This window comes from Mobula birostris, chromosome 5 (assembly GCF_030028105.1).
Source record: "Mobula birostris isolate sMobBir1 chromosome 5, sMobBir1.hap1, whole genome shotgun sequence".
NCBI lineage: Eukaryota > Metazoa > Chordata > Chondrichthyes > Myliobatiformes > Myliobatidae > Mobula > Mobula birostris.
This window is the reverse complement of record NC_092374.1, coordinates 181,016,321-181,088,409: the sequence shown is the minus strand read 5'-3', so window position 1 is coordinate 181,088,409 and position 72,089 is coordinate 181,016,321. Positions and strand designations below refer to the sequence as shown.

At 44.9% G+C, this 72,089-nt stretch overlaps 2 protein-coding genes across 2 annotated transcripts; both read right to left on the bottom strand.

Moving 5' to 3' along the window:
• Window positions 1-12,033: 12,033 nt before the first annotated feature.
• On the bottom strand, window positions 12,034-41,597 carry LOC140198098 (E3 ubiquitin-protein ligase TRIM39-like). Its single transcript, XM_072258998.1, has 6 exons — window positions 40,589-41,597; window positions 36,522-36,617; window positions 33,558-33,788; window positions 29,207-29,229; window positions 23,501-23,616; window positions 12,034-18,711 (listed from the first exon to the last, which is right to left on the bottom strand). Exons 1-6 carry the CDS (start codon window positions 41,003-41,005, stop codon window positions 18,200-18,202), a joined length of 1,395 nt encoding a protein of 464 aa, XP_072115099.1. The 5' UTR covers window positions 41,006-41,597; the 3' UTR covers window positions 12,034-18,199.
• Window positions 41,598-58,132: 16,535 nt separating this feature from the next.
• On the bottom strand, window positions 58,133-71,331 carry rps18 (ribosomal protein S18). Its single transcript, XM_072258997.1, has 6 exons — window positions 71,252-71,331; window positions 68,455-68,553; window positions 63,203-63,289; window positions 61,870-61,971; window positions 60,053-60,144; window positions 58,133-58,257 (listed from the first exon to the last, which is right to left on the bottom strand). Exons 1-6 carry the CDS (start codon window positions 71,252-71,254, stop codon window positions 58,182-58,184), a joined length of 459 nt encoding a protein of 152 aa, XP_072115098.1. The 5' UTR covers window positions 71,255-71,331; the 3' UTR covers window positions 58,133-58,181.
• Window positions 71,332-72,089: the final 758 nt, after the last annotated feature.

Sequence of the window (72,089 nt, the reverse complement as noted above, 5' to 3'; positions counted from 1 at the left end):
CGGCGTAGAAGCAAGTCACTCTGGGGGCTACCTAAGAAGTGGCTATCACTGAATTGTAATACTTGACATTTTAAGTTAAATCCCTCAATTTACAATGTTTGTGTATATTTGCATTAAAGCTGATTGCGTAAACGTTCAGGCTAGAAACGGCTGAACTGAAAAACAAACCTGAGCCACTAGATGGCTCTACGAAATGAGTTTTGATATTAGCTCCTGATCTCCAGAAAATCTGCAGATGCTGGAATTTCAGTGTTTGACATTCATCAGCTAAATTTAATCTGAATGTCTAAATGAAGTATTTATTCTGTGTTGATAATTCTCTGTGGGCAAAAGGAGACCAATGTTTCTCGGTGCACCATAGAAAGCCTTCTATCTGGATTTTAATGGCTGGGTATGGCGATTGCTTAAAAAGTGAGCACAAGAAACTGCAGAGTTCTGTTCGCAGCTCAGTGCATCACATGAAGGATTCTGTCTGCACTTCCCGTAATCAAAGCGTAATCAAAGACCCCCACAGTCTCTGGACTTTCTCTCTTCTCACCCCCCTCAGCAGGCGTTAGATACAAGAAGTCTGGAAGCGCATTTTCACCAGGCGCAAGGACAGCTTCCATCGCACTTTTATTAGACTCTTGAACAGATTTCTTGGACGATGAGATGGACTCGACTTCACAACGTGATGATCTTACACTACACGTTTGTAGTTGATTTTACATTGTATTCTGCATTCTGTTATTGTTTTACCTTATTGGATCTCAGTGCTCTCTGTAAAGATTTAATCTGTATGACTAGTGTACAAAACAAGCTTTTCACAGTATCTTGATACATGAGAAATAAAAAGTCATCATCATGTGCCGTGTCGTATGACATGAGCGATCATGGTCTTTCCATGACCGTGATTGTTCTTGGCAAATCTTTCTACAGAACTGGTTTGTAATTGCCTGCGGGCTGAGGCCCTTCATCCCAGATTGGATGAAAGGGAGAAGGATACGGAGGAAGAAGGTCGGAGGAGGGGAGGAAGAAGTACAAAAAGCAGGCATAGCTGGGACCTGTGTGAATGTCCATCGTTACACCTTTGGTTCGAAGGAAGTGGGAGGAGCCGAAGGAGAAATTGTTGACAGAGAGGAGTGGTGGTGGAGAGGAACTGCTTCAAAGTTCAAAGTAAAATTTATCATCAGAGAACATACAACCGCATACCGTCCTGAGATTCGTTCATGCGGGCATACTTCGCAAATCTATAGAATAGTAACTGTAAACAGGATCAATGGACAACAAACAAGTATATATAAATAACAACAAATAACGAGAGATAAAATAGCAGTCTCCTTAAAGCGAGACCATCAATTGTGGGAACACCAGAAGCAGAATGAGTGTCGCTGTCCCCTATTGTTCAAGACCCTGATGGTTGAAGGGTAGTAACTATTATTGAACCTGGTGCTGCTAGTCGTGAGGCTCTTGTACCTTCTACCTGATGGCAGCAGTGAGAAAAGAGCATGGGCCGAGTGGTGAGGATCTTTGAAGATGGATGCTGCTTTTCTACGGCAACTTTTTACATAGATGTGATCAATGGTTGGGAGAGTTTTACCTGTGATGTACTGGGCCAGATCCACTACCTTTTGTAGGATTTTCCACTCATAGGTTGTCGTGTTCTCATACCCGGCTGCACTCTTTCCACATATCTATAGAAGATTACCAAGGTTTTTGATGATGTGCCGAATCTCTGAAGACTCCTGAGGAAGTAGAGGTGCTGTCATGCTTTATTTGCAATTATATTTATATGATGGGTCCGGGACAGGTCCTCTGAGATAGTGACACCAGGAATTTAAACTTACTGTCCCTCTCCACCTCTGATCCTCCAATGATAACTGGCGCATGGACCGCTGGTTTCACTCTCCTAATGTCTACAATCAGTTCCTTGCTCTTTCTGATATTGAGCCAAAAGTTGTTGCGAAGACACAACTCAGCCAAGTTTTCATTCTCCCCCCTGTATGCCAGTTCATCACCCTCTTTGATACAGTCCACAACAGTGCAGTCTTCAACAAACTTGTATATGGTGTTGGAACTGTACGTAGCCACACAGTCACAGGTGAAAAACGAGTAGAGCAGGGGGCTAAACACACAGCCCTGATGTGCTCCAGTGCTGATAGAGATTGTGGAGGAATTTTTTTTTGCTAATCTGAACTGACTGACGTCTACAAGAGAGAATATCCTGGATCCAATTGCACAAGGGGGCATTGAGACCCAGGTCCTGAAGTTTACTGACTAGTTTTGAAGGGATGATAGTATTAAATGCTGAGTTGTAATCGCTAAAGAGCATCCTGAAATCTGTTGTCTAGAAAGAAGCAGAGAGCTTTAAGACCCTCCTGATGGAGGACGGGAGTGTGTAGGGTCTGAACATCCATAGTGAAAATGAGATGATTGGCCAGGGAACTTAAGGTCATTGAAAAGATCAAGAGCATATGAAGTGTCATGGATGTACTGTAGGTAGGAAGGGACTGAAACAGGGGGGATAAAACAGAGCTGAGCTATGCAGACGAAAGTGCAAAGGAGTAGGAGGACGTAGAAACAATTCTACTTCCCACTCCCATTCCAACATGTCAGTCAATGGCTTCTTCTACTACAAAGATGAGGCCACACTCAGGTTGGAGGAGCAAAACCTTGTATTCTATATGGGTAACCTCCAACATGATGGCATGAACTCGATTTCTCAAACTTCCGGTAATTGCATCACCCCCCTTCACCATTCCCCATTCCTGTTCCTCTCTCAACTTATCTCCTTAACTGTCCATCAACTCCCTCTGGTGCTCATCCCCCCACTTCCCTTTCTTCCATGGTCTTCTGTCTTTTTCTATCAGATTCCCCATTCTCCAGCCCTTTATTGCTTTCACCAATCAACTTCCCAGCTCTTTACCTCACCTTCTCCCTCTCTCCCAGTTTCACTCATCACCTACCACCTTGTACTTCTTCCTCCACTCCTTCCACTTTCTTAGTCTGACTCCTTCCCCTTTCCTTTCCAGGCCTGATGAACGGTCTCTGCCCAAAACGTTGACTGTTTATTCTTTTTCATCGATGCTCTCTGGCCTGCTGAGTTCCTCCAGCATTTTGTGTGTGTTGGTTTGGATTTCCAGCATCTGCAGATTTTCTTGTGTTTGCCATTGCCTTCTTCTGAGCAGTGTTTTTACAAGACGGGTGACCTCAGCTATTATCAATACTCTTCAGATAATGTCTGCCTGGCGTCCATGGTCTCATAACCAGGACTTGTGATATGCATCAGCTGCTCATACGACTATCCACCACATGCTCCCATGGCTTCATGTGACCCTGGCCGGGGTGGGGTGGGTGGGGGGAGCTTTGGTAAGCAGGTCTTACACCTTGCCCAAGGGTGAGCTGCAGGCTAGCGGAGTGAAGCAGCACCTTACACCTACTTTGGTAGAACATATCTCCACACCACCAAAATAAAGCAATACCAAATCTGGGTAGGCGGGACTAGTATGGGTAAGTACAATGATAAGTATGGACAATTTAGGCTAAAGGATGAGTTTCTATGTTGTATCAATCTATGATTCTGTAACTCTATATTTACTTCTCATGAGCTGTGATTATTGTGTTAATCCCATAGACTGTATCATTCATCAGGCCTACATAAAATTGAAGCCCACTTCATAACTCCACTCAGAGTCACTGAGTCATCTAGCATGAAAACAGGCCTATCATCCCACTAAGTCTATGCCAACCATCAACCACCCATTCACTCTAGTCCTATATCAATCACCCTACATTCCTATCAACTCTCACCTCTATTCACACTGGGGATAATCTGCAGTGGTCAACTAACCCATCAACCTGCAGATCTTTGGTATAGAGACAGAGACAGAGATTCATGTTTAGGCCCAACCCAATTATTCCAACCATGGCAACTCCCTGACGCAGCCTTGTTTGCTTGCCAAGGAGATTCAATAGGAATTTGAGAGCCCATTTTTTCACCTAGAGTCTAGTCAGGATATGGAATAAGCTACCAAAGAACATGGTTGAGGCAGCTACATTAACAATATATTAAGATACTGGGATAGGTGCACGAATAGTCTCCAGTGAAGATGGCTTTCTGGAGAAGACAAATCTCAGAGCTGTATTCGGCATATGTACTTTGATAATAAAATTAACCTTTGAATCTTTGAGGAATGGATTAATTAAATAAATAGAGAATTAAAAGGCAGTGCCAAAATGTAACCATGAAACTTCTAGAGTGTTGTGTGTAACACAGTCAATTCATTACCATCCTTCAAGAAAGGAAATCTGCTGGTCTTCTTCAAATTGCCAATATGTGACTCCGTTGCCAGTGCAATGTACGTGACTATCAGCTACTTTAGTCAATCACTCAGTTGAAAGCTAATTATCTATGATAATTATAAATTTTCTCCCCTGCTATTAAAGTTCAAAGTAAATTTATTATGAAAGTACATATATGTCACCATATACAACCCTGAGATTCATTTTCTTACAAGCATACTCAATAGATATAGAATAGAATAATAACCATAATAGAATCAATGAAGGACCAGACTGACCACACTGACAACAAACTGCGCAAATACAAAAAGAAAGGAATAATAATAATAATAAATAAGCAATAAATATCAAGGACATTGGATGAGGAGTACTTGAAAGTGAATCCATTGGTTGTGGGAATATTTCAGTGATGGGTCAAGTGAGGTTGAGCGAAGTTATCCCTTTTGATGGATGGATGGATGGATGGATAATGGATGCTGCTTTCCTGCAACAGTACTCCATGTGGATGTGCTCAATGGAAGGGATGGCTTTACCTGTGATGGACTGGACTGTATCCATTACTTTTTGTAGGATTTTCCATTCCAGTGAATTGGAGATTCAATACCAGGCTGTGATGCAGCCAATCAATGTTATCTCCATCATGCATCTATAGAAGTTTATTAAAGTTTTAAATGGCATGCCTAATCTTCGCAAACTCCTGAGGAAGTAGAGGTGCTGCTGTGCCTTCTTCATAATTGCACTTTGCAAGGGCCAATGACGGGTCCTCTGAAATGATAACACAGGAATTTAAGGTTGCTGACCCTGTCCCCCTCTGATCCTCTAAAGAGGACTGGTTCATGCTCCTGAAGTGAATAATCAGCTTGGTCTTGTTGTCGTTGAATAAGAGGTTGTTAATGTCCATATCATGAAAAGGATTAAGGAGTGGGTAAAGTATTTCCTTTGAATTCTTGGAGATATTTTTATATTAAATAATTTTAATAAATAAACTTAAATATGAAAACTGAGTTATCTGTCAAAATAAGTAAGGATTTTATTTTTACAGAAAGACTGATGGAAATCTAATACATTCTCTCAGAAGGTGTGGCATCCCATTAACAGCAGAATACCAATACCAGAAGGGTAGGTTTCCGGCTGAAGAAGGATCCAGAAACCTGAGATGCACAAAGACAGAAGAAAGTGAAGGAGCAGAATAGCCTCCTGCATCAGCTATTTTGAAGAGCACAGAGGTTCTGAATCAGTTAATGGCTTCAAGGTTGAGTGGTAGAAACTAACTAATGTGGATTGTTCTTTGTTTTGCTTGGGACAGCAAGTTCTGTACAGAGGTATGTGGCTAACATCCTCCCATTCAAATCCAAGGACGTTGCTGCTAATCAGCATTGGTGCAGAATGAGGAAAGCATAAGAAAGTTCAAACAAGTTCATCAGAGCTCCATAGTGGGGCCATAGCTTGCTTCCCTCGTTATATCCCACACTGAAGAAAACTTCTCTTGTATTGAAGTTTGTTGTGGCCAACTTAGTCCATTAACAAAGCAGCATGCTGGGGTTCTCTGCCTGTGCTCTGTGGGGTACTGTAACAGGGAATGTGAAAAATAAAACACGGCTCAGTCATCTTCTGCTGTTATTCCCTGTATTTTATGATGAAGTGACCATTCAGGCCCTCAAGCCAGCCCCACGATTCAACATAACTTCAGTGGCCACATTATTAGGCATCTCCTGCCCCTATTAACATGGCCACTGAGTGCATGTCAGTGATCTTCTGCTGCTGTAGCCCACCAGCTTCAAGGTTTGATGTGTTGTGCATTTAAACATGCTCTTCTGCACACCGCTGTTGCAAAACATTTATTTGACTTACTGTCGCCTTCCTGTCAGCTTGAACCAGTCTGGCCATTTTGCTCAGACCTCTCCCATTAACAAGGCGTTTTTGCCTATGGAACTGCCACTCGCTGGATTTTTGTGTTTCTCACACCATTCTCTGTAAACTCTGGAGACTTCTGTGTGTGGAAATTCCAGGAGTTCATTTTCTGAGATACTCAAACCATCCTGCCTGGCACCAACAATCATTTCATGGTCAAAGTCACTTAGATCATATTTCTTCCCCACTCTGATGTTTGGTTTGAACAACAACTGACCCTCTTGACCATGCCTACATGCTTTTATGCACTCAGAAGCTGCCACATGATTGACTGATTAGATAATTGCATTAACAAGCAGGTGTACCTGATAAAGTGACCACGGAATGTATTTGACTTCAAATGCCACTTCCTATTTCGTTTAGTTCCTTTAAATCCTGAAATCAACAGATAAATGATTTAACTGAAGGCAACGATTGAGCCTCCACAGCCTTCCCTGGGTAGAGAGTTGTGAAGATTCACCATTATCTGGGTGAAGAAATTTCCCCTTATTTCACTTCTTTATGGCTCATTTCTTATGCTGAGACTGTGAATCCATTCTCATTCAAGTACGATGCAGATCAACGTACAACAGCAGCCCAAATTAAACCAGGAGAACCAGAAAGAAAGCACGAATGTTGCGATTTAAGAAAGGAAGGCATACCAGTTGGACAAATCTGAAACATATCAAGCAACCTTACAAGGTCAGCAGAATAAACTTGTTTCAGAGCACAATGAAGAGCAACAATGTTCAGGCATATCAAGAGGCTAGAGAACAACATGAATTTCAGCTGAAAACCATTCCAGGAATCATCAGCTTTACAGTATGGGGGTGTTAACCAAGCACCTTCAGGAAGAATGCATTTCCAAATAAAGTCATTTACAGAGTTTGGATTTTGCTTCTGAAATTGTATGAAACAGTGGGCTGAAAGGATTGTATGTATGCGTGTGGAGAGAGAGGTAGAGGAGGGAAGGCAAAGAAGGGGGGAGGGGAGAAGAAAGTAGTTAAGAGCAGGATCCATCATCAAGGACCCCACCATCCAAACCATGCTCTTTTCAAAGTTCAAAGTTCAAAATAAAACTTATTAGCAGAGTACATACATATCACCACATATACAACCATGAGATTCTTTTTCCTGCGGGCATACTTAGCAAATCTACAGAACAGTAACTGTAAACGGGATCAATGAACAACAAACTATGCAAATGCAAATAGAAAATTAAATAGCAATCAATAATGAGAGCATGAAATAACAAGATAAATAGTCTTGTTATTCTTGCTGCTGCCACCAGGAAGAAGGTACAGGAACCTTAGGTCCCACACCACCAGGTTATTACCCCTCAACCATCAGGCTCCTGAACCAGATTAGGTAATGTCAATCACCCAACACTGAACTAATACTGCAACCTATGGACTCACTTTCAAAGGCTCTACAACTCATGTTCTCAATATTATTTCATAATGCCTTGCTGCTGCTTGTGTGAGAGAGGGGGGTACTGAACAGTGCTTTGGGGCTCTAACGCTTAATTGTCATTCATTCTTTGGGCACTGCTCTGTTTTCGTGGATGTTTGCAAAGAAAAAGTATTTTGGGATGTATATTGTATCCATTTCTCTGACATTAAATGTACCTATTGAAACCTATTATTGTTATTTTGTTTTCCTTTTTGCATTTGCACAATTTGTTGTCATTTGCACATTGGTTGTTTGTTGATTTTCATTGATTCTGTTGTGTTTCTCTGAACAGTGTGAATGCCTGCAAAAATTAATCTCAGGGTTGTATATAGTGACAAATACGTACTTTGATAATGAATTTACTTTGAACTTTGAAATTGTTTGAAAATGAAAACGAGTAAAGGCCTTTGCAGCCTTCGCTGTGTGATTGAAGGGACATGGTTTGATTACATTTGTTTGATAGTTGGCATGATTGTACAGTAGGTAATGTTGCTGCCCCACAGCTCCAATCCTGACCTCTACAACCAACCATATGCAGTTTGCACCTTCTCCCTATGAATGAGTTGGTTTACCTCACATGCTCTGGTCTTCACCCACATCATAAGTATATGCTATATGTGACTGTGGTGTAACCTAATTGGGAGGAAACATACATAATTCACAACCACTGGCATTCAGTTGGGGTGTCACTATCTGATGTGATGATGTTATTACATAAAGAGTTTTAGCTCATTTTATGTGCAGGTTTGGGAGTTCAATAAAATGTGTTACAGGTTTCGTTAAATATACAATCCCTCACATCATTTTATTTGTGAAAAGCTACATTAGTGACCCCTATGCTAGGATGATTCCAGAGTTATTGAACATGTCAGCCAACGCCAATATGAAATAGCTGGTTTTGGAGTTTTGGGAGCAAAATACCATTGCTTGGCTGAGGCTCAATTCATGCTTCAAGAAATCTCCACCAATGACACCAAATTTTACTATGTGGTAGAATTGCTCAGCAACTCCATGGCTGGGAGAGTGGTTAGTCTGCTTGAACACCCACCTGAATGTGATACATATTGATAGCTGAAAAGTCATCTTTTACAGACTTTTGGACTATCTGAGCCACAGTGCATCAAACAGTTGCTCTTCTTATCCAGTCTTGGTGAGGCTAGGCCTTTGGAGCTAGTGGGCCACATGCTGCTTCTCCTGGGAAATCACCTTCCTTGTTTTATTTTTAAAGAACTATTCAAGAAGCAAATGAATGATCAAGTTTGCATAGTCTTCACTAATGTATCTACTATAGGGAGCTTGCTAAAATGGCTGATAGTCTACACTCAGGCAGTGGTACATCATTCCTCCTCTTTTCTCCACCTGTGCCTGCTTTGGTAAGACCATAACACCATAAGATATAGGAGCAAAAGTAGGCCATTCGGCCCATCGAGTCTGCTCCGCCATTCAATCATGGTAGGAACACTAAGAAGTGATCGCCTTTCAGCCTCGACAGTGCCATCGCGTTGAGACGTCAGGGGTCTGTACACTCTATGGCTTCCAGCTTCTAGGGTCACCTACTGTTCAGTACAGACACCCTATCAGTGCGACGCTTCCTGTGTCACACGGTGCTCAAGTGAGTGCGCTGCCGGCATCGCCTATGGATGAGAAGGCAAAGAGTGATGAAATCACACCGGGGGACCGCCAACGGCAGCAAGATCCAGGATCCAGACTTACGGGACATGATGGGTGACGTTCTGCTTTAGTGGGCATGGGACTTCATCACATGTCATGGGGTGAGCCCACCACGCTCGCTCATTATCAAATCCCACGCATTCAACACTTCCCGGCCAGACTAATCGGGAAGTTAATTTTCGGCAAGTTTAGCCAGAAAGTTAATTCTTTTCCAAAGTCAGTTTACTTAGGACCATCAGATAGCTGTGTGTTCAGAGGACATTCTCAAAACAGCTGTGATAACCCCATTTAGCCTTTTTGTGTTTCTACACATGCCGTTTGGTCTGAAAAATGCAGCACAGACTTTCCAATGGCTAATATTCTCTGTATTAAAATACTTAGATTTAGTTTTGTTTACCTGGATGACATACTTATCGCCAGTGCGTCCAAATCCGAACAGGGCTATGGGTAACCCTAGGTCATTTCTATAGTAAAGACATGTTCAGCACAGCTTTGTGGGCCGAAGGGCCTGTATCGTGCTGTAGGTTTTCTATGTTTTTATGTTTCTACAATCCTGTCATTTTCAGTTACTGCAATTTAATGGGAGCAGTCAAAACCAATAAGAGTCAGCAGAGCGCATTGTGTAACCTGCAGGGTATCAAAGTTACCATTGATATATTTTGTTTATATTTGCCGATAAGCTAATCAAACCGCAGAAAAGATTAGTTGTTGCAGTAAATAAAGGAAGGACTGGGATATTTTGTAACAATGTTAACTCAGTGAAACAGAGTTGACTGTAGCTAATATCTGTTACATTTTGTACGCCAAGAAGCATAAGCCATCGGCCTGGAAATTCGATCGTAATGGAACTGAATCGTTCGCAAAATGTGGCAATCCCCCGCCTGTTAAATTGTATTAGCGATACAGTGGGGAATAGGCACTTCCGCCCCAATGAGCTGCATCGCCCCGCAAACCACCTATTTAACTTCAGCCTAATCACAGGACGATCATCAGTGATCAATTAATCTACTAACCCATACGTGCTTGGAATGTGGGAAGAACCCGGAGCACGCGGAGGAAACTCATTCCTTACAGAGTGTGCCGGAATTGAACTATGAACTGCGATGCCCCGAGCTATTATTGCATCGCGCTAACCGCTGCGCTACCATAGTGCCCCAACATGGGAGATCTTTCATGTGTCTGTTCCGCTCCATTGTCAGTACAACACAGAGTAACTGGCTATGAAGGGAGATTACAAGAAAGGGAGGCTGTTCTTATCTGATATCCGGGCTTTGGAATTTTCTCTATTTTTCCAGATGATTCAGACCTCTGTTGTTTTTAAATGAGAGGGAGTTTCTGCCAAGTCAACACTTGTCCAAGTCTCCAGTATCCGATCTACCACTCCAGGGTACCATTTTCCAGTTGGTGAATGGCAGTGTTGTATTGATTGTATGTACAGAGGGAAGAAGGCACTTGGAAACCCATGGATACTTCAGACAGGAAGGCAAAGAAGGCAGTCCAATGCCTGCAGTAGGTGTCCGCGCTGATTTCGTTCATTTGCAGTCAATCAAAAGAGCACACAGCCTCCACTCAAATTCCACCGTTGTTAGCTATCACGAACTAATATCCAATTTTATAGTACTCTGGTAGCATTAGTAGTGTTCTAATTTGTTCTGTATTTCATTTGAACTCAGAATTTGTTACTCTGCTAAACGGTACTTTGTTTTTCTATGTATCTTTTTAACCATTTCCATGAAATTTCAGATTGGAGCAACTGCTTAATTGGGCCAAAACGTACTGGTCCTGGTGTGCCCCAATTAAATGAAATCCACTGTACTTAGTAAATGATTCCACACAAGAGAATTGATTCTAACTCTGAGACTGAGGAATTTCATTATCTTATGGTGCTGAGGGATTTAGGGGAAGTGTTGGTGCCTGATCCCTCTGGCTGCAGAACAAACCAAGGGTCTGGATAACCTACATTCCAAGTGACTCAGTCCTGAAATTTGTTCTTTAATTGAGACGCAGCACAGAATAGGCACTTCCCCCCACCCTGCCCTCCTTCGAGCCATGCTGCCCAGCAATTCCCCAATTTAGTCCTAGCCTAATCACGGGACAATTTACAGTGACCAATCAGCCAGAGTCTTTGGACTGTGGGAGGAAACCAGAGCACCCAGAGGCAACCCACGTGGTCACAGGGAGAAGCTACATACTCCTTACAGGCAGTGGCAGGAATTGAACCCGGGTTGCCTGTACTGTGAAGTGTTGTGCCAACCACTACACTACCATGCCACTCCATCTTCGGAGAACTTCAGCTGTATCCCTGTCACAAAAATGCAAAGCCAGGCTTGGGGCCAATTGTTATAGAGCCATGGAGGGATACAGCATGGAGACAGACCATTGCATCTGCACTAACCCTCAATCTCATGCTAGTTCCAATCCCACATTAATCCCATTCTTTCTAATTCTCCCCACATACTCACCATTCTGCACACATCCTACCAAATCACCCCCAGACCAAGGCAATTTACTGGAGCCGATTGGCCCACTAACCGGCACATTGTTGGGATGTGGGAGGACCTGGAGTAAGTAAATGGAAACCCCACTCAGACAGCACCATGGATCAGGATGGATTTCCATTGTCTGCTGCTGTGGACAGTGGCTCTACTAGAAGTATCGGGGAAGGAGGGTATAGGCGAAGGACTGTGCCTCTCATAGGTTTATCCTCAGATCAATAAAACACTGAAAATTAGGAGTCATGTATTTATTAATCATTCAGCACATGTGACAGTCTTGAAACAGAGGCGTGAAAGATGCTATTTACGGCAAAGTCTATAGATTGTTTGGCCATGTAAACACAGTACAAATCTCAAATCAGCAAACACCTGACAAGGGGATATTTTTCTAATTCTCAAAAATCAACTTTACATAATTATATGTTAAAATATAACTCAATGTGAAGGATTATACAATTAATAAACCTTTCACCAGTAACACAAATTCTCTTTTATTGAGCTGTCGAGCATTGGCCCAGAAATTCAGTGGCAGGATGTTGTTATGGTTGAATATTATGCAACCTGAAACCATTTATTTTCCACAAGGGAAGTGCAAGAACTACTTCTGGGCTGCTTGTCATCACTTGGTAAATTCATATGGGCAATCTCTGCCCTTGCAACCCAGATTTGGGTCTGGGGTGAGGTCTTTCTCTGTGCAAAGATCCTTTCTGGAACTTCAGGGGAGAACTTGGACAATAAGACCATAAGATATAGGAGCATAAGTAGGCCATTCAGCCCATTGAGTCTGCTTCGCCATTCAGCCATGGGCTAATCCAATTCTTCCAGTCATCCCCACTCTCCTGCTTTCACCCCATACCCTTTGATGCCCTGGCTAATCAAGAGCCTATCTATCTCTGCCTTAAATACACCCAATGACTTGGCCTCCATAGCCACTCATGGCAACAAATTCCACAGATTTACCACCTTCAGACTAAAGTAATTTCTCCGCATCTCAGTTCTAAATGGACATCCTTCAATCCTGAAGTTGTGCCCCCTTGTCCTGGAATCCCCTACCATGGGAAATAACTTTACCATATCTAATCTACTCAGGCCTTTCAACATTCGGAATGTTTCTATGAGATCCCCCCTCATTCTCCTGACCTCCAGGGAATGCAGTCCAAGAGCTGCCAGATGTTCCTCATACGGTAACCTTTCATTCCTGGAATCATTCTTGTGAATCTTCTGTGAACCCTCTCCAATATCAGTATATCCTTTCTAAAATAAGAGCTCTAAGCTGCACACAATACTCCAAGTGTGGTCTCACAAGTGCTTTATAGAGCCTCAACATCACATCCCTGCTCTTATATTCTATACTTCAAGAAACAAATGACAACTTTGCATTTGCCTTCTTCACAACCGACTCAACCTGAAGGTTAAAATTTAGGGTATCCTGCACAAGGACTCCGAAGTCCCTTTGCATCTCTGCATTTTGAATTCTCTCCCCATCTAAATAATAGCCTGCCTGTTTATTTCTTCCACCAAAGTGCATGACTATATGCTTTCCAACATTGTATTTCATTTGCCAATTCTTTGCCCACTCCCCTAAAGAAGATAAGTCTCTCTGCAGGTTCTCTGTTTCCTCAACACTACCCATTCCTCCACCTATCTTTGTAGCATCGACAAATTTAGCCACAAGTCCATTAATCCCATAGTCCAAATCATTAACATACATCATAGAATGCAGCAGTCCCAACACTAACCCTGTGGAACTCCACTGGTAACCGGCAGCAAAAATAGGATCCCTTTATTCCCATTCTGTTTTCTGCCAACCAGCCAATGCTCCATCCATGCTAGTAACTTCCCTGTAATTCCATGGGCTCTTACCTTGCTAAGTAGCCTCATGTGTGGCATCTTGTCAAAAGCCTTCTGAAAATCCAAGTACACCACGTCCACTGTGTTTCTTTTGTCTACCCTCCTTGTAATTTCCTCAAAGAATTGCAGTAGGTTTGTCAGACAGGATTTTCCTTTCAGGAAACCATGCTGGCTTTGGCCTATCTTGTCATGTGCCTCCATGTGCCCTGTAATCTCATCCCTGACAATCTTCCCACTGATGTCAGGCTAACAGGTCTATAGTTTCTTTTCTGCAGCCTCCCACCCTTCTTAAATAGCCGAGTAACATTTGCAATTTTCCAGTCATTTGGTACAAAGCCAGAATCTATTGATTCTTGAAAGACCATCGTTAATGCCTCCACAATCTCTCCAGCTACTTCCTTCAGAACCCGAGGGTGCATTCCATCAGGTCCAGGAGATTTATCCACCCTCAGACCATTAAGCCTCCTGAGCACCTTCTCAGTCATAATTTTCACTGCACAAACTTAACATCCCTGACACTCTTGAATGTCCAGTATACTGCAGACATTTTCTAGTGTGAAGACTGATGTAAAATACGCATTCAGTTCCTCTGCCACCTCTGCATCTCTCATTACAATATCTCCAGCATCAGTTTGTATTGGTTCTATATCTACCCTCGACTTTCTTTCACCCTTTATATCCTTAAAAAAGTTTATAGCATCTTCTTTGATATTAGTCACCAGCTTCCTTTCATAATTCATCTTTTCCTTCCAAATGACCTTCTTAGTTTCCTTCTGCAAGTTTCTAAAAGCTCCCCAATCCTCTATCTTCCCACTAGCTCTGGCTTCCTTGTATGCACTCTCCTTTGCTTTTACTTTGGCTCTGATTCACTTGTCAGCCACAGTAGTGTCTTTCCATTTGAAAATTTCTTCTTATTTGGAATATATCTGTCTTGCACTTCCCTCATTTTTCACAGAGACTCCAGTCATTGCTGCTCTGCTGTCCTTCCTGCTAGTGTCCCTTTCCAGTCAACTTCGACCAGTTCTCTTCTCATGCTATTGTAATTTTCTTTATTCCACTGAAATACTGACACATTGAATTGTAATTTCTCCTTCTCAAATTTCAATGTGAACTCAATCATATTGTGATCTCTGTTCCCTAAGGGTTCCTTAACCTTAAGCTCTCTTATCACCTCCAGATCATTGCATAATACCCAATCCAGCACAGCCGTTCCCCTAATGGGCTCAACAACAAGCTGTTCTAAAAAGCCACCCCTTGGACATTCTACAAATTCTCTCTAGAAGTCCAGTAATGACCTGGTTTTCCCAAACCATCTTCATGTTAAAATCCTCAACTATTATCATGACACTGCCTTTCTGACATGCCTTTTCTATCTGCTGCTGTAATTTGTAATCCACATCCCAGCTGTTGTTTGCCCTGGTCACTCCTGAGATGTCATGGTCTTCACATGGATGCACCAAGCAGGGAGGATTGCAGGATAGGCAGGTACTTTATATATAAATCTTGTGCTGTACTGTACCACCACACCCCAAACCCACACTCTGAAACTCCATTCTAATTCCTTTGCCACCCATTTAACAGCACCCTCCCCAAATACTGTGCTCCCAACTCTTCTGTGCTCTGAATCCTGACCACCCCCCCCACCCCATCACACCCAGGTTGCTGATAGTTAAAGACAATTCAGTCCTCTTTGTAACTGTCCTCTACTCAAACGAGCAGCCAACATGAACTGGGTACAGGCAAACCTTGAGATATGGTTATTTGGGTTATTGTAATTCACTCTTACAAGATCTGCTTTCCCACCCCAAAACATGTGCTGGTCCTGATCCCTTCCAAATCCCTTTGAAAATTCAACTAACCCTCCCCTTCCCACCTCCCCAAACACCAACACGGTCTCCAGTTCCCTTGCCACTCACAGTGCTGCTCTCCTACCCTTTGTGGTAGAGTAGGGAGGAGAAGATGGTGGCACGGCGCAGCCGCTCCAAATTAATATTGTATTTGTGAAGTAGGATGCCGTGCACAATCCTGATTTGATGGAGACAGCCGTGAGAAGCACAGCGGAACATCTGGAGAAACTTCTGAAATGCCCGCTTTGCTGCCGCTGCTACTGTGCAATCGAGAATCTCCGGAGGGGAAGGCCCCAAGTCCCCGGCTTTGCCTACTGCCTGTTACTGGGGCCGGGGTCAAAGCGCTCGGCAGAGATGGTGCTTGGTGCTCGGTGTCAGAGGGCTGGTCAGAGGCTCGAAGTTTTCGGACGAACTCAGAGTCGGCTGTGGTCAGGTGCTTCCAGGGTGCTGCATCAGCAAGTTTGCAGCGCTGGAGGTTCATGGCAGGAAGAGAGTTTTTATTCCTTCTACCATCTGCGTGAGATGATGGGACTTTCGAGAGACTTCGAGATTATTTTTACCGTGCCTATGGCCTGTTCTTCTATCAAATTACGGTATTGCTTTGCACTGTTGTAACTATATGTTATAATTATGTGGTTTTTGTCAGTTTTTTTAGTCTTGGTTTGTCTTGTGTTTCTGTGATATCATTCTGGAAGAACATTGTATCATTTCTTAATGCATGCATTACTAAATGACAATAAAAGAGGACTGCGTGTTTTCATAATCTAATCTAATCTAATCTAAATCCGTGGAATTACAATGTCTATAGAGGCATTTTCACACAATGGTTTGATTGAGTAGGACCTTACATACCAAGCGGGTTTGTCGTTCTCTTATTCGCACTGATTCAGGACAGTGAGATCTGCACAGAGGCACTCTTTTGCTGAAGAGATTTCCCTTCATCAACAAAGCTGACATTCAAGACCTAATATTCGGGCAGTTATTCATCGTCATCAGTGAGTCCTGGAGCAGATACCAAAGATCGAAGCTTAGAGGTTGATCAGAAGCCCAGAAGTCAAGGCTGGGTGGCTAAAGCCTTGAGTCTACTGCGAGTCCTCTGGTGGTCAACACCCAATATCTGCGAATCTGTGAGTCCACTGGAGCCTGGAGGCCGGAGTCCAGAGACGGCCTGTCCAGGGTTTGAAGGATTGGCGGGTGGGAGGGAGGAATGGGGCTTGTTCTGCTGTTGTTGTTTTTCACTCTTGTCGTGTTGTGTTCTGTTGTGTTCAGCGTTGTTCTGCTGAGCTTTACGGGTAGGCTATGTTGGTGTTGGAATGTGTGGCAGCACTTGCAGGCTGACCCCAGCGCATCCTCAGACTGTGTTGGTGAACAGCAGTAAAGCGTTTCACTGTTTGTTTCGATAAACAAGTGAATCTGGATCTGGATCTGAAAGACCCGTCTTTAACTGAGTCTCCTATCCCCTCCTTCACCAACCTTCCCTCGTCCCAGCCAGCGTAACTGCAAACTGGCAGTCACCTCCTCACATGGGTAAGAGGTCTGCAATATCAAGGGAACTCAAGCGGGAGACATGAGCTGACAGCAGGAGATACAATCAGCACATTCGTAACAGTGTGGATAAACCCGCTCCTTCAAAATATCTCAGACTAACTGCAACACCTCTCATCCGTCCACAGAACAAATAACCATCAAAGAGGAACCAGGGACTAACTTCCACAAGGTTGCTGATAGTTAAGGGCAATTCAGTCCTCTTTGTAACCACCCTCTACTCAAACAAGCAGCCAACATGAACTGCGTACAGGCAAACCCCAAGTTATGGTTATTTGGGTTATTGTAATTCACGCTTACAAAACTCACAACTTCCAAAAACTGTGAAATACAGAATAGAATTCAACCGTATTGAATTTACGTGGAAAAAGAAGGTGGAGAACAACCCCAATTTTGTTTCTCGTTTGGAGGAACTCAACAGTTCCGGCAGCATCTATGGAAAGGAATAAAGAGTCGACATTTTAGGTTGAGACCCTTCATCAGGCCTGATCTGAGGAGTTCCTCCAGCTTTCTATGTGTGTATTTGTGGTAAACCATATATATATATAGTAACTGGGTTAATTGTCTGGACACGCCCCTCTGTTGACTGCCCCTGTGGCTCCTCCCACAGACCCCTGAATAAAGGCGATTGCGCCCTGCTCCTCCCCCTTCAGACCATGGGCAGACACTCGGCATGGAGGTCATGTCTTACTGTGAATAAAAGCCTTTCAGTATTTACCCTACTTCAGTCTTTTGGAATTATTGAAGGAGCTTCAGTATTACTCTGGATTTCCAGCATCTGCAGAATCTCTTGTGATTATGTTTCAGTTTTTTGGTTCCTGTTCCCTGCTCAGATGTGAGCCTTCACGCTGCAGAAGATCACAATGCAGGTTGTTTTCCAGGGGTGCAGCAACCGTCACAATGTTGGGTCGTCTGTGTTTTGATTCTTAATGACTGATACAACGCTAACTCATCCTGGATGCAGGTTCAGTCCCGGCACAAGGGATGCTCTGAGAAAGAGCAGGAAGCATTGGTGGGGTGTACGGTTCCATCAGCTGAAAACACCAGAAGGCACACTTTCCCCTTTCGCACGTAGATCTGGTGCATTTGCCCACTGCACCACCCTCCACTATCTCCCCCTGTGAAAGTGTCCCCTTTGGGGAGTATCAGTCTGAATTGGCTCACATTCTAGATCTGGACTGTGACCAGCTTCAGTGGGCTGATTTTGCACTCTGTGCTGAAGTAGGGGTGGATGGCCTCGGTAAACTTGTCAGAGAATGTGTAGATGTGATCCATGGTGATGGCGTTGTAGAAGGAGATCTGGCCCTCCTCGTAATCCAGGTAAATGCCCAGCCGCTTGGGGCCCTCGGCCAGCGACAGTGAGGTGCGGGGACTGGTGAAGGCACTGTACTCCTTGTCCCACAGTCCCACTGCCCAGATGCCATTCTGTGGAATGGCCTTCCTGGTCACCGAGGACTTGGCGGCGCCCACGTCCCAAGCCGTGTTGCTGCTCACATCTATCTCCCAGTAGTGGCGGCCTGAGGTGAATCCCTGTGACGCCAATACGCTGAGCAGAAAGTTGAAGCGCTCGGGGAGGTCAGGCACCTTCCTCCATTCACCGCGCCTCACCTGGGTGTCATCATTGGACAGGATGAGGCGGGGGTGCGCCGTCTGCGGGTCCAGGGTCAGCGAGGCTGGAACTGAAGCAGAGGGAGGTTAGTGCGGGGAGAGAGAAGTGGCACGTATGATGAGTCTGCCATCATCTCCAGGTATTGCTCTGCCCTGCCCTGCGCTGGCAAAGGAGGGAGGGCGGGGGACTGCAGAAACTAAAAGGGTGGGAGGGTTTGGGCAAGAAAGTGAAGGATAGGTATTGGGCAGGGATTGGGTAAAGAAGGGAGGGCAGGAGATTGAACAAAGGAGGGAGGGCAGGGGATTGGACAAAGGATGGAGGGCAGGGGATTGGACAAAGGAGGGATGGCAGAGGATTGGACAAAGGAAGGATGGCAGGAGATTGGACGAAGGATGGAGGGAAGGGGATTGGACAAAGGATGGAGGGCAGGGGATTGGACAAAGGAGGGATGGAAGGAGATTGGACAGAGGATGGAGGGAAGGGGATTGGACAAAGGAGGGAGGGCAGGGGATTGGACAAAGGAGGGAGGGCAGGGGATTGGACAAAGGAAGGAGGGCAGAGGACTGGGCAAAGGGAGAGTGGGAAGGAGACTGGGCACACAACATCTTAGCTCTGGACATTCCTCCTAGACTGTACTCTTGGGAATTATGGAAATGCATACCACATTTGGGAATTGCAGGTATTGTCAGTGGCCCCTGCATACTTCCAACTGGTTTGGATCTGCTCAGCATCTGAGCATTGAAGAGGACAACTTATCCCATAAGAGAACATGTCCAAGGAGGCAGCTATATGCCCTGGAGGTGACACACAAACAAGCAGGGGCTGCCTGGATTACAATATAGGTGGGTTATGCACATTTGCTAGGAAGAATGAAAGTGTAGACTATTTTGTGAATGGGGAGGGAATTCAGAAAGAGAGGTACAAGTGAACTTATCCTTTTCTCTCCTTTTTGCTAGTTTAGTTGTTTTCTGTTGGATTTTCAAAGCTTCCCAACCCTCTAACTTCCCACTAATTTTTGCTCGATTGTATGCGCTCCCTTTTGCTTTTGACATTTTGTAACATTTCTTGTCAGGCATGTTCGCCCCATCCTCCCTTTAGAATGCTTCTTCTTCTGTGGGATGAACATTTATTTCAAGAGAACTAGAGTATAAAAGCCAGGATGTACTGCTGGTGTTTAGAAGGCACTGATCAGATCACACATGGAGTACTTTGAGCAATTTTAGACCCTATACCTAAGGAAGGATGAGTTGGTTTTGGAAAGGGAATGAAAGACTTAGCAGATATGGAGCATTTGATGTCTCTGGGCTGTTCTCTGTGGAGTTCAGAAGGATGGGGGAGGTATTCTCATTGAACACTGAAAAGCCTGGATAGAATGGATGGGGAGAGAAAGTTTCCATTAGTAGGAAGTTCTAGGATCCAAAGTCACAGCCTTGGAATCACATCCCTTTAGAAATGAGATGAGAAGGAATTTCTTCAGCCAGAGGGTGATGGATCTGTGAAATCTGTTCCCTCAGAGGTTTGTGGACACCAAGTCATTGATTGATAGATTCTTTGTTGGTAAGGGGTTGGGGGTTTATTAGAGATTTCAGCGTGAATGTCTCAGTATGGGATTGAAAGAAATAAACTGAGATTGCACGGCGGAACAGACTCATTGTGGGCTGAATGAACTAATTCTGCTTCAATATCTCATGGTCCTGTGGATAACATATTGTTCAGTGTTACCGGTGTTGGAAAATTGAGGTCACAAATTGTGATGGACTGGGGTAGTAACAGCATGGGGTTTCAAGCTAGGAGCATAATGAATGGGATATTTGGGTGGGTTGCAGAGTGGCGGGAGATGGCTGAGTATACAATGGACAGGGGCTTTGACACGGGTGGGGTAATGTAATAGGCAGGACCCTGGCTGGAGTGCACATGGTGGGACTTTCAAAAGGAGTGCAGTTGTCTAGACAGTCTCTGTGTTACAACAGGGATCAGTTCCTGCGAGCTGCTCATAACCAGGATGGTCAGTGAGCGAGAAGTGAACAGAAAACGTGCTTGGGGCAGGATGGAAGGGACTGCAGTGAGGGAAGAGTGAGCAGCAGCAGGAGTGGGCTTGGTGACACACTGCTCGAATTTTGTAGGCATTCTACAAATTCCCTCTCGAGAACCCGTACAAAGCTGATTTTCCCAATCTACCTGCATATTGAAATCCCTCATGATTATTGTAACATGATTTTTGTAATTGTAATTTGTGCCCCACATGCCGGCTACTGTTCAGAGCCATATAAATAACTCCCATCAGGGTCTTTTTACCCTTGCAGTTTCTCCATGACTCTACATCTTGTGATCCTATCTCACCTCTTCCTAACGATATGATTTCATTTTTTTACAGTGACACCCCACGCCTTCTGCTTACCTGCCTGTCCTTTCAATGTGATGTGTATCCTCAGATGTTAACCTCCCAGATGTAACGTTCTTTCAGCCATGACTTAGTGATGCCCACAGCATTATACCTGCTGATTTTTTACTGCACTACAAAATAATCTACATTATTACATATACCGTGTGCATTCACGTTTAACTCCTTTGGTCCTGCATTCAGCACCCTTTTCAGTTTTGTCTCCATCTTACTTGGCATTAAATTTCAAAACTCCTTGTCTCACTTTATTTATTCTGGAGGCGTTACTAACCTCCCCTGTAGTCTCAATCCATCCCTCTTATATTAATGCTACTTTTCCAAGCTGTTGGACCTACACCGATACTACCTAGTCAGCTCATTTACAGTAGTTCCTCCATGGTCAAGGGAGTGAATAGTTTATAACAGGCAGCTGATCTCAACTAGTGGAATTTTGGCCCATTAATTTTAATCTTTATTCCTGGGGGACTGGGCCCTACACAGAATGGTCCACTCAGCAGATGCTGGTCCTATTTAATATCTAAATCATTGATTCTGACATTTTCTGGTTATGAACTTTGCCCATTTAAGGGATTTATCCAATTCTCTTTTCAGGTTATAACTGAGCTTTCTTCCTCGTCACCTCCACAGCTCCTGTCTTACCCTTTCCCTTTCTGTCCGACCAAATATCTTAGCACTGGTGGAAGACTCTTTGCTACTGAACACAGATTCCACCATTAAGGGGTAGTGGAGGTATAATTTGTCTATCTGTGCTGATCACCCCATCCTTGACTAAGCTGTTCCACCATGAACACGATCTGTTGTGAGTCAACATGATGCTTCCAGATCAGGTCATGCATAGCACATATCTGCACAACACCTCTCAGGTGTGTTTCTGGGGTACAGGGGCTAGCGACCCTTGTGCCTGTTTTGTGTTCTATCGCTGAGCAGCATTGAACCATCTGATTGGCCTATCAGAGTTCCCTTTGGGAACTAGTTGACGGATCAGCATTTCTGATCTGGCTATTGTTCACGATTGCACTTAATAAAAAAAAAAGATTTTTTATTTACCTCAGCAGGTCAGGCAGAATCTACAGAAATGAATAAAGAGTCAACATTTCATGCCAAAGCCCTGCATCAGACTTGAGGAAGGGTCTCTGGCTGAAACGTCGACTGTAGTTTTTTTCACAGATGCTACCTGACGGGCTGAGTCCCTCCGGTATGTTGTGCATGTTGCTCTGGATTTCCAGCATCTGCAGAATCTCTTGGGCTTTTAGTTACTGTTTTGAACTTTTCACTTTATTCTCCTCTGCTCTGGTAGAATGGTTTAGCTGTAAGAGGAGGCCATTTAGTCCTCTATCTCCATACTACCTCAATGTTCATATTTCCTTGTTATTTTTCTATAGCCTGCAGATTATTCTGTCTGATACATACCAAATTATTCTCCTCCTACAAACAATGACTACTCTCCAAGAGAAAACATATCTTTTCAGAGTACGTAGTACTTTCAGTCCAAAATCTTAAACCTTTGTGTCCCTCAGTCACTATTGGGAACAATTTCCTAACTTCCACCCTATCTAAACTGGGATTGATTCTTGATGAGCCCCCTCCCATCTTTGTTCCAACTATACTGTCCACATTTGAACCCTGTGGCTGAAACTCCACATCCCTAGAACTCCATCTCTGTAACTCTCTCCTGCACACTCTCGCAGGGCTTCAGATCCTTTTGGAATGTGGCAGCCATAACTGGGCACAATGCTCCTGTTGTGGTCTAACCAAAGTTTTGTGCAGTTCGGCCTTATTGGGCCTGTTTAGGGCTCCCAGGTTCCGGCATACATTCCTAAACATCCCTTTCAACATCAGCAGAGCAGCAATGACAACACCATCTTCCTCGACCGCTCATTCCTGGCCCTGATCTAACAAATCTCCAGTCCAGCCTCTCCGAGAGTCATTCAAATCTACATTACGTTATTGTTGTTGCTTGTGTATTAATCACTTCTCTTAAATCCACTTTATCAGCAAATAATAAACAGGGAACACAGAACAGTACTTGACCTTTGACCCCTTATGCTTGCTGACCCTGCTGCAAGATTAATCCAACCATTCCCACCCACAGAGCCCTCCATTTTTCTTTCACGAGTATACCTAGCTATGAGAATCTTAAATGTCCCTAATGTATCTGCCTCAACCACCACCCAGGACAGCGTGCGTATGTACCTCTGGGTAAAAGAATCTGCCTCTGACATCCCCCCTATACCTTCTGCCCAACACCTTAAAATCACGCTCCCCTTGTGAACCTACACCCTGAGAACAAATCCCCAGCTGTCCACTTGATCCATGTCTCTTTCTAATCCAGTCATCATTCTGGTAATTCTCCTTCGCACCCTCTCTAAAGCCACCACGTCCTTCCTATAATGGGGCGACCGGAACTGAACGCAATAAGAAGTCCAAGAATTTTTCTTTTCTTTGCATTTGTCCTTACCTGGATTGATAACTTTCAGCATTCGCCTCCACACTGTGTACTGTAAAGGTCCGATGGGCTCACGTTGACTGAGGTCAATGCGTACTTCCGTGGGTCTGGTGTATGGCATCTCTGCACTGTGCGAAAATCAATGTTACTCAGCTTCATGGTCCATGGTCTTTACAGAATACACATCAAGAATCTCAATCTACTGAGTGTACTGTTCCATTTGCACTTTAGGAGATCAGTTCACCGTAGGTTGAGGAGATTCAATTGGTAAAACAAACATGTAATCCAGTGGTGTCAGATTTAGTGAGAAATATTTTACATTTGGTATTGGCTTTGGTTTAGTATTGTCACCTCATTACAATACAGCGAAAAGACTGTCTTGCATAATGTTTGTACAGATCAATAATTACACAGTGCACTGCCAAAACACTGACAATGCAGAGTAAAATGTAACCTCCACTGAGAAATTGCAGTGCAGGTAAAAAACAAAATGCAAGGTGATAACGAGGTAGATTGTGAGGTCAAGAATCCATCTTATTGTACTTGGTAACCATTCAATAATTTTATACCAGCTGGTAGGTGTCCTTGAACCTGGTGCTTTCAGGCCTTTGTATCGTCTGCATGATGGGAGAGGGAAAAAGAGAGTATGTCCATAGTGGTTGGGGGTCCTTGATTATGCTGCCTGCTTTATTGAGACAGCGAGAGGTATAGACAGAGTCTATAGAGGAGAGATTTATTTCCACTGCTCTCTAAGCTACAGGGCACGCAGCTGCACAGTAACTGAAATGCTGTCATGCACATAGCCTATGTTGCCCTGCAGCTGGAGTTCTCTTTTATATAATGTTAAAGTGCTGCACAATGTTCCAGCCATGTAAGCATTTCCTGCTCAGAACAATGGTTGGTCTGTGCAGCTGTAAAAAAGAGGGTTAGAGGAAATGTTGCTGCTTTCCATGGTCCGCTGAGCAGTTTCCACAACTTTCTGCAGTTTCTTGAGGTCCTGGGCAGAGCAGATATCATACCAAGGTATTATGCATCCCAATAGAATGCTTTCTATGGCAATACTGTGAACCCTTATGTTGACAGAGTCATACCAAATTTATTTAGCCTCTTGTGGAAGTAGAGGCATTGGTAATCTTTCTTGACCATGCCATCTACATGGTTGGACCTGTTATCGGTGATTTTCGCTCTTAGGAACTTGTAGCTTTCAACCCTCTCAAACTCAACACCTTTGCTGTAGGCAGGACTATGAGCAGCACCCTGTTCCTGAAGTTAATGACCAACTCTTTTGTTTTTTATTTGAAATGCTAATGATCAACCATCTATTTACATTTGGTACTGGGGTTGTAAAATCCCTATTTAGGTACAGAGTTGAAAAATGAGAAGGTGCTTGCAAAGGGAAGGTAATGTAATGAGGCTTGCCCAGTGGAAGAGTCCAGAAATGTGAGACAAGGTTTCAGGACATGGGTTTTCCTATCTAAAATTCAGGTGAGAAAGAATTCTTTCCTTCAGAATCGGGTGTCCTCAGAAGTCTCACCATGGAAGGATGCTCAAATTAAATAGTCAAGTGCATTCAGGACTGAGAGACAATGAAGTAGAGGGAATAGACAGGAAGTTGCAGCTCAGGCCATGGTCAAATCAGCCATGATCATTTTGGATGGCAGAACAGGATTGACAGGCTGAATGGCCTACTGACATATGATTCTTCTGCTTTTATAGTTAGGCCCTGATTTTGTGGTTAGTGGAGAAGGGATAGGTTCAAATTTCTCTGAATTGGCAGATGTCCAAGGACTTCCCGTTGACTTTTGATCAATCCTGGTCAACTGTCCCAGTGATGCCCCTTCTATGAGGTTCTCTGGTTCAAAGGAGAAGGGGCGAAGAAAAAAACAAGCAGCAAACACTTAGGTACACTAAAACCAAGCCACATTTTTTTTTAATTTAGCGATACAGCATGGTAACAGGCCCTCCTGGTCAAAGAAGACTGCAACAACCCAATTACACCCATGTGACCAATTAACCTATTAACCTGTATGCCTTTGGAATGCTGTAGGAAACTGGAGCATCTGCAGAAAACCCATGCACTCACAAACTTAATGACTGCCGCAGGAATTGAACCCACTTCACTGTGCTGCAATAGTGCCTCAGTGACATGGAGAGTTACTGGAGTCAGGGCTTTATACTTAGACTCTTGTTAGGGTCACCCATGCCAAACAGGTCAAAGGGTAGAGGCCAGACTAAGATTGATCTGCCGGTCCTCCAGGTTCAGGGGTTCAGCTCAGGTACAAAGATGGTCTGAATGCAAATTCTGGTCAAAATTTTGAGGGGCAGAGCTACGATAGTACTCAACAGTGACTCCTCCTGTAAACAGCTTAATTTCTACCTTTGAAGTCTCTCCTTTTCCTTTTCAAGGTGGATGGGATTCTGCTGAAGACCCTGATCTGGGGTTAAACTCAGACGTTGGTTCTTTGTGGTGGTGGGACCCGCTCCTGCGGTCTCACAACCGGCCGTTTTTTGAAATCCCAAGGACGCGGACTAGAAGGTGAGCACACCTTCGGGATTCCGGGGCTTTGTGGCCTTGAGGACGGGCTAAGGATACCAAGGTAAAATGCCTGAATGATTACCATCCTGTCACACTCACCTCAATTATAAGCCAATGCTTTGGGAGGCTGGTTAAAGACTACATCTGCAGCATGCTACCACCCACAATGGACTCCCGACAAGTTGTCTACTGACGGAACCAGTCTATCAATGACGCAATAGCGACAGCACTACACACTGTTCAAACTCACCTGGAGAAGAGGGATGCTGTTCCTGGAGTACAGTTCAACATTCAACACTGGAATTCCCTCCAGACTTGACAGGAAGCTCAGAGACCTCAGCCTGCACCCTGCTTTGTGGAGCTGGATCCTAGACTTCATATTGGTGCCAAAAGGTGGTCAGGATGGGCTCACTTATCTCTGCCCCTCTGACCCTTAACACAGGTGCTCCCCAAGGGTTGTGTCCTGAGTCCCTCCCTCCACTCCCTTTACATCTATGACTGTGCTGCTGCGCACAGCAACAGTCTGCTGATCAAGTTCACAGATGACACATTGATCGGCCTTATTTCTAGCATTGACGAGACAGCCTACAGAAGAGAGGTTAACACCCTGGCACAGTGGTGTCAGGGTGTTAACCAAGATAACAGCCTCTTCCTCAATGTCCAAAATACAGAAGCGCTGATTGTGGACTACAGGAGACAGGCTTGCTGCGATGGACATCAATGGGACTGTAGTTGAGAGGCCGAGCAGTTTCAAGTTCCAAGGTATGCACATCACCAAAGATCTTACCTAGACTGTACACACCAGCTGTGTGACAAAAAAGCACAACAGCATCTCTTCCACCTCAGGTGACCGAAGAAGTTTGGCATGAGCCCCCAAATACTCAAGACCTTCTACAGAGGCACCATTGAGGTCATCCTGACTGGCTCTATCACCGCCTAGTGGGGTGTATGGGGTGTCAGGGAGGGGTAGCACCTCTGGTGGAGGAGCATATCGTGTCTTTTTCAAGGTGGTTAGTCCACCTTTGACCCCACCTGGCACTCAGCTCTCACCTGTGGCTCCCCGTAGCTGTTTGCATGCAACAACGGCCACACCCCAGGCAACGGCTTCGACAAGCCGGCTAATCCAGGTGAGGGTAGCCGATGTGTCTCAAACCCTCGGTGAGATAGGGAGTGGTCTATCCCAACATGTGAAGACAAATTCTGGCAGATTGAGTGGACGAGACCAATGGAAGGTCCAATGGTCAAGAAGGAGGTCTCTGCAAGTGTCGTGGAACATGTAGAGTACGACATGACACTGAAGACGTCCTGGTCATCTACTGCGCCTAGTCCCATCTCCAGCCGTCTCGACTCTGTCTTGCCACTGGATCCAGATGGGAATTGGGAAGAGAGAGTGAAACTGACGCTGCGCAACTCTCCCTCACTTAAATCCAAATCACGCACTAGTCTTGACACCATTATAATGGGGTCGAAGTCCTCATCGACGTCGACGATGGATGAACGCACATCACCGCCTGGTACAGGAACCGCACTAACTTTGATCGCTGGGCACTGCAGAGAGTGGTACAGACAGCCCAGCGCATCTGTGGACATGAACTTCCCTCCACTGAGGACATTTACAACAGCAGGTGTGTAAGGAAGGCCTGGAAGATGACTGGGGACACCAGTCACCCCAACCATAAACTGTTTCAGTTGCTTCCATCTAGCAAACAGTACCGCAGCATAAAAGTCAGGACCGACAGGCTATGGGACAGCTTCTTTCTACAAGCCATTAGACTTCTAAATTCACATGTCTGTACATTGCAACAGTCATAACATAAAGATTTTTACTGCCTCACATTGTGGGATGGATGTAAGATTTAAATAAAATTCAAATTCAAATTCAAATTCAATTCTATGCCAGTTCTGCCAATTGAACTATGGCAGGAGAAAACAGAACATCAGGAAAAGTGGATCAGCTGTCAGAGGCTCTGTACTCATTGAATCACACCCTCGCTCCCTCTCTCTCTCTCTTTCGTTGGTGGGGGAAAGTTTGTTGCCAATTCTCAAGTCAGAGAACTTGGAAAAAAGTGATGTTACAGACTTTATGGTCGCAAATCAGTGAATTATTTTTAAATGGAGACATAACGTAAAAGATTTTTACTCCTCATGCATATGAAGAATGTAAGTAATAAAGTCAATTCAGTTCAATTCAAATTCAATTCTGTTTTCCTTCTCACTACGAAAGGGGACATTACTCTGTCCCATTATTGGGGGAAGAGAGAGAGAAAGCTTGTGGCATGTCGAATTATTGGGTGAACAATTAGTTTTTGTTGTACTGCAGATCATGGTCTTTCTTTGTGTAAGGGAGTTCTCTGCATACTAACTGCTAAGGCTGATGAAATGGTTTCTCGGTAAGTGTTATAATAAAATGGTTTCTCTGTAATGCTAACTATGAGGTAATGGGTTTCTGTAGCTGCTATGTTTGGGTTATAACCATGGATAGAGGGAATCTATGGTAAAGCCCTACTCGACATCGGGTCACAGTTCATGTTACTGTACCGTTTGTTCTACAACAAATATTGGAAGCATTTCCCTTGACCCCATTCAATGCACTGAAGATTTGGGGTATCAGTGCTGGTGATTACCTGTACAATGGTTATTTGTCAGAGAGATTGGAGTTTTTGGAGGTTGATGTGGAAGTATCTGAAGTCCTTGAGACGTTGGTGCTGGATTGTCCAGATCCGGTTGAGACGAGCTGAGTGAGCCTGAGGCTTACATTTGCTATTGCTTGCTTGGTGGGTGGAGGGTGCTGATGCTTTTTTTTGCAAAAGTGGGTGGGGGTGGGGAGGGTCATTGCTTTGCTGCTGCTTGTTTGTGAGGGCGAGTGGGGGAAATTGTTTGTGAGGGCAAGTGGGGGGAACTGGCTTTCTAATGTTTTTGCAACCATTCACTCTTTGGGGTGCTCTTCTGTTTTCATGGACGTCTGTGAAGAACAAGAATTTCAGGATGCATATAGCATACATTTCTCTGATATTAAATGGAACTACTGAACTATTGAAACTAATTTGTTGTTCCTGTCGGTGCACTGCAAGAAGTTTGGCTTGGTTTAAGTCACAAGCAATGATTAAGTAATACTTAATCAACAATCATGATTTTCTTTGAACTGGTTCATAAAGAGAACGAATAGGGAATAGATTACATACCTTTCAAGTACCAATTTTATGTCCTAGATGTAGAGAGTAAAGAAGGTTAGAGTACAAGCTAACAATCATTTCAAGAATCATACATAATCATCTCAATAGTGTCAACAGCAGCTCAGTGGGCTGAGTTTATTTACTTTATTTTTTTATTTAGAAATTCACCTCGGAACAGGTCATTCCAGCTCAAAGAGCCATACTGCCCAAACCTGGGAGGGAGGCCGCTGGCGAGACACAGTGACGCTTCAGTGGCAACAAACAAAACTACTAACTACTCCAGCAACACACATCAAAGTTGCTGGTGAATGCAGCAGGCCAGGCAGCATCTCTAGGAAGAGGTACAGTTGACATTTCGGGCCGAGACCCTTCGTCAGGACTAACTGAAGGGAGAGCTAGTAAGAGATTTGAAAGTGGGGGGGGGGAGGGGGAGATCCAAAATGATAGGAGAAGACAGGAGGGGGAGGGATGGAGCCAAGAGCTGGACAGGTGATCGGCAAAAGGGATATGAGAGAATCATGGGATGGGAGGCCCAGGGAGAAGGAAAAGGGGGAGGGGGGAAACCCAAAGGATGGGCAAGGGGTATAGTCAGAGGGACAGAGGGAGAAAAAGGAGAGAGAGAAAGAATGTGTGTCTATAAATAAATAATGGATGGGGTACGAGGGGGAGGTGGGGCATTGGCAGAAGTTGGAGAAGTCGATGTTCATGCCATCAGGTTGGAGGCTACCCAGACGGAATATAAGGTGTTGTTCCTCCAACCAGTCTACTCCATCAATCACACTACAATCAATGAACTACAATGATTGCAAACAACAGCCTGTAATTTCCCTTTGGGAGCTGTGCTCTTGAGCTGTCTGTACGACCTGGCATTTGTGTGGTGTTCTGGAGGATTGGATGAACTGGAGCCTCGAGAGTACGGCCACAGCATCCGTTGCTGCAGCGGACTTGGGACCGGATCAAAGCGGCGGGGCCTGGGCCTGAAAGCGGAAAACAAACCGATGTTTGGCTGATTTAAGTGCTGGGCCAGATTGGGGCCAGAGGCAAGGGACAGCCCGTGTTTAGCTCACTAGTCCACAAGGTTTACTCATCTTTCTGCTAAACTAACTCTGTGGCTATTGCCTGCTTTCGGGTTACTTGTTTACTTTATGTTGTTTGCACAATTTGTTCTTCTTTTCTCACATTGGGTGTTTGACAGTGTGTGGGTTTTGTGTATAATGGGTTCTTTGTTATCTTGCTGCCTGTATGAAGATGAATCTCAAGGTTGTACAACAGTATACACACTTAGATAATAAATTTACTATGAATTTTGAACTTGAAACCACCTGTCTAATCCTAGCCTACTCACAGGACAATTTACAGTGACAAGTTAACCTACTAACTTCTATGTCTCAGGAACACCCAGAGGAAACCCATACATTCACAGGGAGAAATAGCAAACTCCTTACAGACAGCAATGGAATTGAACTCCAAACTCCGGAACACCCCCAGCTGTAACAACATTGTGCTACTTGCTACACTGCCGTGAACCTACACTGATACATCCACTGACACCTAAATAGGCATTGCAATAAATAAAGGTCAGCTCCACAGGTTCTCCTATCCCAGTCAACATTATTAGTGACTACACACCTCACATCGGTAACATCTGTGCCTCATTTCAACCAGATTATTACACTATAAGTCCATAGGAGATAGGAGCAGATTTGGCTATTCAGTCATCAAATCTGCTCCACTGATGAATTTTCCCCCTCAACCTCACTGTCCTGCCTTTTCCCCGTAACCTTTCACATTCTCACAAATCAAGAACCAATCAACCTCCACCTTTAATGCACCAAAGGCCTGGCCTCCACAGCCACCTCTGACAATGAATTCCACAGATTCATCACCCTCCGATGAAAGAAAGTCCTCCTCATCTCCATTCCAAATGGATGTCCCTCTATTCTGAGGCAGTGCACTCTGGTCCTAGACTCCCCCACTATCAGAAATTCCTCTCCTCATCCACTCTATCAAGGCTGTTCAACATTCAACAGGTTTCAAGGACATCCTCCCTCATTTCTTATAAATTCCAGTGAGTACAGGCCCAGAGCTATCAAATGTTGCTCATATGATAACAATTTCATTCCAGGAATCATTCTCGTGAACTTCCTTTGAACCCTCTTCAATGTCAGCACAACTTTTCTTAGATAAAGGGACTAAATCTGCCACAGTAGTCCAAGTGAGGCCTCACCAATGCCTTATAAATGTTCAGCATTGCATCCTTGCTTTTATATTCCCGTACTCTCAAAATGAATGCTAACATTGTATTTGCCTTCCTCACCACCAATGCAACCTGCAAGTTAACCTTAAGGGAATCTTGCACAATGGCTCCCAAGTCCCTTTGTACCTTGGATTATGGAATTTTCTGTGCTTTTGTTCCTTCTATCAAAGTGCAACACCATGTACTTCCCAACACTGTTCTCCATCTACCACTTCTTTGCCCGGTCTCCTAAACCGTCTAAGTCATTCTGCAGCATCCCTGCTTTCTCAACACTTCGCATCTCCACCTGTCTTCATATCATCCTGCAAGCTTGGCCACAAAGCCATCAATTCCATCGTTGACATACAACAGAAAAAGAATCGGTCCCAAAGCAAACCCCTGTGGAACACCATTAGTCACCGGCAGCCATTCGGAAAAGGCTCCCTTTATTCCCACTCTTTGCCTCCTGCCAACACTGTTTCCTGTAATACCATTGGTCCTTACCTTGTTAAACAGCCTCATGTGTGGCACCTTGTCAAAGGCTTTCAGAAACTCCAAGTACACAGTGTACACCGATTCTCTTTTGTCTGTCCTGCTTGTTATTTAAATACTAAATCCTATCATTGAAGACCCTGCAGTAATTATGTCATTCTAGCCCAAACTCAAGTCCTATTATCTTCGATCTTGTAAGAGCATGTTATAAGTAAATATTATTCTCTATTATACCCAAAGACTATTGTTTAATGTCTTAGATTTAATATGTTAGTGTAAACCTATTCTACGTGGGTGTTACCTGACAATATCTAAACATTACTGCATGTTACTCTTTATGTTATCATACTGAGTGTAGATCATAGTAAATCTTTTAGGATACTACCTTTGACCATGTGCAGAATTACCTTCGAAGATTATACCAGGTCTTACCTGAACCATACATAAACTCATCTAACTTATTTTTCAGCTCCTTCCTGAGACAATGTAAACAAAATGAGGCCATTTGACCCGTTCAGTGCATGCTGGCTTTCAGATCAGCTTCATCAGTCCCAATGCTGCATGTTTTCCTGTAATCTGTTCTTTTTCACCCCCCAACCCCGTTCCTCCCCGATTCTCCTCCCCTCCCATCTCCAGGAGGTTATTTACCGATGAACCTACCAGGTTTGAGCAATAGGAGGAAGCAGGAACACCCAGGGAAAACCATGGAATTTGGTCCCAGTAATTCATGAGTAAGCCTCGGTCTGTGATGTTCAGCTCAGCCACATTCCTTCCCCTTCTCCGGGTGTATGTGAATAGTAACATAACACCCTGGCCTATGGCCCCTTTTCCACCACAATGCGCTTAGTCTCTGCTCACTCTCTCGCACACTGTAATTCCATCTACCTGGCCTTTATATGAATCAGATGTGCTTTGCCCTCCAATTACAACAGGGCCATAAAAAGAGATACATTGTGAAACAGACCCTTCAGCCCATTGTGTCCATGCCAACCATCAAGCAGCCATTTACCCTACATAATCCATTTTAATCTCCGCAATGTTCATATCGACTCCTCCACGCCCTCACCTCCCCCATCATGGACGCTACCCCTCAGCCACACATCGGAGCAATTTACAGTGGCCAATTAACCCACTGTCTTTGGAATTTTGGAGGATACAAGAGCACCAGTGGGAAACCCACATAGTCACATGTATGAACATGCGAACTCCACATACAGACAGCGCCAGAGGCTGGGATTGAATCAGGGTCTCTGGGGCTATGAGGCAATGGTTTTACCCGCTGTGCCATTGTGCATCAGAAGGTGGAAAGATGCCAAGGATTGAATATGGAACCTCATTTGTACAAGGCAGCTATTTCTCATTGAAGCTACCTGGATCTTGTCTGTTCATGACCCTGATTCAAGTCAGTTGCATTTGGTGTTCCTGTCTCAGAAGTCCCACTCTACATTGGGAGCACCTTCAGTCCGTCAGCAACATGATGTGATAGTTGTTACACTTAGACCCCCGTAGTCACCTTATTTTCCAGTGAATACCAGTGATGGGATGGCAGTGAAGCCAGTGATACCTGGGTCACTGCCTGGTCAAGCATCCTGTGATTGCAACTGTACTTGGAAAGCCAAGATTGCTCCCTACCTTCAGCAGTTCTGCTTCCTGAAGGGTCATCCTCCTCTGAATTTCCGAAATTCGCTGGTTCATCAGCGCGTTTTCCACTGACACTGCCTTCAGGTTCTCCTCCAGCTGCTGCAAGACACCATCTTCCCTCTGCTTAATCTTCCCCATCACCAGCTTCTCCTCCTCACGCAGAAACTGCCTGAGCTTGGCAAATTCCGACTCAATGTTCTTCCGCATGTTGTCGGCTTGTTTCTATGAAAACAGAGCTGCACTTGTCAGTGGCTCCAACCCTCCCTTCACTTACAACCAAATCTCTGTCCGCCCCATGCTTGTGGCTCCTGTATTCAGGTTTTGGGTGATAGGCCTCTCTCACTTTTGGATTTCCATGTTTGACCACTGAGATACTTTCTCCCACCTCTACCCCATCTCACCAGTACAACTTGTTCTATTTTATCAGAATTGCAATGTTCCCTACCAAGTGCCAGCCATTATTTGGTGTGCTGACCTCCAGATGGAGACAGAGACATAGAACACAGACGAGGACTGCCAGAGGACTCTCACTTAAAGACCCCTTCTCTACATATTCCTCATCTCCCCCTGCTCCTCAGTGGTTGTTTGTTCAGTTGAAGGGGCTAATTACCTGGTTAAATTAGTGACCTTTGCCAGATTTGGACCCTGGCCAGAAATAACCTCACTGCTGAGTGAAATTTCAAGTGGAAAAGGATGCAACCGTGGTTGACAAGAGAAGTCAAAGCCAAAGTTAAAGCAAAAGAGAGGGCATACAAGGAAGCAAAAATTAGTGGGAAGAGAGAGGATTGGGAAGTTTTCAAAACCTTACGAAAGGAAACCAAGAAGGTCATTAAGAGAGAAAAGATTAACTATGAAAGGAAGCTAGCAAATAATATCGAAGAGGATACTAAAAGCTTTTTCAAGTATATAAAGAGTAAAAGACAGGTGAGAGCAGATATAGGACCGATAGAAAATGATGCTGGAGAAATTGTAATGGGAGACGAGGAGATGGCAGAGGAACTGAACAAGTATTTTGCATCAGTCTTCACTGAGGAAGACAGCAGTATACTGAACACTCAAGGATGGCAGGGAAGAGAAGTGTGCGCAGTCACAATTATGACAGAGAAAGTACTCAGGAGGCTGAATAGGCTAAAGTTAGATAAATCTCCTGGACCAGATGGAATGCACCCTCGTGTTCTGAAGGAGGTAGCTGTGGAGATTGCGAAGGCATTAGCGATGATCTTTCAAAAGTCGATAGATTCTGGCATGGTTCCGGAGGACTGGAAGATTGCAAATGTCACTCCGCTATTTAAGAAGGGGGCAAGGAAGCAAAAAGGAAATTATAGACCTGTTAGCTTGACATCCGTGGTTGGGAAGTTGTTGGAGTCGATTGTCAAGGATGAGGTTACAGAGTACCTGGAGGCATATGACAAGATATGCAGAACTCAGCATGGATTCTTTAAAGGAAAATCCTGCCTGGCAAACCTATTACAATTTTTTGAGGAAATTACCAGTAGGCTAGACAAGGGAGATGCAGTGGATGTTGTATATTTGGTTTTTCAGAAGGCCTTTGACAAGATGCCACACATGAGGCTACTCAACAAGATAAGAGCCCATGGAATTATGGGAAAGTTACATACGTGGATAGAGCGTTGGCTGATTGGCAGGAAACAGAGAGTGGGAATAAAGGGATCCTATTCTAGTTGGCCGCCGGTTACCAGTGGTGTTCCGCAGGGATCAGTGTTGGGGCCGCTTCTTTTTACATTGTACATCAACGATTTAGATTATGGAATAGATGGCTTTGTGGCTAAGTTTGCTGATGATACGAAGATAGGTGGAGGGGCCGGTAGTGTTGAGGAAACGGAGAGTCTGCAGAGAGACTTGGATAGATTGGAAGAATGGGCAGAGAAGTGGCAAATGAAGTACAATGTTGGAAAGTGTATGGTCATGCACTTTGGCAGAAAAAATAAACGGGCAGACTATTATTTAAATGGGGAAAGAATTCAAAGTTCTGAGATGCAACGGGACTTGGGAGTCCTCATACAGGATACCCTTAAAGTTAACCTCCAGGTTGAGTCAGTAGTGAAGAAGGCGAATGCAATGTTGACATTCATTTCTAGAGGAATAGAGTATAGGAGCAGGGATGTGATGTTGAGGCTCTATAAGGCGCTGGTGAGACCTCACTTGGAGTACTGTGGGCAGTTTTGGTCTCCTTATCTAAGAAAGGATGTGCTGACGTTGGAGAGGGTACAGAGAAGATTCACTACAATGATTCCAGGAATGAGAAGATTAACATATGAGGAACATTTGTCCGCTCTCGGGCTGTATTCCTTGGAGTTTAGAAGAATGAGGGGAGACCTCATAGAAACATTTCAAAAGTTAAAAGGCATGGACAGAGTGGATGTGGCAAAGTTGTTTCCCATGATGGGGGAGTCTAGTACAAGAGGGCATGACTTAAGGATTGAAGGGCGCCCTTTCAGAACAGAAATGTGAAGAAATTTTTTTAGTCAGAGGGTGGTGAATCTATGGAATTTGTTGCCACGGGCAGCAGTGGAGGCCAAGTCATTGGGTGTATTTAAGGCAGAGATTGATAGGTATCTGAGTAGCCAGGGCATCAAAGGTTATGGTGAGAAGGCAGGGGAGTGGGACGAAATAGGAGAAAATGGATCAGCTCATGATAAAATGGTGGAGCAGACTTGATGGGCCAAATGGCCTACTTCTGCTCGTTTGTCTTATGGTCTTATGGTCTAAATCAGGGTAAAATGGGCTGTGGCCTTCCTTCATGTGATCTGAGGGCCTGATTATCTAACATCCCTCTAAATCATTCGATCCTTTCTGGGAGTTCCTGTTTTCAGTACTGTTCTTCTTGCATGTTAAAACATTTTCCCACCAATTCTCTGTCTGAATCAGGATGTGTTCATAACCGAGGATGTGTCTGACCAGTTGTGTGTGACCATGGCAGAGTTTGAACCTCACCTTCAGCTCCGCGATGTTGCTCTGTTGACTGACTTGACAGTTGGATATTTCATCCACTTGCTTATTCAGAAATTCCAAGGCAGTCTGCAGTTTTCCCTGAAAGTATAGCAGGATGGTTAATTGTCACGTCTTCCTTTTTATGGAATGGTATGGAACAATAAGATGGTAAGTGGATGGCCAGAAAACTTTTTCCCAGAGTGGAAATGACTAATACAAGAGAGCATAATTTTAAAGTGATTGGAGGAAAGTATGGGGGGATATCAGAGGTAAGTTGTTTTAAAAAGAGTGTGGTGGATGCATTGAATGCTCTGCCAGGGATGGTGGTAGAGGTGGAAACATTCAGGAGATTTTGGAAACTCTTAGATGGTCACCTGAATGATAGAAGAATGAAGGGCTATGTAGAAGGGAGGGCTGACTGGCGGTGTAGTAGTATCGGCACTGGAGTTGAAGGTGGATGGTCCTGAGTTCAAATCCAGCCAGATCCCAACCTGGGCAACAGCAGCATCTGCTCAGACGAAAGGCCTAGCAATGTACTTCCATACCTTGCCATGAAAAGCCTATGGACAACCGCACTATCCACAGGGTCACCATGAGTCAATGCCAACCCGATGGCACTCAACAATAACACAAAAACATGGCCACACTTGGAGTATTGTCAACACTTTTGGGCCCCATATCTCAGAAAAGATGTGTTGGCATTGGAGAGAGTTGAGTCCAGAGGAGGTTCATAAGGATAATTCCAGGAATTAAGGGGTTAACATATGAGGAGTTTGGCAGCTTTGAGTCTGTACTTATTGGAATTTGGAAGAATTTTTCGGTGAAACCTACCATATGTTGAAAGGACTAGATAGGGTGGATGTGGTCATGATGTTTTCTATGGTGGGGATATCCAGAACTAGAGGGCACAGCCACAAAATTGAGGGGTAACCCTTTAGAACTGAGGTAAGGAGGATTTTTTTAGCCAGTGTGTAGTGAATCTGTGGAATGCACTAGCACAGACTGTGACAGACGCCAAGTCCGTGTGTATATTTAAGGCGGAAGTTGATCACTCTCTCATCAGTCAGGGCATCAAAGCATGGGGCGAGAAGGCAAGTATATGAGGTTGCGTGGGATCCAGGATGATGGGACAGCGGAGTAGACTCAATGGGCTGAATGGCCTAATTCTGCCCCTGTGTCTTATGGTCTTATGTATGAGGGCAGTGTTAGACTGATGTTCCAATAGGTCGGCACAACATTGTGGGCCAATGGGATTGCACTATGCTGTAATGTTCTATTCTGTGTTAGGTGACACCAAACATTACAACTGATATTGTTGCACAGGGAATGGGGGTAAATCCATCATGGGCAGTCCCAAGCCCCACTGCAAAAGGAGAGTTGAGCATGGGACTAGCAACCCCATTCCATGAAAACCCAGTGCTACAGACACATCAACAGAAGCTCCAGGACATAGAAGATGGGCTACACCCAGGATCAATTTGAAAGACTGGCCCAGGATAGGGTACTGGTGTGCACCGATGCCCCAGTAGGTGTGATGGGCTGCAGAAAAGGGAGAAGATGGAAGAGGCTGGGATGGAAGAGGGGAGATCAGTTCTCTGTCCAGTGAGCCTAAGTTCACTGGCTGCTCTGTTCCTGCCCTGCTGACTCACAGATTTTGCTACAAGTAGCACTCACTAAGAGCACCTGAGGCACCACATCTACTGTGATGAAGGGCATTGAGAAGTTGGTCATGGCTGGAATCAATTCCTGACTAAGCAAAGACCTGGAATTTGTCTATCATCACTATCAGTAGATCTACAGCAGATATAATCTCACTCCACTTGGCCTTAGATCACATGGACAATAATAATGCCTATGTCAGGCTGGTGTTTATTGATTACAGCTCAGCATTCAAAATCATCATACCCACAGTTCTAATCAACAAGTTCAAAAAGTTCCAAAAGTACCTTGCTTTCCCTCGACTTCCTCACTGGAAGACCACAATCTGTGTGATCAGAAATAACATCTCCACCTCACTGACTATCAGCTCTGGTGCACATCAAGGATGAGTGCTTAGTCCACTGCTCAATGTTCTCTACACAATGGCTGTGTGACTTGGCACAGCTCAGACGTCATCTCTAAATTTGCTGATGACGCAACTATTGTTGGCAGAATTTGAGATGGTGATGCGAGGTGTACGGGGTGGGATAGATCAGCTGGTTGAGTGATGTCACAACAACAACCTTGCATTCAACGGCAGAAAGACCAACGAATAGTTTGTGGACATCAGGAAGGGGAAGTTAAGGAAACACACACCGGTCCTCATCAAAGGATCACCAGTGGAAAGGGCGAGTAGTGTCAAGTTTCAATTTCCTGGGTGCCCAACATCTCTGAAGACCAATCTTGGGCCCAACATATTGATGCAATTAAAAAGAAGGCATGGCAGCGGCTCTATTTCAGGAGACTTGGTATGTCACCAAAGACACTCGCAAATTTCAATAGATGTACCGTGGAGAGCATTCTAATGTTTGCATCAGCGTCTCGTATGGAGAGAAGGCAAACATACCTTTGTTGGTTCTTCAAGTGGCTTATGTGCCACACTTTTCTGCCCTGGAACAAAGTGCTTACAGAGGATCCAATGCTTTCTAATGTAATGAGATTCTTTAGCACGGCTGTCCGATATACATGTAAACACAATGCACACAAAGTTATGTGCGTAATAGCCTTTCTAAAACCTGTGCGGCCTTGCCTAAGCATGCGTGGGCAAGAAAGAAAACTTCTCAGCTTACATTATGGGCAACATTTTAATTGAATTGAATTGAATTATAAAGTGAAATAACAAAATATAGGCGATTGTTAAAAAATGGTGTGTGTTAGGGAAACTTCATGCTGACGTACATGATCAGCAGTCCAAAGTCCATAAGATACACCCAGAAGTATTCAGGCAGCAAAGTCTTTGTCGTCCAGTGTTAGTTAATTTAATTTTTCATACATACCTCGTATTATAATGTATGGATTATAATGTATAGATTTTTAAATTGTTACGTATTGCAATGTACTGCTGCCGCCACAAAAATACAATGAACTTCACGCATATGCCAGTGATAATAAACCTGATTCTGATTCTGAGTAGAGTCATACAGCACAGAAACAGGCCCTTCGTCCCATGGCGACCTGCTGTATTCCCATTTGTATTAGTGCTGAATCCTCCGATTCTTTCCTATCCCGGTGTGCAAAGTGGGACAGAAAGATATCTCCAATGATAACACCCAGAATACTTGTTTCTGCGTTTCTAGACTAGGGATAATTCTATGGTAGTCTTCAAAACATTAGCATGAGCTCTTCAATGGAAGGGGAAGGGGGATATGCGGGGTGACAGAGTGACTTGCATCTGCTCGGGTACGTGCACATCAGCATTAGGAGCTGAAAGCTCCAGACAGATAGAAGTACAATCGCGTAACGGGCGTTGACGCCTCGTAAACTCCGGCCTGGGACTCTCAGGGAGGACTGCGCGTGCCATTGAACCAGGGATCTCTTGGGCTAGATCTGAGATGGATCCGAGGAATTACCCCAAGTACCCCAGGACAGATCACTGTCCCTTGGTCGACGTCACGAACCGACTACCTGGCAACTGTCATGCTGCCTATGTCAGTTTCCTGACGGCGCCCTCTCCAACACCACAATTGCGACTGCGCTTAGTATAAAGTATTAAGGGCGGCACGGAGCGTGGAATCGAGTTAAAATCCGAATATTTTCAGAGCATGTAATTGTGAGCTGTCAGAGCAATGGAAAGCACTGCGGCGCAGTGGGTAGTGATGCTGCCTCAAAGCTTCAGCGAGCAGGTTCGGTCCCGACCACCGGCGCTACCTGAGTGTGGAGTTCTGCACCGTCGCCCTGTTACACCCGTGCGGGTTATCCCCAGGAGCTTCGGTTATCTCCCCAAAGACCCGCAGATCGCTGTGTTAAATGGCCGCTATAATATCTCGGTAAATTGGATAATAGTGTGTCTAAGGTCTACCGCTCTACTTCCAAAGCCACCCGGAGCTTCCGACCGATGTTAATGGGGAAAACAGTGCGCCCCGTATACTTGCCCTGTAGACTTCGGTCACGTCCTTCAGGGGGCTGATCTTGTGGTCCTTGTGCTCTTGGGAAACGGCGCAAACCACGCAGACAGCCAATTTGTCGCTCTCGCAGAAGAGCTTGAGTTTCTCGTCGTGCTGGGAGCAGCGGATGTCTTCGCTCTCCCTGGGCTTCGCGGTCAGCTTGCGGACGCTCTCCACCATGCTCGCCGCGAAGCGGTTGAGCCTGGTGTTTGGCTGGGTAAACTGCTGCCGGCATTTGGGGCAGGTGATATTATCTTTCTGTTTCTCCCAGTAATCAAGGATGCATTGTTTGCAGAAGTTGTGGCCACAGTCTATCATCACCGGCTCCGTGTAAAATTCGAGACAGATTGAGCAGATCGCTTCGTTTATAATATTTTCCAGTTCTTTCTCCGAAGTCATATCCATCCTTTCGCCTTCCGTGCCCAATCGATAACTTAGGGTTACAAGAGCTTCCACTATCAGGCAAACCTGACTTGCCTATCCCAGACGGCGCGTCGGTCAGCTTCTCCTCTTCGGCTTTGCTTACAAAAATTGTCCCCAGTCCAATATCTTGGTCATGACCAGAGCACGAACTCGCGCTGTCATCAGCCAGTCTCGTGTGACGTCTCCTGGAGCCCCGCTACAGTCCCCATCCGTGGCCAACAGAGGGCGCTTCGCCGCCGGAAGTGAAATCCCAAGCAGTTCTATTGCACTTGAAGTCGCTGAGTTAGCACCTTAAGGTTCTGCTTTACTCAGACAATAACCCCTTCCTCGCTGTCCATTCAAAAGAGCAAATGTATGAAGATTTCAGTATTTTATGTGAACTTCCTCCACGTCCTGGTCAGCCACATAGACACCATGACCAAGAAGGTGCATCAACACCTCTATTTCCTTAGAATGCTAACGGAATTGAGCATGTCTCCACTGACTCCCACCTCATAGAAATTATCCTAGCCGAATGCATCGGGGTTTGGTATGGCAACTGATCTGTCCAAGACAGCAGAAAATAGCAGGGAGTCTCAGTCTATCACGGAAACCAGCCTCCCCACGTGTGCCTTGACTGCATTTCCGCCGCCTCGGTAAAGCAGCCAACATGATCAAAGATCCACCCATATCCTCTGTCCCCTCCCTTTCCAATGAGCAAAAAGCTGAAAACACACAGCACCGGGCTCAAAAGCAACTTCTATCCCACTGGTATAAGGCTTTTAACTCCTGTATGCTGAAAATGAACGCTTGACCTCGCAAACTATGTCGTCACGGCCGTTGTAACTTTTTGTCTACCAGCATTGCATTTACTTTGTAATTGTAACACTTAATTCTGAGTTCTGTTCTTGTTTTACCTCAAAGTTGGGTGGCGGGGTGGAGGTACGTCTCTATCAAAGGAGTTGTAAGGCGCTTCTTCCCTCTGCTGACCTGCATGTCACCCTTGAGCAAGTTGTAACACCCGCTTAGCACCACCCTACCACCCCATCAAGATCACGCGAAGCCACGGGAGCAGCTGGTGGATGGCCGTATGAGCTGCCGGTGCATATCACAAGACTTGGTTATGCCACCTTCGACGCCAGGCAGATAATCTCTGAAGCCTATTGATAATGGCTGGGGTCACTCGTCTTGTAAAGACACTGCCCAGAAGAAGGCAAAGGGAAATCACTTCTGTAGAAAAAAAATTGTCAAGAACAATTATGGTCATGGGAAGAACATGATCTCCACGTCGTACGATGCGGCATATAACGAACGCACGAGCGTACCTCGAAATAGGAACGTCCGGACGGCACGTACATCTATGATTCACTGTTTCCCAGTTTAAGTGACAATAATAATCAATAATTGTAATCTATCACACATTTCTCCAATAGCCTAAATTGTGAAGGTCCTCCATTGGTCGGAACGACCATGAATACTGCGTCCTAGCGTCTGCAAGACATCAGGCCAGGGCAGAATGATATGGAGGGCAACCTGTTGCCCATGCAGCTGGCTCCCCCTCTCCACACAACTGGTGAATCTAAAGGAACTGCAAGGACCGATTCAGTCTGGCACCAGCGGCGTCGCAGGAGTTCCCAGTCACCGTTAAACTCAACCTTAGGCAGGAGTTCCCAGTCACCGTTAAACTCAACCTTAGGAACTCCAGTTCCGGATTTTCCCTCTGGATTTACTCCCGAAGCCTTCACCACGAGCGGTTATAGCTGCCAGCAACGAAGTTCCGAAATCAGTTTTTCTTCGCCGAGGTGAGCTACCAGCTACGGCTGATGAGCTCCGTCTGCGTGAAGCGACTGGTTTTCAGGCGCCAGTAACCCGCCTTTGCTTTCTATTCTTCTGTCAGTAGAAACAGTTCTGCCGGGCTGAGTAACTAAACCACATGTGAAGGCAAGGAGCTGGATTGGGTTGTCAAGAGGCTGTTTGACGCGCACGCCATTGGGAGCAGTGAATTGGTGCTGTGAGCCTATCCCCACAACCTCCCCCGACAGCCTTAGCGAACCAAACCTTAAAGAATCCTCACGATTAAAGATCAAATCTGGATATATGCAGACTCCTGCTGTTTAGAACCAAGAATCAGTATCTCAGCATATGGGGTTAGCCATTAAACCCGGTGATGAGGCAAAACAGGTGGTGGTGGTGGTGGGCTGAATCCAGTATTCTTTACCGCAAAAGGCTGATGAGGACAATTGGCTCAAGATATTTAAGAAACAGACAGATAGATGTTTGGAAACGGTGGGAACAGAGAGATAGAGCTGAACCGTAGTTGTATTGAGTGACATAGCAAGGTTCAAAGGAACAAATATTCTAAATCTTCCTGATTTAATTTCAGAAGAATTCCCTGTTACTCTTCTATCACAGAGGGCAAAAGAAAAAAATTAACTTTACAAAAATCCTGACTGAAATTTGCACAGGGAACTAACAAGACAGGGACTCGCAGGAGTCCATATAAAAACGCACAGAATCATGAAATCATTCCACAGATCAGAAAGTATCCTGCAGAGAGAGAAATTGGATTAAGAGAGAGAAATTGGATTAATATTTCAATTCGGAGTCCCTTATGGATGCTGGGCAATGACTTTATGAGGTTTATAAAATTATGAGGGCCATAGTCCTGTTCCCAGGGTAGGGAGGGAACGTCGACTCAGACCATGAGAGGCCTACGTCGGGCATTTTCATGCCTTACAAGGCGCAGATTGGAAGTCTATGGGGGGCGCCAGTCCTCCTTGCACAGACACTAGAACAATGTGTGGTTAAGTGCCTTGCTCAAGGACAAAAACACGCTGCCACAGCTTGGGCTCGAACTAGCCACCTTGAGATCACTAGACGAACGCCTTAACCACTTGGCCACGTGCCCAAAGTAGGTAACACCCAGGGTAGAGAAGACTAAAATTAGGGACGTTAGGTTTAAGGTGAGAGAGGAAAGATTTAAAAGGTACCCGAGGGGCAACTTTTTCCACATAGAGGGTAAAGGGCATATGGAACAAGCTGCAAGATGAAATCATACAACTTTTCCTGCTTACGAAACATTTGGACAGGTGAATGGATAGGAAAGTTTTAGGCGAATATGGAGGAAATGGGAGTAGCTCATGTAGTTAGCTTGGTTGGAAAGGATGATTTGGACTACAGGGCCTCTTTCTGTGCTGTATAACTCAATGAGGCTATCACTGCATTGAAATTCTTAAAAGCAGTATTTTGGTTATAGATTCCTTATGTCACTCGGAACTTGTTCAATTTATAATTAATTCCAGTTCATTCTTCCATTGGGAATGTATATTTCTCTTGAAATGCAGATGCTGAAAATCTGAGATAAAATGATGCTAAGTTGTATTTTTCCGCCTTCTACAGACATACCCTGACCTGTTATGTTGTTTTTTTAGCATCCCTAGTTTTTATGTCTTTTGATTTTATAAGGCTTTTGGAGAACGCTGTATATTTCAAAAAGTCGTTCATGAAATGTTGACAGGGGGATATGACGAAATTGCAGAACAGAAATATGTGGGGACCTATCTCAAGGTTGCATGGTACTGTGTGTCCAGGGGCATTGGGTTATTTATAGAAAATACTGGAAAGGGAATAAAAACCTGGATCTTATGGCAATTTCTCAGCCTTTTGTATATTGGAATATCTTCAGCGGTGAATTGTATTAGTGCACTGCCCAAAGGAAGCTCGCTGCCAGTTAACGAAAGATTAGCTTTATTTGTCACATGTATATCGAAACGTGAAATCATATAGTGAAGTGCATCTTTTGCGTCAAATCAAATCAGCGAAAGTTTTGCCGGCAGCAACCTTTAAGTATCGGTAGGCGCCCGGCATCATTATCGCATGCCCACTATTTATTAGCCCTCATCCGAAAGTCTTTGGAATGTAGGAGGAAACCAGAGCACCCGGAGGAAACCCACACAGTCTCAGGGAGAAAGTACAGACTCCTTACACACAGCGATGGGAGTCGAACCCCGCTCAGTCATCACTGGAGCTGTTAAACGACTGCGCTATCCGCTACGCTAGCGTGCTGCCCCAATTGTTGCTGGGGTTGTGCTCAGCAAGGTCCTGCACACAGCAACATCAAAGTCGCCAGATTCCTTTTGCAACGCAACATATCCCTGAACATGTTTGGTGAATAAACATCTAAATATTGGTGAATATTGGCTTAGCTATGCTCCGGGAATGTAGTTTCCCTGATCTCTTAAAGAGTGATATGAGGATTTTTGAAGAGTTGAATGGGGCCTCAATTTAGTAACTCACCAATGGGGAGATTGAGGTGGAAAATGAAACTACATGGATTGTTCTTACCTCCCTGCCTCTGGAGAGAAACTAACATGGTTCTTTCTTCACATCTTTTCCATGGGCCAGAAGGTTGGCAACACGCGCCGCAGACTCAAGGCGATCTTCAGGGGGTGACGAGGATAGGATTTCAGTACAGGTGAACAGAAAGAACTCACTGACAGCTCCCAGCCTGATGATCGGGGAAGGTCGGGTTTGGTAGAGAGGGGTAGGCAGAGGGTCTCTTGACAATGGTGTCTCTTCCCAGCAGTTCCGGCATTTTGCGATTAACCTATCGGAGCACGTCACCCATGGCCCAGCCCTCATTGCCTTTGGCAACTCACTTCTGAGATGTTTACGTAATCCACTACAGGTGGGTGGATGGGGGCAATTAGTGCTATGCGAGTTCGATCCCGGCCTCTGGTGTGTGTACGGAGTTTGTGTACGTTCTCCCCGTAACCCATGAGTTTCCCCGGGTGCTCCGCTTTCCTCCCACATCCCAAATACTTGCGGTCGGTGAGTCAATTGCCCCCAGTGTGTGGGTGAGCGGTAGAATCTGTGAGGAGTGTATGGGAATGTGGAGAGAATAAACTGAGATCGGTGTAATCTGGTGGTTGATGGTCGGCATGGACTCAATGGGCCGAAGGGCCTGTCTCCGTGCTGTATCTCCCCATCGCTCTCTGATAGAATTCTGCTGGTGGAGTGAACTGGGTCATCAGGGAAATTGTCGTGCCTGACTTGAAGAATAACCCCTCATCTAACAGCTATTAGAGAGGCTTTAGGCAGAATATATAAATGTCCTGCTCCTCCGATCAGACCCTGTACCCCGGTAAAACATCCTTGTAAGGCTAAGAGAAGATTTTGAGCGGCCAGAGAGACCTTGAGCCATGTGTCCGTCTGGTATCGGGCTCGTGGACGGCCCTCTCATATACAGTACTGAAAGATTGATCTCCCGATCTGCCTCGTCGTGGCTCTTGTCCTTTATTTGTCTGCCTGTACCGCACTTTCTCTGTAACTGTAACAAGAATGCATGTTCTGTATTCTGTTTTCTTTTTACTACTTGGTTGTACTTACACATGGAACGATGAGTTTGCATAAAACGCAAATCGATGCTTCTCACCGTATCTCGGTACACGTGACAATAATAAATCAATGCCAATAAATAAAGGGAATTATAAAAAATGCCTTGAGTACGTGCTGAATTAGTTAGTTAATTAATGTTCTCCATTATGTACATCCTCATGTGTATTTGCCCGTGTTAAAGTGACGGGGTATATCCTTACAACTAGTTGTAGTATCGCGTTGGCAATATTCTGCTCAGATTTTTGATCCTCAGTCCTTGGACCTCGGAGCTGAACGTTGCGCCATCTGCCGGACGTCGTGATTCTCAGAATTCGTCAAACAACTGGCTTTCATTCATTCTGTTATGGTTATTATTCTTTAGATTTGTCGAATAAGCCCGCAAGAAAATGAATCTCATGGGTGTATATGGATATAGATACTTCAATAATAAATTTACTTTGAACTTTGTTTCACACACACTTTTGTACATGGGTCACGTCCTCCCACTACTTGTCATTTTATTTTTTTTCAGAAAATAAGAATCCAAAAGGATTTTTGTCCAATGGGGAAGCAATCCTTTCAGGAATGGTGCTTTAAACACGCTGGAGGAAGTCAGGGTGCCGAGCAGCATTTGCGGAGGAAGATGGAGTGGTGGTGAGTCCGGAGAACCGTGGACACAGAACTAGGAGGGAGAAGATTAAATGGACACTCCTTGCAAGAAGCCGGAATGAATATGGTGGCCTCCCGATTCTATCTTGATTATATCACCACTCTCCTTCATTTTATACCATCTCACCACCCCCCGTCTCCGCTCTGAATTAACCATATTGTCTCTCCGCTCTCAGTCCTGATGCAGGGCTTCGACCCGAAACCTCGACCATTCCTTCCCACATGCGGCGGTGTGAGGAACAGAACGAAATCCGGTAAATGGAATCAGCAGTCCTGCCGAAGGGTTTCGGCACGAAACGTCGTCTATACTCTTTTCCGTAGACGCTGCCTGGCCTGTTGAATTCCTCCAGCCTTTTGTGTGTGTTGCTCGGATTTCCAGCATCTGCAGGTCTTCTCTTGTTTTTAAATGGAATTAATACAAGGTGCAGTTTTGACTGGGGCGGACAGGATGGGTCAAACGGCACGCCCCTCTACTGTGATTGGACAGGGCTCTTGTCCAAACGGAACAGGGCAGCACTCAGCTCCAAGGTGAAAAATGCTTCCGCTCTGAGAAAACTCCCAAAACGTTAACTGCGTCTCTATTTCCACAGCCACTGCTCGACCTGCTGAGTGTTTCTAGCATTTTCCGATTTGTTTCAGATTTGCATCAACAGTTTTGACGTCTGCACCAGCTGTACTCCGCGCCTTCCTTGCTTGCCTCCGGCCTGCAAGATAACCCATCCCAATACCCTGCCCAATTAAAAAAGTGAGGTACCGCAGCTGTTTCTATCCCCCGCCCTGTAACCGAGCGAATGGTAATCGAGAGCCTCCACTCCAGAATAATCTCTTTAATTACATTCTCGCCGTTACCGAGGACTGGGGCTGTGGTTTGCACGAAGCGATTCTGCCTGCCCATATTAAACGCCCTCAGCCGCCAGCGTCCCCGTATATGGGTCTCGCCCAAATCGCCTGTTCCAGGTCTATTTCGGATTGCCTCAGGGAAATGTTCCTCACCGATAATGTTCTGGAGATGGACCATTTGCTTCATTGCAACACAAGAGGTGAGTTTAATGTTTGAAAGAATATCAAAAAGTAATTACTGCATTTCAAAGGTAGCACTGTAGAGAGAGCCATCTGTGTAGTGTAAATAACATATTATGGAGAACTTTGAGTACAACTATGGTTGACAGCGTGAAGAGTAGTCTTGAGCTGCTGGGTGAAACCTGTGTTAAGGATTAACTTTTTTGACACGTGTCCATCGAAACATACAGTGAAATGCGTCGTTTGTGTCAACGATCAGCACAGTCCGACGATACGGTGGTCTCCATGCTTCCAGCGCCAACATAGGCGTCCACAGTTTACAACCCGTCCGTCTTTAGGCGGGAAGAAAGCCGCGAGGGGAGAACGTACAAACCCCTTACAAACAGCGGCGGGAATTGAAAGCGTTAGGTTAACTGTTGCACTACCCTGGCTAGTGAAAAGGACTGAGAAATGACAAATGAAGTTCAGTCCTGGTAAATATGAGCTTATGCTCATATGGGGTGGAGATACATGTTTAGCAAAGCAGATGTAAGGCACACCTTCCCTCCACTAGCCTGCAGGTTACCCTAGCGCCTGCTTAGCCATTACCTCCCACCCCCCACCCGGATCAGGGTCATGGGAGTAGGTGGTGGATGGACGTATAAGAAGCTGATGCATATCAGTAGTCGAGGTTTTTCAACCTGTGACGCCAGGCAGACAATCTCTGAAAGGTATTGATCTTGGCTGGAGTCACCCATCTTGTAACGATATTGCCCAGATGAAGGCAATGGCAAACCACTTCTGTCAAAAACTTTGCCAAGAACAATCATCGTCATGGACAGGACCATTATCGTCCACGTCTTACGACATGACACCTAATGATGATGATGACTGGACTTAGGGTTTACACCACGAACAGTAAGGACATTGGGAATACTGAGCAATGGACGGACTTCAGTGTGCATGTCTAAAGGTCGTTGAAGATTGTTGCACAGGCAGATAACATAGTTGAAAAGGAATATGGGATGCTAACTTTCATTTGAGGGTGCATTGAATACAAGAATAGGGAGTTTGTGCTCCAACTTTATAAAATGTTAGCAGACTTCATCTGGAGTACTGCATGCATTTCTGGTAACCACATTATGGGAAAGGTATGACAGCACTGGAGAGGGTGCAGAGCAGATTCACCAGATATTGCCTGGGATGGAGTGTTTTTGTTATGAGGAGAGATTGGGCCTGTTCTCTTGGAGTGGCATAAGTCAGAAGGAGAATTATTGAGGTACATTAAATGATAATAAATAGGGTAGACTGCAGGGCATGATACCACTTACGGGGGGTACATTAGCCCCGTAAGTCATATAATGATTTATCATTTGAGGTGTAACTTTCTCACTCAGAGTGCGGTGAATACCTGGAACACACGGCTTGAGAGACTGGTGAAAGTAAAGACACTGACTTTACTGAAGAATTGTCCAGACTAGCACTTGAATTGTGCAGGCATTGAAGGTACAGGCTAGGTGCTGGGAGATGGGATTAATATGGATTGGTGGCTACTGATCAGTGTGACATGGTGAGCTGACTGGTCTGTTTCTGCACTGTTTGACCCTACGCACCGGCCACATTGAGGTACAGACTCTATTGTGCATGAGTGGTATGGTGGTACAGACTCTATTGTGCACCAATGGTGTAGTGGTACAGACTCTAATGTGCAACTATGGTATAGTGGTACAGAGTCTATTGTGCACCAGTGCTATAGTGATACAGAGTCTATTGTGTAACTGTGGTACAGTGGTACAGACTCTATCATGCACAAGTGGTATAGTGGTACAGATTCTATTGTGCACTTGTCATACAATGGATAGAGCTGCTGCTTCAGACTCCCGGCACTGTCTCTTCATGTAGTTTGCACAATCTTGTCATGACCATATGATTCCCTCGGATGCTTCAGTTTCCTCCCATATCCCAGAGATGTGCAGTTCAATGGGCTAAATGGCCACTGTAGATTGTCCCTAGTGTGAGGGTGAGGGAAAGTATCCCTGGGGAGGTGGCGGTGGGAGGTGTTGAGGAGAATGCAGGGAGATTAAATGTGTGGTTGTTTGTCAGCACAAACTTGGTCAGCTGCAGGGCCTGTTTCTGTGCTGTGTGAATCTGTTGGGACCATCATGGTTTCTGAAGGGTTGGATATCAGATACAGTAATTGGAGGCTTGTTCTAAATAATAAACAGGGTCAGGTCTGTGGAGGAGAACATCTGCTGGTGTACGTTGGTTGGGGGTGGTGGGGGATTAGTGTTCAGAGATGTAACAGAAGAAACATGGGCTAGTAACTGCAAAGCACAGCAGATAATTTTTGGCTTTGTTTTGCTCAATTCTCTATCCATAACAATTGCCATAAATGAACATGATGCAGAAGTTGTGGATTCTTAAAGCAGCATTTTCAGTTCTGTGCAGGTTGTGAGACATCGGCCAGTCTGAGAGTACACCAGGCTGAAATGACTGGAGTCGTCAATCAGTCCGTCCTCTTCCCCATTTCCTATGTGGCTGGATGCCAACATTATGTTAAGATCTCCTGGAGATATGAAGCGTTCCGAACCTCATTCCTGATATGGAGCTCCCTGAACGTTTCCAGTAATTACAGCTGGCACAACTTTACCTGGCATTCCTACAGTCAACGGACAACTTTTTTCCCTGAAAATGTTTCCCTGATTCTCCACAATCTGCAGCACAATGACAGTGGCATCTATCAAATAGAGATCAAGGGGAATTCATGGTCAGACACTGGGCGAGTCAAGCTAACCATACTTGGGGAAGCAGGTAATGTGTATCTGATGTACAAATGGTCCTATTTGGGACATAGTTCATGCTGCTTCACAAAGGATGGTATCAGGTTGACGTAGCACCTTCCATAAGCCCATGAGCACTTCTGAAGTGTAGTCAGGAACCTCACATTGTCTGAGCTACCCTGAGGTCCACCTCAATGGGCATCAATGAAGAACCTATAAGCTTCTTCAACCTGGAATACTGGATGCGATTCTGATCTGTGAAGTCACAGACACAAGTGATTCTGCAGATGCTGGGAACCTTCAGCAACACATATAGCCACAATATTGGATGGAGGAACTGTCCAGTCAGGTAGTATCCGTGGAAGAAAATAAACTGTCCATCACCTCCCTCTGGTTTCCCACTTCCTTCTCTATATTCCATTGTCCGCTGATCTCTCCTATCAGATTCCTCCTTCTTCAGCCCTCCCAGCTTCTTATATCATCCCCCTTTCACACCCACCCATCTTCCCCCTCACCTGGACTGACCTATCACCTGCCAGCTTTTCCTCCTCCCCCTACTTTCTTATTTTGGCTTTTCTGCCCTGTCCTTTCCTACCCTGTTGAAGGATCTTGGCCAAAAACCGACTGTTCATTTCCCTGCATAGATGCTGCCTGACTGACTGAGTTGCTCCAGCATTTTGTGTGCATTACGCTGTAGGAGAGATGTGATTGTGCTGAAATAGACGCAGAGGAGGTTTGCCTAGATTAGAACACTGCAGTTCTTTGAGAGATCGGATGGGCTGGATTTGTATTCGCGGGAATGGAGGAGGTTGGTGGGGAAGCAAGCGTGGTGGTCAAAATCATGAGGGGTTTAGACAGCAAGAATCATTTTCCCATGATGGGGAAATAATCTTTACTATGTACTGTACCCTCTCAATACCTAAAGCAAGAGGGCATGGTTATAAATTGAGAGGTAGGATATTTAGAAGGGGATATGAGGGGTAGTGTTTCCACCCGGAACGTGGTTGGAATGTGGACGCACTGCTTGAGGGGTTGGTGGAGGGAAAGTCTCTCACAACATTTAAGCAGCATCGAGACAAGTACGTGAATCTTCCAAGGCATGAAAGGCTGTGGACTAAAGCAGGTAAATGGGATTAACATCGATAAGTGTCATGGTCGGTATGGGTGTGGGGGGCCGTTTCCAAGTGGTAAAACTCTATGATTTTAAATGTCTCAGCCAAGTTTACAGACAGCAAGGTGCAACGACAGCAGTGTGATCATTATCAGGTTGCTGTAGACCGGTGTAGCAGGTGATATAGCTAAAGAGTTATTTGAACAGCAGAGGACCTCAGTGAATGCCCCACCTCAGTAGAATCCTGACCAGCGGGGAAACTGTGCTTAGCACCACCAAGCCACTGTGCTGCGAATGTTTATGTGCCATAGAAATGCAAAGATACACTGTAGTTCTTCCTTCTAAAGAGCAAATTTTGGTTGTCTTTATTTTCTAGTGACCACGGAACAATCTAACGGAAACCAGGATGCAAACAAGGTGTCTGAGTTTGTCAACCACATCAGAACTGTGAATATCATCAGGCTTATTCTGGGCTTTCTCCTCGTCCCTCTCTGCTTCATTTTGAAAGCTTTCTGAAACAGCACCTGATTACTCAGCTTCAAGTTGGTTTCAGACAGTACACAGTGACACACATCAATGTATGTGTGAGAATGAGAGGGTGAGAGAGAGAGAGAGAGAACATCTATGAGAGGAATAAAATGAGTCAGAGTGGCTTTAGAGTAAAATGTGTTTGATGGCTGGCGTGGACAAAGTGGCTGCTTCTATGCTCTTTCTCTTTGTTTTTGATTCTAAATCATGTCATTTTAGGAATACAATTGTTAGAAATGCGCGTAACATCTAAGCTGTGGGGATTCATATTCAGTCCGGCGAAAAACCAGAAATACCCCAAGCAGAATAATTATTTTATTTGGCTTTGTGTGGCTAATGGGGCGGGGGGGGCAATATAACCTAAGTAAATTGGTTTATTAATGTCACGTGTACAGATGGCCAGTGAAAACCTTTGCCTTGTATGCCAACCACACAGATAATTTTGCAACATCAGAGCACCGCTTTCTCAATACTTGTACACCATGGGGAAGACTGGATGGGTACATCTATTAAAAAATGCTATTTGGTTTGAAGCCAATGACCATTGTGAGGTGTAATTAATAGATTAAATTAAATTAGCTTTATTTGTCACATGTACATTGAAACACACAGTGAAATGCAGCATTTGTGCCAGCAGAGTCCGTGGAACTCGAAAGTTTAATGTAACATTTTGTGGTAATGCATTAGCCACTTTGTAGTCACTGTAGTTGATGGACATCACCTTAATAGGTGCAGAGGAAGTTTTTAGCAAATACTATTGTCTCAGCTTTCACACCCACTTGCTGCCCAATAACCTTGTCAGCCTTGTGGCTACAGAAATTATAGAGCAAGTTCAGGCTCATCTTACCTTCCTTCTGTTGTGGTTATGACGAAGGCCCCGGCTCAGTCAGCCCCCTTCATTTTTCAGCCTGAGGGGGAAGATAAGCCTGAGCTAAATTGTGTTGCATTTCAAAACACGCAGTAGATCAGGGGCATCTGTGGAGAGACAGCTCAGAGATGCTTCATTACAACTGAGAAAGGATGAAAACTATTAGTTTTAGGCTGCAGAGAGAGTTGGGGAGTGATGGAGAAGATAACGGGGATACATTGCCATCAAAACTTGTTTATTGCTCTCTCATGTAAAGCCAGGAAATGCAGAAAATATTCAACAGGGCAGACAGCATCTGTGGGGAGAGAAATAGAATAAACATTTTAAATCCAAGCTCTAAGTCGGTGGCCACTTTATTACGTACACCGGTATACCTACTCGTCAATGTAAATATCTAATCAAACAATTGTGTGGCAACAAGTTAAAGCATGCAGATATGGTCAATGGGGTTCAGTTGATGAGGTAGGAGAAATAGTAACGGGGGACAAGGAGCTGGCAGATGAGCTAAATGAGTATTTTGCATCAGTTTTCACTGTGGAAGACACTAGCACTGTGTCAGATATGGTACTGTGAAGGAAGAGAAGTGGATGCAGTTACTATCACAAGGGAGAAGGTGCTCAAAAAAGCTGAAAGACCTAAAAGTACTTAAGTCACCCGGACCAGATGAACTGCACCCTAGAGATTGTGGCTGCATTAGAAGTGATCTGCAAGGTTTAATGGACTGCAAGGGTGAGGACGGAGAGCAGCCGAAATAAAGGACTTACAATGATGGCAGACCTTAAATTGGCGTGCTTGAACGTGCGCAGTTTGAAGAGTACTGGGCGATGCGTCAGCGTGCTCCAGTACCTGGACATTGTAAAGGCCGACGTGGCCTTCCTCCAGGAGTGCGGACTACCATACCTCCGTAACTACCGGAGGTGATCACGGTGGTGGACCAAAGTTTTGTCTGTGTGGTCGGGGGGCAACGATTGTCGCGCTTCCGGCCTGGGGATTCTGCTACGGGGAGGCAACTTCTCAATCACCCAAGTTAAAGAGATGGTTGCGGGGCACCTCCTGGTAGCAGATGTCAAATACCGGGGCACTCCGCTCCGGCTGATCAACGTGTACGCCTCCCCCGTGCGGAGCGAGCGGCTGGCCGTCTTCGAGCAACTCCCACAGCTGCTGGTGACGTCCCAGCCGGAGACTTCAACTGCACCATTGATGCGGCTGGAAGATCGGGCAGTGCCGACGGCAGGATGCAGGCTTGGACACGGCATCAAAGGTTACAGGGAGGTCAGGAACTGGGGTTGAGGAAGAGAGCAGAAAGAGAATCAGCCATGATTGAATGGCAGAGCAGACTCGATGGGCCAGATGCCTAATTCTGCTCCTATGTCTTATTGTCTAATTTGGTGAACTGGCTTGAATATCAGCACAAAAGATTGACACAATGTACAAAATGCTGCGTGTTACTCATTAAAGGATTGTCCAAAACCCCATGACAGATTAGTTTTGGCTTTTGGACGGTGGTTGTCCGTTGTGTCCGGTGATGACAGGAAACCTGTGGTATGCTTGTTCCACTGGACTCATGCTTCTGAGGTAAAGTGTGGACCCGCCCCCGTGCTCTTCCACTTTAAAAACTCTTTAAAGTTGTTTAAACTTTTTAAAGTGCACAAGCCGTTGCACTGGTACAGTTCTACCATCTTCACTGAGAAGTCAGAGTCCAGTGATACGAACCAGTAACAAACTGCGGTCTCCTTTGGTGGTCCTGTATGACCATGGGACTTTATCTGTGCCTCGTCATGCCTTCGCTCCCCACAGAGCGTTGCTGTACCACTTTCCTGGCCGTCCAGTCCGCCGGAGCCAACTTCGCACGCTGGGCTGACACGTCCCTAACCCACTGGGGTACGAGGCTGCCAGCTAACCTCACCTGGTCTAGCCCGCCAGTCTAAACAGTGTACCGGAGTGCGGTTGCTATCGCATGCAAACAGCTACTTGGAGCCTCCGGTGAGAACTGAGTGTCCGGTGGGGACGAAAGTGGATACAACAAGCCCCTTCACCAAAGGTACTACCACTTCCTGGACACCCCAAACACATCTTTGGCTTGGGTAGTCACTAAATAAAAACAAGATATAATGAATGCACAAATTGACTGATGGTATAGGATCTGGTTACATTATCCACCAAGTCACACAATGGGGAAAATTCATCTCTCAAGATCAAGATCAGTTGGTAAGGTTGGTGTCTGCACTTTATACTGTCCCAGCTCTCTGTCACATTTCAAAGTTCAGAGTAACACACACAAAATGCTGGAGGAACTCGGCAGTCAGACAGCATCTATGGATAGAATAAACAGTCGACGTTTCAGGCCAAGACTCTTCATCAGTACTGGAAAGGAAGGCGGGGGAAGAAGCCAAAATAAATTTAATATCAAAGTTTTTATCTGTTACCATGAGTTTCATTTTCTTGCAGGTATTTACAAGAAAAATGGAAGTACAAGAGAATTTTATGAAAAGGCTTACATAAACAGAAAAAGATTGGCAAACAACTGATATTCAAAGGAAGACAGACAAGCAAATCAATACCTGTCATAATGAGAACATGAGTGGATGGAGTCTGGAAGTGGTAGAGTCTGTTCAGAGCAGTGGTGAATGAGGTTATACACACCCATTCAGGAGCCTGATTGTTGTACTGTTTTCTGAACCTGGTGGTATGGGATGTAAGGCTCCAGAAATGGGCATGTCTTGGATGGCAGACACCTTTGTTAAAAGCATTCAGTGATGGGGAGTGTTTTACCTGGTATGGACTGAGCGGTATTCACCATTTCCAGTCCTGCAACCAGATTAACAAAGAGACGCCACCGTAACCTGCTTAGTGACATTTATGTGCTGGTCCCAGGGCAGATCCTGATATATTGATACCAAGGAATATAAAGCTAATGACCCTCTCCACCTTCATTTCCCTAATGAGGACTGGTTTATGGATCTCCCGTTTCTCTTCCTGTAATCGAAAATCAGCTCTTTGGTTTTGCTGACATTGAGTAAGTGACGGTTCTTGTGGCACTATTCAACCACATTCTCAATCTCCCTCCTATATGCTGATACATCACCACCTTTGATTCAGACAACAGTTCCAGTTCCCATTCCCAAAGGATTGCAGATGTTGAGTCACCAAACTCACTCGAAGTCAGAACAGAATTTTGGGTAATGGAGAGTAATGAACTCCATTCTCCCATGTTGAAAGGACTGTATGGTCTATACCTGCTCCTATATATTGAAGGGTATTATGGTGAAACACAGATGCCTGGAAAGACCATTACACATCATAATCTTGAGCATCCGGGTGTTCATTTGGGATAGTCTATAGAAGTATGTATATATCAGCACATAATTCCTTGAGATTAATTTTCTCAAGTGTAGTGTTCACGGTTTCAATATCCGTTTAGGAATCAGGTGGCAGAGGGGAAAAGCTGTTCCTGACATTTCTAAGAATAAAAAATGTTTCCCTCAAAAGGCGTTCATGATGCTGATCTTCAAACTATTTAATTTCAACTTTAACTTCCTGTTAAATAGATGAGACCAATAGATGGCGCTAGGATGCAATGTTTTTGAAATGAACTCTCTCGAAAATTATTTTCTTTATATACCAGCAAGTCCATGTGACAGAAAGTGGGAAATGTCACACATAGGAATTCAAACCCAGCACTTCCATTACAGGAAAGAAAATAGGTCACAATTCAAAAGGCAAGAACAGCTTAGTGACAGCAGAGCAAGACTTTAAAAAAATCTGATCTTTACGTAAAGACCTTAATTCTGTCAGCGCAGAAAACTCCTATCACTGGTTGGAGCTGGCATGGATCTATGCAGCACAAGACCAATTTGACACTTGCAATAATACTAATTAAAAATGAAAACAGATGTGCAACTCTCAATCATTCTGTATCAGAAAGCATGCAAGAACAAAAGTTCTTCATCAGTGTGATTTTCCGTGCGATCTTTGAAGGGACCACACCTGAGCACTGCCTCAAGGACGGATTAGCAGACAAGTGGGAGAGCCTGTTCAAAATATCACACACCAGGTTGATAAGCTAAAAATATACTTTCAGGGGATACCTTTGCTTTTGTTCACTGCCACTAGTTGGCTGCCCCCAGTTTACTACAGGGTTCTATTCATGAGAACTATTTGTAACAAATGGTAGAGAACTATTTGTAACAAACTGCTAGTATATCCAATGAACAGTATGTGGAATATGATCACAGAAACAGTAGTTGAAGCAGCTATCAGCTGGACTCAAGACTTCGGGAGCGAGCATGCCCAGTGTTTACAGTTCTGCTGGGCCCCAAGCAGCCCTCAACTGGTCTGTCTTTGTACAGAGAGAAGGCACGGGAAAATACATTCACAACTGGCAGGAGATGTCTGAAGCCCTGCAACAGCTGGTGAAGCCTCTCCCATCCATCCCACCCCTCTCCCAAATACTTGATTCTATGAACAGGCTGACCCCAAGCTGGCCTTTTATAATGTGGGGAGGGGCCTGTGCTCAAAATGTTCCAGGGAGCAATCAAAGGCTACATCTGACACTCGGCTACACACAAGCCTCCATTCTCCCCACCGAAGTAATCAGAAGGATGCAGTGAATTTAACCCCAGATATATAATCCCTAGAAAGGAAAGTAACATCCCTAGGGTAACAAAACAAATCACAAACCAACAAGGAAGCAATACAATCACTCAACAGTTTATACAAAGATCCCTATCACACAGCCGAAGGAGACATGGAGAAGAACCCAGCCACTTTTGTAGTGTAATATATAAATGAAACACAGGAACAGTTCAATGAGAAATTTATTAACGAATTTGAGATCATTTGTAATATTTACTTCTTCTTGGACACACCGACTGTGCGTCCTCTCCGGCCCGTGGTCTTGGTGTGCTGGCCACGCACACGGAGACTGTAGAGGAAAAAGGAGTCATGTCAGAGGGACGTTAAGGCAGAAACAGGCTCACTAACAGCACCCAGCAGGGCTTTGACCAGTATAAAATCCCCAACATAAATACAAGACATATTAACACTATCACACCTGCTAACTAGAACCTGCACTAGATCTGGCACAGCAGTTAATGCCTATCCCTCACAGTTCCATGAACACAGGATCGATCCCAACCAGAGGTGTTGTATGAAGTCTGATTCATGCAGAGGTGATTGTGGAAGTTTCCTCCCACACACCAAAGGCAGGGTAAATGACCCCTAATACCCTCTGACTGTAAATTACAGTGGAATAGTTAAAAGGAGATAAGGGACTCGATGGAAAGTGTGAAGACACAAGTTGTAATACGCAGGGAAGAAGAGGAATAGAGTTAATGGGATTGCTCCCCATGAGATGCTATTGTGCACAGGCCAAATAGATTCAAAAGACCAAATGCCCTACACATGCAACCGTGGAAGACTCAACAGCTGGCAAAGCATGTGTCTTGTTAGTCAGGGAACTAAGCTGAAAAGTTGGGAAGTTATAGGACTCTAGTTTGGACACATCTGGAGTATTGCTTTCAGTTCTGGTTGGCCCAAGAACGTCAATGCTTTGGAGGTGTAGGTGGTTTACCAGGATGCTGCCTGGATTAGAGGAGGATGGACAAACTTGGCTGGCTTTCTCTAAAGCAGCAGAGACTAAGGGGAGACACAGGTCAAACAGTAGAGGCCAGATTAAGGGTGGCCTACTGGTCCTCCAGGTTCAGGGGTTCAGCTCAGGGCTGACAACCCTGACTGGCAAAACAAAATTGTTACGGAAACAGTAATGAAGAATCCTTCTACATCCGAGTGTGACGGCATTCCCGAGTCTCCTCCCGGGACTCGTATAACCGACAGTAGTGAAAACCAAGAGGAAGTTACTGACATAACGAAGCAAACACCAGGAAATCTGCAGATGCTGGAAATTCAAGCAACACACACAAAATGCCGGTGGAACGCAGCAGGCCAGACAGCATCCATAGGAAGAGGCACAGTCGACGTTTCGGACCCAGACCCTTCGTCAGGACTAACTGCAAAGGGTTTCCGCTCGAAATGTTGACTGTGCTTCTTCCTATGGATGCTATCTGGCCTGCTGCATTCCACCAGCATTTTGTGTGTGTTGCCTGACATAACGAAGGAAGCTCTGTACGTCACCAGTCATCTAGACTTTCATTGCTGTCTGCCCTAAACGCCAGCAGAGTAAAGACCAGTAAGTAAATTCAAAAAGCTTAGATAGGCAGAACGAATGTGCAGGAAATAGCATATGGAGAACTGGGTTGACAAAACAGGATTAGTGTGGTTGAGCATTTGATTGTTAACTGCATCAGCACTACATTGTGCGCTGAAGGGCCTGTTTCATTGATGTACTGTTTTACGTTCAGATATTGTCTCTCTCTGTCTCAGACACCAATTTGCTTTTCTAATACTGGAGAAACAAGGTCAGCACACAATCAAGGATCTCTGATCAAGAGCTTTGCCCATGCAAGGCAAGGAAAAGAATGCGTGATCAACACACCCACACAAAGTCCGCAGGCAATGGCCAGGCACATATTCACATTTATGCATCCATCAGTCAATGCTGGACATCCTGCAGCAGGTTACCTGGCCAAGGATAGAACTACCCAGTTATCCAAGAGCTCGGAGTTACTGAGAATAACCCCTTTCCCACATTTTCAATGCCAGCCAGTGTCACTGAAGCAGACAGCCAACTCCTGAGGATGGTACCGAGCAACAGAACTCACCCCCAGAAGTGCCGCAGACCCCTGTGTGCACGGATCTTCTTCAACCGCTCCAGATCCTCACGCAGTTTGTTGTCCAGACCGTTGGCCAAGACCTGAAAGATTACAGAACCAAAAGTTAATGCATACAAATGTAAGTAATAGCATGTACAGATTGGTCGAGGCACCCCCAAGGGCGTGCGAGATCAGGGTAAGGAATTCACAGATCACACAGGAAAACCACTTTCTTTGCTGTAGACAGGATCTGACGCTGCACAGAAGGAAGTCCTTTGTGGATCCACTAGTGTTTGCCTTTCATGCAGACACCCACCTATCTGCATCACCAGACCCTGCTGGACACACACACACACACACACACACACACGTGCCAGATAAACGACCACTTCTCTGCTGGTGATGCTGGAACCACGGGTGCTTTAGGCCAGGACGGGACCCAGTTTCTGTCCTCGCAAGTCAGAAACACGGAACAGTACAGCACAGGAACAGACCTCTGGCCAATGATGTTGTGCCGAATTTTGTTGAAACTACAATTTTACCCAACTAACCCTTTCCACTCTATTTTCTGTGGCCAAAAGCCTCTTAAGTGCCTCTAGTGTATCCTGCCTCCTTCTCTGGAAGCACATTTCAGGTACCTATCACCTTACAAAAACCTGTACACCTTTGAACATGTCCCCTCACCTTATATGCGTACACTGTAGTATTAGATATTTCAACCTTGGGGATAAAAAAACTCTTACTAATGCCTCTCAATCTTATAAACCTCTATTGAGTCTTCCCAAAAATGGTATAGAGAAAAATGAAATCTTAGTTCCTTCCAAAACCTACTAATATGGGCAAATGGACAGAACTGATGAGAAGCCACTCAGATTAGTTAGGAAGGGGACCTTTTCCCACAGGCTGACAGACAGCAAACACAATTAATAAAACTGCTGTAAGAACTTGATGTCTGGCAGCATCTGTGGGGGAAAATTGTAAGGGTCTGACCCAAAACACTGGTCACTAATCAGAACACCTCCACAAATGTTGTCCGAGCTCCTCCAGTAGTTTACTCTTTGCTCCTTTCACACACAATTGAGTATTTAGCCAGAATCAGGAACAAGGACTTCGGCTATCATACCCACGTCAATCCAATCACCTGAATGCACCTATGCTCTCAACTTCTGAGAATCTCAAAAATAAACTTAAAGGGACAGTGTAAGGATATTACAAATTGTACGACTATTCATTTCCTTCCACAATAAAACAGTGACTGAATGATGCCCTGAATACCACTCCCCAACAGCACACTGGGTGAAGACAGAACACAGTCCTGTTTCCATCAGGGAGTTTGAATTTGAATTTTGCACCCATCTGTGGAAGTTTCTCAACACAAATACTGTATAATGACACTGGAGTGCTCCAATGACATGGGATATTTTGTCAACCAGACAGTGCCATTGCAAGTATTCACACGAAGAAGGAAGGAGGAAGGATCTAACATCAGGAATCTGTACTACCTGGGTCATGCCCTCTTCCCACTGCTACTGTCAGTCAGGGGTTACAGAAACTGGAAGTCTCACATAACCAGATTCAGGAACAGCTACTTTTCTACAACCACCATGATCTTGATCTTGAATGAACTTGCACAAGCAAAATGCAGGGCTACACGAGAGGGGTTAAATTAGAGTAGAGTAAATGGTCAGCATTACACTGTGGGCTAAAGGGCCTGTACTGTGCTCTACTGCTCTATGTTCTATCACACAGTATAACCTTGGAAGAAATACCGGTCTACACTCTGTAACATGTTATCGAGCAATGCAGCGAATTGAACACTCTCGTACCTGGCTGTATTTGCCGTCTTTGACATCCTTCTGTCTGTTCAGGAACCAGTCAGGGATCTTGTACTGTCGTGGATTCTGCATGATGGTTATAATGCGTTCAACCTGCAGGCAGACAGGACAAATCAGCAGGCACTCACCTTTACTTTCTAACTTAAGTACATCGCTATTTTGTCAAGGGCCACCAGAAGGCTCAGCTAGAGCAGTTATTGAAGTTACCATGGCTGCCAGTCAGGACATTATTTGCACCTGAATGTTAAAAGACTGGTTGGCCAGTGAAGACACACACATGCATACATGGCACAACATGAGCCAGCTTCAAAGACAAGCCACCCTGCCATCAAGGGTATCTTCAAAAAGGCAGTGCCCATCAGCACTGGATCCTTGACATCCTAGGCATGACCTCTTATCACTACCATCATGGAGAGGGTACAGGAGCCTGAAGACACATACTCAATGTCTTAGGAACAGCTCCTTCCTCTCTACAGTCAGATTTTTGAATGATCTGTAAACTGATACACAACCTCACTCTTCCACTTTTTTTAAAATTGTGGCTTTATAGTAATCTTTTATGTCTTGCACTGCTCTGCTGCCACAAAAATAGCATACATCAGTGATAATAAATGTGAGTTGGGTTCTGGTGAGGAGGCCAATAGTGCACTGCACTGAGTAAGCATGAAGATGCGACACCATGCATTGTCACGCACTATCAGAACAGTCAAGCGGATGTACAATGTAAGAGGAAGTCTTTAAGGTGTTATATCATGTGGGGAGAACTATGGAAGGAATCCCACTGTGTGGGACCCAAGGAACTGAGACTTCTGCAGAAACAGAAGGGCAGGCGTTTCAAAATAAACACTCTCAGAAAATTAGGCAGTAGATGTTTAGGGCGCTGACTAAACGGCGCTCAAGACAGTTCAGACAAAGATGCTGAAATCAGAAACACAGTGGATTGAGCAGCATAGCTGGAGGTAAGGAACTGTTTACACTTTTGGTCAAAAAGCTGAAAACAGACAGTTCGACCCGAAACATCGACAATGCTTTTCCTCCAATGCTGCTCGAGTGGTTGAGTTCCTCTACCACATTCTCTGTTACTCATAACACCTCAATGGATCCACGGGTACTGACGTACACAGGGTCGCCTCTGTAAACTGGAGTTAACATAGCAGGTCGGCGTGAGGCAGGGAAATAGAGCAACAGCAAATCCAGTTCTTCCTGATATTCTTATTTATAGTCCTTGATCCCACATTATAAAGTTTATACTGCATTCTATCCAATAACTACTAATCAGTACAATCAAAGCTGTTTGCCAGGTCCCCAGATGCCAGTGACTCACCTCTTCTTCGGAAAGCTCTCCGGCTCTCTTGCTCAAGTCAATATCTGCTTTCCTCAGCACCACATGAGCATAGCGTCTCCCAACACCCTGACAACACATTATTGCAGACAATTAGAGAGGCTCACAATAGATAGCAGCAGAATCAATATCCTGAAGACATTACATCAAGCCGTTGGAGCAAATGAAAGTAAATATGGCCAAGATTCAGGGAAGGTATGGGACTAATTGGATCTAGATCTTTACAAACACGCTCTTTAGAACATCCTTAACCTAAACTGCATCAACTTGACATATCACCCCCACATGTACCTTCAAAACACCAGCAGGTCAGTCAGCATCTGTGGGGGCAGTGAGATGGCCGACATATTAGGCCGAGACCCTGCACCTGGACTGTACAACAGACATCTCAGAGAAGGCTAGGGGAAAATGGGATGAGGCAGAATTGAAAACACGCGGCCAACACAATGTTCAGTCCTGACCTGGCAGAGCTGTATTTTTAGACAATAAGGCAACAGCACAATTAGGCCATTTGCTGCACCACCATGGCCGATTTATTATCCCTCTCATCCCCATTCTCCTGCCTTCTCCTCGAAGCACCAATATAATTTTACCCCATTTCACAGATTAACAAAAATAACTACCACCAAAAATGAAAACACTGTCAAATACACAAAACTCCAGCAAAGTGCCAATAAATGGGATGAGTTAACCAGTTTCAAGAGGGGAAACTATCGAACAGAGTGGATGATGGCACGGCCACAAGTGGCAGAGTGCTTAAATTCAGAAAACTAGTGACTGCAGATTTTAGAATCTGGAGCAAAAATCAAATCGCTGCAAGAACTCAGCAGGCCAGGCAGTATCTGTGGAGGGAAAGGGACTGACAAAGATTTGGGTCAGGCCTAATGCAGACAGTTAGAGGCTCACAATAGATAGCAGCAGAATCAATACCCTGAAGGCATTACATCAGGCCGCTGGAGCAAATTAAAGTACTGCCGAGATTCAGGGAAGGTATGGAACTGAAATGGCAGTAATTCTCCCTCCTGTCACAGAAGCTGCTCGACCCACTGACTTTCTCCTGCAGTTTGTTTTGTGGTCAGACGATAAGAGAACAATTAAAATCAGAGTGTGCCTGGCTAAACTGAGAGCCAAAAGAGAGTAATGGACTTATCAGCACAGGACAGACCACAGCCCGAATGAGCTAATGGATGCTTCAGATCTACAATTTTATGTCAAGAGTCAAATACAGTAAACTGTGACAGTGCACTATTCAGAAATCCCAATGGCCAGATCTCCCTTGAAATGAGCAGAGCACGGGAAATTGCTGCCTGGGAGGGTGGTAGGAGCTGGATCATTGGATGTAGTACAGAAGTCGGCAGATAAACTTTAGATGAAGGAATTGAGGGTTATGGGGAACTAGCAAGGCTGGCATAAATCAAGTGCTATCATATTGAATAGTGGGGCTCAAGTTGCTGAATGGCTTACTCTAGTTCCTTAAAATAACATACACGTGGAAACAATTGACATTTCCAGTAGTTTCTAAAGGGCAGGGAATGGGAGAAGAAAGTTGCTGGAGGCTTGTGGGTTGCAAACAGATGGGTAAGAATGCAATGCTGTGAGTGCACAGCCACCCAGCCACAGAACAGCAGCAACACTGGGAAGGCAAAGGTCTGTCTGACTACTTTACAGGACAAGGAAGGGAATTATCTTTGCAGAATGAAATTAGGGGTTCTAATGAAAATGGCACTGACCGTTTTTGAAGAGACAAGTATTTGGAGTGGGGGCAGGAGTTTAAAGACAGAAGTCAAGAGTTTGAGAGGGGCAATAATGAAGAGAAGGAACAGTCAGTTTAGACTGAATGGTTGACCAATGGCGTTCTAGAGGACAGCGGCATCCCTGTTATTCTCAATTCATACAAAAGATTTGCTAGAGATGAAGCGTAGCATACCATGTACAATCGTCACAAAGCTGTACGGCAGCTTGAGATGAGAGGGCAGTGTCATAGTCATACTTTATTGATCCTGGGGGTACAGACTCCAGTAGGAAAGAGGAATTCAAGGTAGAGGTTGGTGAAATCACCCACGGGTGGAAATAACAGGAAAGTAAGTTAATTTTCAAAATGGCGAAGTTGAGGCGCGCTGATGCAGAGGGACCTGGGTGTGCTGGTACACGGATCACTGCGGGTATGGGTACAGCAGATAACGCTGACCATCACTACCGAAGTTATACAGACCCCGGGGAAACCACACCAGGTATAGAGGATGTGCAGTAAAGCTTCACCCCATTGATTCCAGCGTCAGGGTCCAAGAGGGTAAACAAACGGCCTTTTACACTTAAAACAAAAACATTCCCCCGATTGGGGGGGGGCAGCCTGGAGCAAGGCTCAGTCTCCAGGTAAGGGATCTTTACCGAGTACGGCATAACTCACCACGATGTCAGCGAAGGCTCTGCCACAAAGTACAGTTCCAATAAGCCGCTTCAGAAACTGATGCTTTGCCAAGTCAGCTTTAAATGCAGATACCAGCCATGAGTGGGTTGAGTGTTATGGAAGAAAATTACAAAAGCTTGACTAGCTAGATATTGCTCAAGATCTGGGTCATGAGGGTGACAGGATAAGAGGCAGATGCTACTTTGCTTGTGCAAGCTATTGACAGCTAGACATAGACCATGCCAGTGACGAGGTATTGTTAACCTAGTGGTCACCAACCTTTTTAAGCCCAAGATCCCCTACCTCGGCCTTAGTGAAAGGCAAGATCGACCTGCTAAATTGTTTAGACACAAGCATGCGCACCAGGCAGAAGGGACCAGAAGTGGAACCCCGCAGTCCCGGAAGCAGTCTCTCTTTACAGGCAGCTTTCCGTAGCGGGAGTGTTGCTATGTTACCATTTCCTTAATTGGTATTACTTATCTTTATAACGCTCACATTACAACACCTTTAATTCTATGTTTCATTATCTAATTTTATTTCAACACGAAAAATAAATGAATAAAAATTGACTGTTGCACTCAGTGTGATGACTAGGGCTGAATACTTTCTGCTAGTTCCCTGAAATTTGGCTCATAACTACAGGCAGCCAGTTTGAGACAGTCTGTGAGGTGTCTGTCAGTAGGACAGCACCTGTACTTAGATTTAACAATTTTCATCTGTTGTAGCACAGCACCCTCGCAAACCTCCTGACAGACTGAATATTTGAATGGACGGTTTCCTTCGTTGGACTGAATGTTGAATCTGCCACGTTTTTCAGGTGTTTTGTATTGGTAAACTGTTACTGAGACACTAGTATAAGTTTCAGAGGTATGCAAGCTAATGACACCATTGTTTGGTGTTTCCCAGTTCTTTGACATTAAGGGGAATGTTGGAATTTAAACGGTGTTGTAAAGTGAGCATTATAAAGACAGGTTGATACCGATTAGGATAATGATGATGTAGCAGTGCTCCCGCGGTGGGGAGCTGGGGAGAGGTTGTTTCCAGGGGTTGCAGGGTTTTGCTTCTGGTATTTTCTGCCCGGTGCAAATTTTTCATTTTTTCCCCAGGATCTACTGGGAAAGTCTCAAAGATCGACCGGTCAATCACGATCGATTGGGTGGTGACCACTATGTTAACCCAAGATATCTAGCAAGTAGCAAATAGGGGAACAAACTGTAGGCATGTATCTACTATTGTGTGTATCACATAGGAACGTTAGTAAACCTGATACCCAGGAAGTGTTTAGCTGTTGGCTATTGACCAAAATTTACTCTCTCAATCTAAGCTGAAATCTGACAGTCAGTCGTAAGACATCTCCCTGTGATCGCGTAATAAAAGAGTTAACCACATACCGAGGACTGTGTTCTTACTTCTGTTCCCTAACTGAGAAAAGCCTCTCAGTGTTTGGTGACAAAATTTTTTGACAGCAAATCAGAGTAAATTCTTCTACAGGCGTGTAATCAGGAGTGGGAAAACTAACGTTCAGAAAGCTGAGTCAGATGCACTGCTAGAGCAACTTTCAACTTGCTTGACCAGAAAAAAAACAAAATTTACAGATCAACACTGACTGGTTCTGTTCTCAACACCCCCTTAAACCCACAAGCACCCAGTTGTCCGTGCTCCCTTTAAATTTAGCAAGATCACTATAAAAATTACCATGGAAGAAAAGAGTAAAGTAGGAAGTCTGTCAGACCAATACAAATAACAGTCAATAGTTCACCACTACCAAATTCTTCATGGTGCCAGAGAAGAGTTTTGCTGTAGTTCAGGACAGAAATCCACAAATTGAACATTAATGGAACAAGGGATATGGGGCAAGTACAGGACCACAGGAGATCGACCATGAATGGTTGAACAGGAACAAGAGCCCAAACGACTCACCCTGCTTCTATTTTTATTTTAAATAAAAACAAAATATCTTTATTTCATTGCTCTGCAGAGAACTTCAGCATGAGACAAGCTCCAACCAAGCTAGGGCACCAAATTCATTTCCTAAAGATGATACCATCCAAATTCTGGCTACAGGTACAACGAATCAAATGATGCAACTAAAGTTATTTTACATCAGGTTATCAATCATTCTCTATACTATGCCACTCGAGTGAACAACACTTAAACCATGGCACAATGAATACAAGATCACATGCCAAGACCACTACCAGCGCACACTTCTGTTTTGCCTCCAGAGGTTTAATTGGTTCCTGAAATTAACAGCCCAGAGAATACTGGATGATTAAAAAAAATAGGAATAGATCAACCAAGAACTCACACCAGATCATTTGAGCTGATTGAAATAAACTCAATGATTTGTTGAAGTTTCTGCAAAACAATTTCATACCTGTAAAATTAACTAGAAACTAAACTTTAGCTGAATTATTTTACTCGGACGGTAGATTTGGTCACAGAAGCCTACGAGCAACCAGACTGAACGAGTTGACGCTCACAGTGGTGATGGTACATTGAAAGGCAGACTGTAACAATTTAAACTCACTATAGTAGGTTCAAAGCACAAAGACAAATACAAAGGACCATCACAGAACCTTGACCTGAAATGCTGACCATCCCTTTGCCTGTTTGACCTACTGAGACCTACCAGGTGCAGACAAAGGTCAGTGGCTTTAAACACACTCAGAATGGATGCTCGTGCTAATGGCACTCAACACTGTTGATCATGTCAGCTCCAGTCACAAGGAATCAGAGGAGGCCGTATGACCATTTTAGGACTTCCTGAGTCTTTTTCCCTTTCAGATTTCTGGGCAATCTAAGATTTCAAACCAGGAATTCTCACCTTGATGGCGGTGATAGCGAACGCTATCTTTCTTCGCCCATCTATGTTGGTGTTGAGCACTCGAAGAATGTGCTGGAACTTTTCAGGAATAACCAAGGACTGGAAAAACAAAAGGAAGATTTATTAATAGAGGAATAGACAGAAGAAAGCAAAATTGAATTCTTGGACACTATACACTCCCTCAATATGTTATACCAAGTTTTAAAAATTAATAAACTTTTCTAAACACAGAAAACAAGCTTCTGCTTCAAGTCAACAGGTCAGACAGCAAAGGGATAGATGGTCAATGTTTTTCTCTATAGATGCTGCCTGGCCACTGAGTTCCTTCAGTAACTTGAGTTTTGCCACAGATCTCAGAATTTGCATAAAGACGGGGCCATATACAACTCAGCACAGGGGAGGTGAGAAAAAAAAATTCATCACCAGTGGGAAAACCAGGAGGACAGTCAGCCCACCAAGCTGTATCAGTGCTTCAATTCTCAACTATTATCACACTTTCCCATACATTGAACAATAAGCAGCTCAGTTAACTCACTACTTGGGCCCCAGAGACCCGGCTTCAGTCCTGACCTGTGGGATATGTGGAGCTCCCATGATCTCCTTGGGTGGACATTATTTTATTTTACCCATACAGTGCAGAGTAGGATCTTCCAGCCACGCCACCCCAGAAAATACAAAACCCTGATTGACCGTAACCTAATCACGGGTCAATTTGCAATGACAATTAACCTACCCAGTACGTCTTTGGACCACGGGAGGAAACCATGCATTCCCCGGGAAGATGCTGTATCCTTACCGATCAGCACTGGAATTGAACCTTGAACTCCGGAACACCCTCAGCTGTAATAGTGTCGTGCTAACCACTACGCTAGAGCTTGATCCAGGTGCTCCGCTTTACTCCCACATCCCATTAAATGGCCGCTTGTAAACAGTCTCAAAGGAGGTGCAAAATTGCAAGATAGAGAAGGGAATGGGACGGGCTGCAGTTCAAAAAGGGTTTGACTCCATACGTCAACATTTCCCTCTACATATGCTGCCTGATGCACTGGGATCTTCGAGATGCACGCTGCTACACATTCCAGTGTGGGTACTGTCTCCAATCAGACAAGGCCGCTCCACGGAAGCCAGGTTGCCACCCAAGGTCTTCAGAGCCACACAAAGCCCAGCTCACTGAAAGAAATTCCGCATGCCCAGGTTTAGAGGTGCACCCATCTCGAACATCACATCCTGATGTGGCAATTACTCTGCCCAAGAACACACGAAATCACCGAGCTGTGCACAGACCAGTCCATCACAAAAACAGCCTCCCTACCATGGACTCTGCCATTAGGTAGGAGGTACGGAAGACTTAGGTCCCTCAAACATCAGGCTCTTGACTTCCAATACCAACAACTTTCCTGGCAAATGTACAGTCCCTGAGAAAATGAAATCTAAGATCGCAGAGTTAGAGTGCTGTACCAGAGGGACATTAGGACCAGTTGTGTTTTCTGTTTCACAGAATCCTGGTCCGTTCCCGACAAAGCAATTCAGCTTGACGGTTTACACCCCAACACACAGGACAGCAGTCTTTCCAAGGCAGAATGCATTACAATCGGATCCTCCTGGTGCACAAATGTGGTGACCCTGGAACATCTTGCAATCATCTGCTACAAGACATTTCAGCAAACGTCTTGGTAGTGGTGTACATCCCACCTCAGGCCAATGTCAAACAGGATCTAGACGAACCGAGTGATGTTATCAACAGGCATGAAACAGTGCATCCTGATGCCTTCCCCATCATTTTGGGGGATTTTAACCAGGCCAGCTTGAAAAAAATCTGTGAACAATCCATACCAACAAATCACTTGTATGACGAGCCTCCTGGTTTATCCTCAGTTTTCAATTCAGGTACGCACAAGTTCTCGTAGACACACTGTCATCCAGGTTCTAACTGAAGTCAGTGACTCATTCAGGCTCAAAGATGAATCCCTGAATATAGCCCAGTCCACCAATTCAAAGCAGTAGACGACACCATCAAGACCACTCACCATGCCTCAAAAAGCTGGCAACCATCATATGACCCTGGTCTCATTGCTACCATGAGGAAGGCGGTACTGAAGCATAAAGGCACATGCTCAACAATTCAGAAATAGCTTCTTCCCCACTGGCATCGGTTTTCTGAATGGGCATCGAACACTACCTAATTTAACTATTTATATATTTATTTTTAGTACAGCTGCTTATAAAGTATTGCATGGCATTGTGGCAAAGTTAACAAATTCACGACATATGCCTGTGATACTAAAACTATTAACGGCATGCCAAGCTTTTTTCCCACTGTATCTCAGTGCATGATCAAGTGAACAGACTTCCCACCTCCTGCCCCTAATCACTGATTCTAGCCGCTACCCCCAACATGGTTGGCATTTACTTTACTAGAAATGAGCGGTGCCCCAACAACAACCCTCAGTCCCATCTCTCCTCTCCCCCCCCCCCGCCCAAACCAAGTGCCTCTCACTCCTCCGGGCAACACTAGCCTCCCTCCGGTCTCTCGCCATACTGGAGACTGCTACGGTCAAAACCGCTTTCCCGTCCCCAGAGCCTTACAATAGTTACCGACCATCGCTCTGCCACCACCCGCTGGGCCCGCGGCCTCAACATCCCACCACCCCCTTCTCCACCAGTATGGCGGATTCCCCCGGCCGGTAGTAAATTGGAAGCGGGCTGCCTCAAATGGAGCGAACTCCGGCGAATGGAGTCGGATTAGGGCGGATTGGAAGCGGATGGCAAAGGATTGACACGGCGGGTCGGGACTCACCATGGCGGCCACAGCGCTCGCTCGGTCTGAAAGAGGAAAAGGAAGTGGGTCCCACTGCCTTTATATATGACTGGGAATCGACTTCCGGTAAGTGCAGCGCTACGAGTCCGCCTGGAAACCCCATACTGGGAAATAGGTTCCGCATGAGAACTTCACGGAGAACCGGAGAGAATCAGGATGCAGGCGCCGAAATCTGGAGAAACCTATCTGGGTCTGTAGATGTTTCCAGAACTTTTAGCTGGATTAAACAGAACTTGACAAAAATAGAGTTTCTGTAAAGGGAAATCTTGCCTGAGAAACCTGTTAGAATTATTCGAGGAAGGTGCCTCACACGAGGCTGCTTCACAAGATAAAATCCTGTGGCGCTACAGGAAAGATACTGGCATGGCTGACAGGCAAGAGGCAGCAAAGGAGAATAAAATGGGCCTTTTCTGGTTTGGCTGCCGGTGACTTGTGCTGTTCCTCAGGGTTCAATACTGACACCGCTGCTTTTCACGTTGTTTGTCAATGATTTGGATAATGGAATTGATGGCTTTGTGGCAAAGATTGTGGATGATACGAAGGTGGGTGGAGGGGTAGGTAGTGCTGAGGAAGCAATGCGATTACAGCAGCACTTGACAAATTGGAATAATGGGCAAAAATGTGACAAATGGAATGCAGAATTGAAAAATGTATGATAATGCATTTTGGTAAAATGAACAATAGTGCGGACTAAATGGGGAGAAGGCTCAAACAACAGAGGTGCAGAGGGACTCGGGAGTCTTCGTGCAAGACTCCCAGAAGGTTAATTTACAGGTTGAGTCTGTGGTAAAGAAGGCAAATGCAATGTTGGCATTTA

Coding starts and splice junctions, on each gene's coding strand:
- LOC140198098 (XM_072258998.1), bottom strand. CDS start 41,005: ATGGATATGACTTCGGAGAAAGAACTGGAAAATATTATAAACGAAGCG. Junction 23,617..29,206: donor ATAAAATTGGTACTTGAAAG/GTATGTAATCTA, acceptor ATTTTCGCACAG/TGCAGAGATGCCATACACCA. Junction 18,712..23,500: donor GCTGAAAGTTATCAATCCAG/GTAAGGACAAAT, acceptor CCTCTGCTTCAG/TTCCAGCCTCGCTGACCCTG.
- rps18 (XM_072258997.1), bottom strand. Junction 61,972..63,202: donor GAGAGCTTTCCGAAGAAGAG/GTGAGTCACTGG, acceptor GTCTGCCTGCAG/GTTGAACGCATTATAACCAT. Junction 58,258..60,052: donor GGTCTGCGGCACTTCTGGGG/GTGAGTTCTGTT, acceptor TTTCCTCTACAG/TCTCCGTGTGCGTGGCCAGC.